This window comes from Lissotriton helveticus, chromosome 5_1 (genome assembly GCF_964261635.1).
Source record: "Lissotriton helveticus chromosome 5_1, aLisHel1.1, whole genome shotgun sequence".
NCBI classification, from domain to species: domain Eukaryota; kingdom Metazoa; phylum Chordata; class Amphibia; order Caudata; family Salamandridae; genus Lissotriton; species Lissotriton helveticus.
In genome coordinates, this window is record NC_136065.1 from 1,097,758,413 (window position 1) to 1,097,830,501 (window position 72,089).

Genomic DNA, 72,089 nt, shown 5'->3' on the forward strand with positions numbered 1-72,089 from the left:
AATAAAAAGGCAGGGTAAATTTGGGGTTGGGAAATGAAATACATGTGAAATTTATATTATAAAAATGTATAACATACAGATTAAAACCATCATCCCATACCAAGTGGAAAGCCTGTGTTAAATCTGAATCTGTGTTTAGTGCAGCAGTGCTACATCCCAGAGGTGTTTTGAGCCATGTAGCTACCAACCAGCGAGAGAGTAGCACGGCTGAGTAAGACGAGTAACCCCTGCAAAAAAACTCATTTGCCAACCACGGGTCTGGAAGCAGAATGACATCAGAATTCCTAACATACTCCTGTTGGTTATCATTCATTAACTTAGTGGCCAGACCGTGAATTTGCCGCTAAGGATTTTCAGTGACCTTTGATTAAAACGGAGTATCCATGTGCCCAGCCGGTCATATAACGTGCCACACCAAGAGAACATTAAAGCTACACATTCAGTGCACTAAACCAATAGGGCATCTGATGTCAAGAGCCAGCCTAATGCTGACAGGAGGGGAGGATGAGAACACCCCATGCACTGCACTTTTTTAACATCTAAAACAATATCACAACAGCAATTTGAATGCAGGGAACATAAAACCACTGCACCATGTACAATCCAAAGCACTAAGCCAATGTAGGGATTATGAGAGAACGTTATAGTGAATCGCAGTCTAGAGTTGATTTACAAAGACCGTCCTTCAAAAACACATTTTTAACACACCACACAAAGCGTAGTGTGAGCAACAATACTTCATCTTCATTTTGGCACAGCAGCCACCACCAAAAAGGAAATATTAAAATTCAGCAGCTAATTACAATTCCACACTCATCCATAATTCTGTGCAATTCAAAACATGTGTGCAGATAGATCTTATCTCTGAATCACTGATGACATAAAACAAGCAGTTTTGCGCATCTGTGTATATATGTACACATGCACACCCACACTGACACACACACATATACTTTGCCACTTAGCACTTTGGGTGTCCAAGGAGTAGGAACGTTTATTAAAATAAAATAGAATAATGAGCAATTTAATGTAAATTTTGCATGTAAAATTCAAATCTTGATCACTCATAATCTCTTTGCAACACCACATACTTACCTTGGCTTAATAGATATTACTGTCTTCATCTTTAGGGCCTTATCAATTCTCTCCTTATGGGCATATAATTCATGTTGGGGCTAAAAACCTTGATTTCAGGTGACTGTAGGAAAGGAAGATTTCTGGGACTATTGGCAAACAGTTTAACCGGAGGCTGCGTACTCCTCCTGAGTGGAACATTCTTATTACCTCATAGCGCTAAACGTGCTGCAGGCGCATTGTAGTTTTCCAGACAGTTTATCCCACAACGCTCAACACAAGAACTTCTATGTCAATGTATACCGTAGTCTACAAGGGACACATAATCAGCACATTTTCTGACTTTCAGCTATTAGGTACTTTGCAGAATTAGTGAAATAGCTGAGAAAGCAGAGAATGTAGCATTTTGCCAGCATGGCCCTCATGGAAATTAGTCTGAATACAATTCTGTCAATGTCGGATAAAAAAGCCTAAGCAGCGTAGTTCATAGTCATAGTCAAAATACTTTATTCGGTTTTACAGATGGAAAACCATCAAAGCAGTATTACAGCAATAAAAGGGAGCAATTACATATACATCAAACATAAACATGTATTATAAACAGTTCATTCAAATTTTAACACAAACATATTACAAACTTTCATCCCTAAAATATGTACAAGTTCTAAAGTAACATTTTATTAATACAGTAACCATAGTGTGGGAATCCATTAATTCGGGAGACTTTTTCTCAATCGCAATGCAGGTTTTAAAAATCAGACCGCAAATAAAATACTTTCTGGACTCAGCATTTGCAAAAAGCAAAGGGCTGGGCGGACCTGGGTAAAGCTCATCTTTCTTAACAATGGTTTTAAAAAGAACCTCCGAGGGGCATCATAATAGTGGCAAAAAAACATAAAGTGCGTCAGATCCTGTGGAGATAAAGAAGCGTAGTTACCAAATGACTTACTTGGCAGCTAAGAAAAAAGGTAGTTATGCCAGTTGCCGAAAGATAGCAGGCAGCCTCAGGATTAACTACTGTAACACGACTATCACAAGAAGGCCCAGTCATCTGCACAGCCCCATTAACATCTCTAAAAGCAAAGTATTTTAGGACCACGGACAAAAGCCCTGAAACCGTGAGCCTCAGGAATGAATGCACTCCGGACAATCATGGCAAAGTCGCAAGTGTGCAAGGCCCAGTAACAAAATACAATGCCATTGCCAATCACACACACATCTCACACAGTGACAATTTTGAGAAAGACGTTCCATCTGCAGCACTCTCTCTTAATTAAAGACTCTCTCATGAAGTTCAGTCAGGCTAGAAAATTGGTCCCCCAGCAGATAACTCATGTAGATATTGATTCCTAAACTGCATCCAGGCACTGCTCCCAAAATTCATATCCAAGATATCATATGTAACAAACAAAAGACATCGCTTAGTACTCCTAATGCAGTATTTGTATTCATCCATCTGAGACAAATCAAGCTTACAGTGGGAATGAGCATCAACCCCTTAGATCAAGACAGAGAACACCCTGAAATAAGCCTGGCTCCATCACGCCCACTTAAAGCCCTGGTTCCTTAAGCACAGTAATATTACAGCCCATGGACACCAGTGGTGGTCAATGGTAGCCATATAGAATGCCGCCTTGTAATCAATAAATATACCAGGACCCAAAGAAAAGCCCTCAAATTAATTTATGCTTATAAAAATCGTGACATTTTCTCATAACTAAGTGAAAACATAACGCCCTAGCACATCTGTTCTCTCAAAGGTTAGTCAAAATGGAAGCGTCTCCACTAAAGACAGAAAAAATAACAAAAAAAATCTCCACTAAAGACACAGAAATAATGACAAAAAAATCCTTAATATGGTAAGTGGCAAAAAACGAACGTGCAGCATTGTTAAAAGACGGGAGTGGGGATGTGGAAGGGGCACGGGAGAAGTGAGCACAAATGTGCCCAGAGCCGTGGACCGATTCAGACTGTAGAAAATCTTGTAAACAGGTCAAACCAATTTCGATGGATGCACATTTCAAACGTATTAAATTTCCCTCCCAACACATAGCCTACCTTTCCCCTCCACAACTTTCCAGAATTGACCCGGGTTGAACATCGGCCTGTATTAGGTTCAGACGACCCTCAGCTGGCCCGTGATTTTCCCTTGGGTGGCCTAATTCTGGCATAAGGTGGTGGTGAATGATATTAGGATTCATAATTACAAATGTCTTACTAACACCTTCACGGAAACCTACTAACACCTACATCAGACAATATGTAGAAAATAGGTGTCACGGTTCGAAACACAGAACATAAGTGACTCGAGGTCCCACCCTAAAAAAGTAATTCCCAAACAAGTTGTGATAACACAGAATTGACAAAAGAATAATTCGGAAAAGTTTCAAAATGTACCACCAGGTAAAAAAACAACAAACTGTGTTGCCCAATACTGCCTTGACCACCGCCCAAACAAATGGAGCAAAACACCATTCAAGACCAATATGCAACGTGTTACTAGAGCATATAGCATCCGAGTCCGAATTTATTATGCTGGTATAATATGCCATCAGAACCAGTACCCAGCCACGTACGCGGAGTGACTCAGCAGACTCAGGTGCTCGCACTACCCTCGAATCAGCACATGGCATTCAAAACAAACCTGCACTAAGGAGATGCAGCAATGAAGGAAAATGTCTCCTTTTTACTGCTGTTGGAGTAGTAAAGTTCAACAGGCCCGAGGCCCCTTGGGGCTCTGTGTACCAGACAGTGCCACTGCACCTGCTGGGCACTGCCTGCAAAATCAAGCAAGCAGCCGGCTCGCAATACTCGGAGGGGGGGGGGGAGGGTTTGGGGGCCGGGGAAGTTTAAAATGAAAATATAAGAAAAGAAAACTTACAGGTCCGCGCTGCCTCTGCTCGACTGCTCCTCCTGGGCTTGGGTCCCGACCCGTGCACGCTCTTCAAAAAACCGGAACAGCCACGACGTCACTGCCAACCCCTCTCTACTGACGCTGCTCCAGCAGCGCCAGTATTGGTTGAGGGCAGAGATATTCCTGCCCATTAGGAGACCGGGGGCTGCGACATGAAGCAATCCTCGGTCTCTTAAGGGGAAGGCTAGTGCGCCTGTTTGGGCTGCAGCCTAGCCAGCCCTGCAGCCTGGCCAGCCCCGCCCCCGCCCACCTCCTTCAGCGTCCCTCCCTCGCTCTACTTCTCCGACGCTAATTCAGGACTCCTCCTGATTGGAATTAGAGTTGGAGAAGTAGAATGAAGAATTTGAATGGCATGCTGTGGCATTAGTGCCGTGGCATTAGTGGGGCAACGCCCCAGCACCTCCAATGGATGCACCGCCACTGCCTAAGGCGCTGGGAACAGGAAGAGGAAGGACTTCCTCTCCTGTCCCCTTTAAAACTCTAGCCCTAACCCCCACCCACTATACTACCTCACACCCTGTCCTCACTATCGCGCGAACACCCCAGGGGAAGACTGGTCTGCCAACCTCACTTCCCCTGGGGGCCACATTGTGCATGCCTCGCAAAACGAGCATATTTGGTCCTCGAAGATGTAGTTTATTTTCAATTACATGACAACAGGTATTCATTCCAGAAATACTGGTTCGAGATTAAAGATCACCTTTCTCTTGTCATGCCATTACCATTGATCATTCCCAAGTAGAGGAATACCACGGAACGCTGCCTGAAGGCAACAAGATTCTGTCCCAGCGCTTTCCCGGTTCTCATGAACACGGGTATTGGGTTTCTAAACTGGGGATTGCACCAGATTCATAGCAGCCGCCCTTAAGACGAGAAAAGGGGAACTGAAAACAACAAACCAATCACTACAGGCCATAAACAAACAAGGAACAGAGGCATTCCGGGATATCCAATCCACCTCCTACGTGACAGAAAGGACTTCATGAGCAAGCATTGAAAATGCAAGAGTTCTTGCAGTAACGCGAGACCTATTGCTTTAGAATCGGAAGTGCAGGCGGGAAGAAGGCACAAGCGGGAGGGGTGGGGTGGGCTTGTGTGGTTTGAGAAGTCTTGGACTGCAGGAAGGGAGGGGGTAATGAAGGGGAAAAAAAATACTGTTAGAGGTAAAGGGGCCTGTAGCCGTGGAAGGATACATTTGATGAATGAGGAGGGACTAACAAGCCTTAAACCAAGCATTTACGACAAAAGCCAATGGGCAGAGAGTGGGCGGAGCTTCCACGAAGCTTCCACTCTACAGTATATACTGCATGCCTCGCAAAGCGATGGCAGCAAATTTGTGCTGCAACGCTAGCTAGACCTAAAAATACAGCAGTTTAACCAGCACTTGCTGATCGCTTTCCATCTGGACTCTGCGCCCTCAGCAAGTGGGAGCCCAGGGCTCTTCTGTTTAGGCAACGTAAAAAAATATTTTCAAAAACAGCAGCACTGAAGCCCTGCTATATTCCCTCCAAGCCATCACCAATACCTTTGACATAGTCTCTACTTCAGTAAATAAACATTGTCCTTCTCTATGGGCAGGGTAATTTAAAATAATACTCAGTTTACCAATGCAACACTGATGATGTACAGTTATATCAAGTGCTCATTATGCCCATTTCTAGGTTTAAACCCTACAGGGTCCATCAGAGCTGCTCATCACACATGGGCCTGAGAAACCTAACAGCTAGGGACTAGAACCATCAGCCTTTTCCTCACCCTCCACCCTAAAAGGAACTCAGGGATGTGGCTTCGGGGCGGGGGGGGAGGGGGTGTTTCATCCCCTAATAAATTTATTTATTGCCAAATAATTGGGTACAGGTGCTTCCAGTCGGGTACAGGGAAGTGTCTGACGGATTTCAACACAATTTTTTACCTACACACAGACAAAAACGCACACACACTTTTCCCTCTCTGTTTTGAAAGTCTGGAACAATGCTGGTTATTTTGCAAAATAATGTGTTTTCTCTCACATAGGACCCCTACCAATCTGCATTTGTCTCCCTTTCCATTGAACCTATAGACCCTCTCAAGCACCCTGCTTTTTGTATAATTTATTTTAACATTATATGCCAGCGACATTGTTGGGAAACCTGAAGCTCACATCCCAGAATCTTACTGACCAAGCTACACCCCTGTCTGAAATGCTTGGCCCTGTCCCCCTAAAAATGAACAGACACAATCCCATATGCATTTTGGCCTTGTTGAACCTCATCAGTGAGGTGTAGCTCGAGTCCTCTGACATAACAAGCTCGAAACTCATGTCTGGGCATATGTATTCCTATTAAGATGACTCACTTAGGAAACACAAAAGTGATGGATGGATGGAAATGCTTCATTCAGTCTGAACCACCAGTAATTACTTAAAGTCACATTACTCATTTCCACACCTAGTGACATATGCCCATTCTATTCCACTTCAATTATAATATGGGCAAAGGTGTAGATAAATTGAAAATACCTAACAAAGATTGTGAATTTCCACTATGTTACAAGATTCCCATTTCTAGTTTTCAAACATCCCTAACCATAAATTCCACAAACATGTATTTTTGGCACCCAGAAAATGCCTCCCACATCTGGGACCACATTTCTAACTTAGGCTATGTCATGTCCGGCATGGTAAGTTGAAGTGGTGCTTGTTTCAAACAGCTTTTACCAATGTAGTATAAAAGCAGGTTTCTGGAGGTGGTAATGTGTGAAAAGAGTGTCTGTATGTATTTACTGGGTGGCATTTTGTTAAGGTGGTGATGGATGCAGGTTTTTTTTGTGCTACTGTGATTCGTGCAGGTTTATTACAATGTGATGTTGTGTTGTACTGTGGTTGTAATGTTGCGTTCTGCTTTGACTCTTTTGTTGTGTTATGCCCTATTATGTTTAAACTGTCCATTATGTTGCTTTGAGTAATTCATTGTGCTATGTTCTTTTGTTTAGTTTAGCTATGTCACCAAACATGCCATATTTCCACACAAAAGAAGCACATGCCATGAAAGTTACTGTGAAAAGGAACCATTTACCACTGCTCCAGCTCTTCAACTATTTTGGACACGAGTCAGCTGAAAAGTGTGGTAGAGGCCACGGTCGAACTGGCCTATAGATCAATCTATCAATCTGGCAGTGCACGAATGGCTAGTCTGACAGGTCAGTGTGTGGGCCTGTTTTGTGGCTGCTTGTGGGCCTGGTTTTTGGTTTGCAGGGCTGGTTTTTACTGTTGAAAGAAAGATTGCCTGCAGCAAGCTCAAATCCATTCAGACTTTCATACTTTGCAAAACACTTTTACGGCATGTGTTTACAAGTTCAAAACTGTCCCAATTTGAAAACATGGGCCACATTTTTTAGCAATACTATTCACTAATGGGGGGGGGGTCACTTTAATTTTGGTGCCTGGGCCCACTTTCTTTTGAATACGACACTGGTAGCAAGCGTGTCTTAAAGTAGCATCTACGTTTTTTGGTAGGCCCATAGGCATCTTTAAATTCTCCTTGTGATTATGGGCCATATGTATCAAGCTAATAAGCATTCGCAAAGGCCGAAATTCTGCGAATGTTGGCCTTTGCGAATGCTAATTAGATAAATGGTATGTATCAAACATGTTTGATGCAAAATAAGGAATTGCAAAATTTGCTATTCCTTATTTTGCGATTGCCAATGTATCAAACAAAAAATATTCAAAAATTGCCATTAAGGATTCGCAAATTACCACCAACTTCTAGTTGGTGGTCAGTTGCGAATTCTTTTCAAAAAGCTTCTTTACAAAAAAACAAAGGTGCCATATGACGCCCATACATGCCCTTAGGGCATGCATGTGCGCCATATGCCCCCAAATGTCTTTATATGGGGTGCAGCAGGGTGTTCTTGAGACACCCCTGCACCCTTGAAAAAATTCCTAATTTGCGATTAGCAAATTGCTAATCGCAAATTGCACTTTCATTCCTATGGGCCTCCTGGCCCATGGAAATGAATGGGTAATTTGCGATCAGCAATTTTCTAATCGCAAATTAGGAATGCTAAGGAATCGCTTTTGAAAAGCGATTTTGTACATACATACCGTTTTGCGAATTCCAAATAGCGATTCCTTAAAATTCGCTATTTGGAATTCGCTAAACGGAAGTATGATACATATGGCCCTAAGTCTCTTCAGTTCTACCAGACCTCCCGGCATATGCTGCACTCTGTACTTCTGCAGCCAGTATTCAACTGGAGTGAATTTAAAACAAAGCCTTAGATGTGGCCTTATTCCTTTTCACTATCTTTCTATATTACACAATCACACTGACATGGCTGCATCCCAGGTCACACTAGTCTGCATGACCCCAGTGTGACCTCTCATCACACAGGCCCATATTGCAGCTATATCGAGATTGGGTGTAGACACCAGAAGGATAATTAAGTGAGACTCATCAGCAAGGAAGGCAAGTGGGCCACACGTGCACTTTAAAAATGAAAAATAAATGTTTAAAAGTCACAGCTTGCCAGCAGTATTTAGGAACTTAAAAAGATAAATGATAACCGTTTAACTAATAGACGTATGCCATTTTGTTAAATTCGACATCATAGTGCCATGATGATACCTTTAGCCAACCAGAATGATTGTACTCTTCTATATCGACCCCTGGAATATTGTGGTACATGAATATCGCGAAAATATTGAAAGCTAATTGCTTAAAGGGAAGTGCAGATTTACTATTGCTAACTCCACATTTACGTACTGTGAAGATATATGTATCCCATAGTAAAACATGTGTGGAGTTAGGTATAAAAAATGTAGAATTAATTTTCTGTCAATACTTGTTTTTTAAATATGTTGTCCTCACGGATATTCTGTGCTCGATTGTGAGAGTGAACACCACCAGAGTGAATAAACCAAATTCTTAATTTTACAACCATTCATGCAATGCTAAAATAATTATAAATAGATCAAAATGTACATTATTTAATTTGAATTTTTGAAGCATTGCACTTCTTTTTTTTTCAATCCAGATAGTAGCCATGGAGCCTGCTTGCCATCTTAAAACCATGGCTCGACAAAAGTTCAGGAAGCCAGGAGAGACATATCGTTTTTTACTCTGGAGACCACGTGAAGCTGTGTTCTCAGAACTAAAAGTCCTTCTTTGAGTTCATGAAGGAATCCTGAAATATTGAGATTGTTTGTCCTTGTCACTGTAAGTTAATTCTTACTCGTTGCTTCAGAAACAATCACATACATCACCTGAATCTTTAAAAGACAACCAATATTTGTATTGGAAAAAGCTGAATGGAAGTATATCTCTCCATCCAATGTGAATTTTCAACTTCAATGCGTCCATCAAAGAGGTATTCCATTAATTATTCGGTCAGCTCTTCTTAAAATAGAATCACATTTCTACCTTACATAATGCTCATTGGAAACCTCCAAAGTTCGTCACGGGTGTGAGTACAATGTTTGGAACCCGCTATCATTAATTTATTATAAGCATTTCAGTTTGCTTCAGTACAGGTTACAATTTTCTGTCCTTTTCTCCATGTACCCCAGCTTCAACTTTGTCCCTGGCTCTTATCCCGATTTTCCAGAAACTTTCATGCCTTTAAATTTATCTCTTAGCCCTTCAATTTCAGGCTTGCCTTGGTTGTTACCCTTCAGGATTTCTGCTGTGCTTGTTCCTGTTATACATACTTTTCAAAACCATTTGGTTTGATCATCTAGTACCAAGATCGCAGACCTGTACATACCTATACCTAAACAGCAAGCAAAATATCTGGATGCCTCCAGTCTGAGGAAAACCATCATAGGGGAGAGGTTCTTTGGGGAGTTGAAAAAGGTCCAAAGAAACAACAAAGGAGAAAAATAAAGATTGATATCTAACGCATTGTATAGACTAGTTCCATAAATTGATACTCCTCAGACATTTGAGTATAACCACTGATCAATTAAATGACGGCACAGATGAAGTATACTACAAAAAACTTAAAAACGTGATCTTTGCTTACCAAATCAAAGTTTTGCATCGTTGTTTCATGTAATCTTTGGTTTAAAACTTGATGAAAAGTCTTGCAATTTAAAAGCAGTCAAATAAGATTAAGAAATTCACACAGTGAAGGAAACAAGTGTGTTAAACAACTAGTCAGTGTATGACGCTTTGAATTATGCAAATAGAGACAGCCAAGTTAAACTCAAAAGTGTTTCAAAAATGGGACCCTGGGGAGGGGATTTCAATTCTGTAGTGTCGGGGATGTGTGACCGTTACCCTTCCCGGGAAAATGCATGGTCTCAATCTTGGCTGGGGGACTTCTTGGACACTTTGGGGCTCACTGATTGTTGGCGCCTGCTTCACCCAGGGCAGCTGCAGTACACTTTCCACTCTGGGGCTCACGGCAGTCTTTCGAGACTAGACTATGTGTTGATGCCCTCCTCACAGGCCTCCTCTATCAGGGAGATAAAACACCTTGCTAGGGGTATATCGGACCACTCCCCATTATGGTTAGTCATACATACGAAGCTAGGAACTGAGGGCCGAGTGGCTCTGATTAACCCCTGGTATCTCCGTGATCCAAAGGTGAGAGCTGAACTGGTTAAAGTGCTTGACCATTACTTTGCTGATAATGTGGGAACCGTCTCCTCCTCTGTTACACTGTGGGAAGCGTGTAAAACTGTGATTCGGGGCCATGCCCTTTCCTTGATTAGCAATGTTAGGAAGGTTCAACAGGAGGGGGTTGTCCGGCTCGAGAACGAAATCACTGTCCTTGAGGGGGAGTTAGAGTCCGGGGTCACCCCGGATAGACTGCACCTACTGAGTCTTAAACAACTTGACTACAGAGCCCTAGTCACGGATGCTGCGAAAGAAATGGGCAGGGAACAGCAGGGGCGTCTGTATGATGTGGGAGACAAGGCTGGGAAGTTGCTTGCTTGGCTGGACAGGAGGGAGCGCGCGAGTCGGGTTGTCCCTGTGGTTGTGAATGTGCAAGGAGTGAGTCTCACTGACCCCGCAGATATTGTGGACTGTTTTGCGGACTATTTCCTGGATGTGTATTCCCCTGTGTCTGATCGACCCGAGCATGACTCCCAGCTACTCCTGCGAGACCTCTCGCTGCCTTGTTTGTCGGACCCTGAGCGGGAGTTCCTCGAGGCGCCGCCCACGGTTGAGGAGGTGGTTACTGCCATCTGCTCGGTACGCTCGGGGAAGGCTTCGGGCCCAAATGGGCTCCCCATTGAGCTCTACAAGCTCCGTCCGGATACGATAGCTCTGTATTTACGGTCGATGTTCCTGGAATCGTTGGAGTCGGGTTCCCTTCCCCCTGACCAAAGATTGGCCACCATAGTTGTGATTCATAAGGAAGGGAAGCCGCGTGACCGTTGCATCTCCTTTAGACCCATATCTCTGATCAATGCCGAACCGAAGATCCTGGCTAAACTGCTGGCTAACCGCTTGGTGACTGTCATAAGTGATCTGGTTCACCCGGATCAATCCGGGTTTATACCACACCGCAACACGGCATTGAACCTCCGGCGCTTGCATGGTGTCCTCGCGAGGGCGGGGACGTTGCACGAACCGGCCATTTTGGCGTCTCTGGACGCCACTATGGCGTTTGACACGCTGGAGTGGCCCTATCTTTGGGCGGTCCTCTCTAAATTTGGCTTCGGCCCGAACTTTATTAATTGGGTGAAATTGCTCTATACCGGTCCCTTAGCACAAGTGGTCGTCAACGGTCGTGTCTCCGCCCCATTTGCCCTTGGCAGAGGGACGCGCCAGGGCTGCCCTTTGTCTCCTCTTTTGTTCGCCCTCGCTTTGGAACCTCTGGCTGCCTGGTTGAGATGGGAGCCATGTTTGAAGGGCATTAGATGGAACTCGGACTTTGAGGACCGGGTGTCCTTATATGCCGACGATATCCTGCTGTATCTCACGTCGCCTCGGAAATCGTTGATCGTTCTTTTCGATGTCCTGACCTCCTTCCGTAAAAACTCCGGTCTCGTCATCAACTGGTCTAAGTCGTGCGTCTATGTTCTTTCGGGCGAGGCTCCTCTCTTGCCCCGCGGCTGCCCTATTTCGGTGGTGCGGGACGGCTTTAAGTATCTGGGGATCTTCATTACATTGGATCCGGTACTTCGGTATGAGCGCAATTTGCTGCCCCCACTCCAGCGCCTTTGCGCTGATGTTGTGGCGTGGGGTAAGCTCCCCCTCTCCCCCCTGGGACGGGCAGCGCTGTTTAAGATGATGTAGTTGCCCCAGTTCCTTTATGCGCTCCAAAATACGCTCGATACGGTGCCTGCTAGCTACTTTCGGGAGGTCGAGAGTCTACAGAGGCGATTAATATGGGGGGGCCGATCCCGTATTGCCCTGGCGAAGATGACGCTGCCGTGGTACGACAGGGGCATCGCGCTTCCCGATATTCGCCGGTACTATTGGGCCTCTCAGCTGGGAGCGATTAACCATGGTACTTATGGTCCTTCGTCGAACCCGACTTTTGAAATGGACAAGTGGCTGTTGCCCGGCGGAGATTATAACAGGGCGCTGTACGCGAGGTCTGTTTGCAAAACCCTCACGGGCCCCACCAAGACAGCCGTGCAGGTGTGGTGTCGTGCGACGGCGGCTTTGGGCTGGACGGATAGGCTGACTGGTGCGACTCCGCTTTACACGTCTGATAGGCTCGGGTCCCTCTGGAAATCGAAGGGCTTTGACAAGTGGGATGTGATTGGTATCAGCAGGGTGAATGATGTGTGGACCAAGGGTAGGGTCAAGACGTTTGAGGAGCTGAAAGCTGACTACGACTTGAATGATAGGGAGTTTTTTCGTTATGCGCAAATTCGGCATGCCATACTATCTGTCTTCGCTTTGGGCACAGATATCCCGGAGGCGTCCCCGCTGGAGGATCGGATTCTGGACGGGCACGTCCCGGACAGTACGGTTTCGCTCATATACAAAAAATTGCTCAACAACAGGATTGGCCTCCTCTGTCGTCTTCGCGAGGCCTGGACCAGTGACGGTCTGGAACTTGATGATGAGGACTGGCAGGCGGCGATCTCTTCCCCGAAGGAGGTGGCGATCCCGGCGCCGCCTTCGGTTTGTGCAGCTTAAAATTCTTCATAGAGTGTATGTGACTGGTCCCCGTCTGGTGTCTATGGGATTCTCTGTGGATGGTCTGTGTCGGCGTGGCTGTGGCCTCGTGGGTACATTCCTCCATATTATTTGGGAATGTCCTGCCGTGGGGCACTACTGGACTCGGGTGCATGAGGTTATGAGTGAGGTCACGGGTGTGCGGTCGATGCCTGAAGCGAGGAGATGCTTGTTGAACGTCTGATAGCCGAATGATTACAGCGGAGCGCAGCTTCGATGGGTGACCCTGGGCAATATGATTGCTAAGAGGGACATTGCCCAATTGTGGGGTGCTCAGAGGCAGCCGAAGGTTCTGCTGTGGAAACAAAACATGGATTGGTGCATGTTTCGAGAGAAGACAGTTTATGTTGCCCGTGGCACTCCCCGTAAATGGGGTACGATTTGGAGTCAGTAGAACGCATACCGTGGTGATATATGTACCCCTCCTCCCACAGACTTTGAAACTGACCTGCCTTCCTCCCAACCTATTGTTTCCTCCACTGCCGATTAGGTGTTCTTGCTTGCTCCTGTACTCCCTCCCCCCTTCTACAATGTATGGCCCTGCCGATTGAACTGCTAATGTACACCCTCCCCCAGCGCCACAGCAACACGTCTGTAATGTATTGCCTTGTGTTTTGTTTTCTTTATTGTTTATGTGTGCTTTGACTTTAATAAAAAAAAAAAATTAAAAATAATAAAAAATAAAAAAATGGGATCCTGCATTTCAGCGAATGGGTCCAAATTTTGACTACAATTTCTAGAGCTAAGCGAATGAAGGAAAAATAATCTCATACAAAAATCACCTAATTCTGAAGTTCATTAATGGCAACCAATATGAATATCAGATTGGAGAATTAACAAAGATCTCCTTCTCCCTAATGTAATCAATGTAGAAAGGTAGAAGAACACAGTCAACTAAAATATGAATTTCAATTGCAATGTCATTATGAGTAGGTTGTATTGCACGCCTTGCTATTTTATGGACATGCCCTTTGATTTTGAGTGTTTGTATACCAGAGCACAAACTGTAGCAGTTTTAAATAAAACGCACCAAAAGGACAAAATTGAATGTAAGCAGTTATTTCAATAGGCCTCACTTTCCTTTTAAAATGAACACGGTTGGTCTGTCATCCCAAGTATGGCATAACATTTATAAAGGAGGAGCGCGTGCTCTGTGCTGAGAAGAAACGTAGTGAGCTGCAGAAGTAAAATGTGATCTTTATGAAGAAGGTAACTTCATTACTAAATAAACCAAAAAATGTGAGTACGAATATTTTGGAGTAAGTCAATACATTGAAAATACTTGAATCTTTTTAGTAGGCGCTCGACCTCGGACCTGGGGATCTGGGTTCGAGTCTCGGTAACGACACCAAACATCCTGTGATTCTGGGCAAATCACTTAATCTCCCCGTGCCTAACAAAAAAGAATTAAAAAATAAATGAATCTGTGTCCTCATATAACGTAACTTGTGCTATATAAAGCGCTCTGATACCCGATTCGGTTCGGGTCAAGATCGCGCTACATAAAACTCAGCAAAAAAAATAATAATTATATCCACAATCAGTGCATGTTTTATCTCATATAAAATGTAAATAATTTGACCAAATGAGACACATAACTAGGAAATATAATTGAGGATTTCATATGCGAAAATTATGGTCATTTGAATGCTTTAACAGCATCAATCTTTTAATACCCATTCCTCAAACCTCACCACCTTTATTGACCTATTGTTCCTATCTGCATAAAGTACCTGCTATGTACATTCACTTATCTATGGAAAGGCTAGAATAGAGGAAAACAAGAATAGCTAATGCACACTTTTTGAGTTCTCTCATTCGCTGAGCCAGTATTAGGACTCCAGTGGGCATTGCAAAAGTATGAAAGATAATGGAAAATAATATTTTATCTTTGGTGGAAGACCAAATAAAAATAGTAATTCATACCCACTAACATCTTGGATATTATAGTATCCTCAAACAGCACTTTCAGAACCTGGGAACTACAATGGAGAATTTATAGTCCCAATCGGCCTGGTTTAAGAAATATTAATTAGAGGAGCTTCAAAATTTCGAACATATATTGACCAGAAGTATGAACATTTCTGTACACAACTAGTTACAACATAGGCCATGCATTCCTACAAATGCAAGTAACACCATCTTGAGCCAAATCCACACTTCATTTTTATTTTAGGTACAAAAAAGTTGAAACAACATGCAGCAGTATGATTTACACAGAAAACAATGTATTTAAGAGGAGCATCTTAAACACAAGACATTGTACATAGAATAATATTGTGTGCAATGTCCCTTTGTAAACAGATTACAGAATACATGTTGTGAAGGGGAGCAGTTATGGAAACATTAAATTTGGACAGTACTAGACAACACAGTTCATTTTTACATCACACATATTTCTACATTTTACATACTTAAAATCATAGGGATTTGGTGATTTTCTTTCCCACAATTTTTGATCAAGAGCAGGAGCAAAGATTGGAACCCAGTTTGCCAAAGCAAGCAATATAATTACTGGACCAAATCCTATCCTTGAGTGTAGCTGAATCATGTTGCAGAGAAAGCAAATTTATGTCTCACCTCAGATGCTGATTCCAGTGGGAAAGCCCTCTGAGTACTCTCCGTAAATAGAGCTCTATTCTTACTAAGGCCATAACATATGCCATTGTGATGAGATAAAAGGTGAGTAGCACTTTTAGGTTCAAATTTGTATTTGATGGAAAATGCTGCATAGTCTCACCAGACAATAAAGGACATGCCATTGGTACAATGACTCACTACAGCCATTGCTCACACCCAACCACCACTGCCTGGTTTTTCAGTAGTCTGCAAAAATGTAGCTCCTTCAAAGAAGCAGCCTCTCAGTGCTCAGTCCAAGCTGAGATAGATGTACTCAGCAATGTAATATAGGTGACTTTATTCTGAGCATCATCAGTGAGCTGGAGGTGAAACGGTTCATATCTCCAGATTGTATGTCTATAGGACTAACACATACTCTTTGCAAAAAGAAAGACATTAAAGACATAATCCTCCACAAAGTTTCCAGAAAGGGTTTCAAGTACTGAAAAGAAAACACTTAGGGGCCGATTAGGATGCCGCCATCCCGTCGTAAGAAGGGACCGTCCGCCACAGGGGCGGAGGTCCCGTGCGGCAAATTAGGATGCACCCGCCACAGTGGCGGGTGCATCCCGCATTTTTAACATTGCGGCGGGCGGTGCTGAAAGCACCGTCCGCCGCAATGCTAGAAATGCATGTTGTGATTTTCAAAGCACAACATGACAGGCACCGCGCGGTGCCTGCCATGTTGTGCTTTGAAATGCAGGGGGGTACCATATGTACCCCCCATGTGCACACCCCACCCCCCCTTCACCCTGGGGGCCCACAACGGGCCCCCAAAGCAAAGACCGTATGACTTCCACGGCGGCATTGCCGCCGTGGAAAGGCATAAGACCGCCGGCATCGTAATATGGTTGGTGGTGTCTCGCAGACACCGCCACCATATGTGGCACTTTTTTCCGCCGGTCGCGGAATTTATGTCAGGATGTCGGACGGATTGCCCCCGCCGGGCCGGCGGTGGCTACCGCCAGCCCGGCAGGGGCAATCCATCCGCCATCCTAATCGGCCCCTTAGTATAGATTGTTCTCCGTTTAGTTGATAAAGCCTATCACACCAATAGATATCAAGAAACAACTGAAGTGTACAAACACTCATGTCTATTTCTAGATCATCTGCAGCATAAGTCCAGGTAGTCTCATTGCTGTGTTGAACCCTCAATCACGATTATGTAAGATCCAAAATGTTGATTAGCACTCAGAAACAACCCGGTAAGACTAATAGGATGCAAAAACAAATTTCAATTACGTATTTTGTGGTACCATTCCATCTGCATTCCAACAAAATGTTCTACTAGATATGTTTAAATTCTAATGTTAGGCAATTCGACCTAAACCATGAAAAACAATCTGTGTTTTTGGGGGGATTTTTGGAAAGGGATCAAAAAAGTGTGTCAAAAAGCTGTTTACTGGAGCTTAGCATATCTTCATTTTATATTGTGCATGTTTTGACATTTCAATGGTCCATCATTTCGTATATATATACAGCTCAAAACTTCGATCCCCGGTGAGAGGAAGGAATAGGCAGCACTCGCAGGGTACTTTTCTCAGTTGTTTATTCATGCATCAAACTCAAACAAACAATGGAAAACAACGCTCCCAGGCAATGTGGAATAAAGTGCAATGTGTGGAATGAGTTCAGGAAGAAAAAATGGATTAAAAAACAGTACATTTTAATTATCTCCATAGATACATTTATAAAAACATTAATCCTTTGATACACATTATAAAATTCCTTAAAAAAGACAGATTTTTAAACGATTTGATATTGATGAAGATGGTTTCTTCGACGTGAGTTTCGGCACTAGCGGTGCCTTCGTAAGGAAATACCACCAAACAATCTAAAATTAATTAAGACAACATTTAGGACTCATTTTACAGTACATTGCTACTTATTTCTAACTGTGATATAGTTGCCCTAGAAGAAAATACAAGAGTGCAAAGATGGCGTACAAGCTATGACAAAGCATTTAAATAGAATCATGTGATCTTATAATGATTATTTAAGCCAAAAATGACAGTCACAGAATCAATTGCCTGCATTTTTGTCAGAGACACAAGTTGGATAATGAACATTCAAATAGAGACACTTGGTTTTATAGAAACTGTTTGGGCATAGATAAATCGTTAGAGAGTCGATTGCTTGGATATTGTCATAATTTACAGGGTAATGGGGGAACCACTTTGGATAGTTAAAAGATTCAACTATTGTACAGAGATGTCTATATATATCTCTCCTTCCACAAAATGATAATTTGTTTAAAAGAATAAGTGCATAAAAGAATAGGAAAATGAGTTAAAGAGATATAGACGAAAATAGACACAGGACAGAAATAAGTGTATGAAAGGGACTTACAGAACAAAATTAAAACGTATGGAAACTCATGGCGAGTTTATGTTAGGGTACCTAAAAGCAGGAATAATTCCGCAAGGATTACGAGTCCGCAATAGTCCCAGATTGTTCGTCCACTATAAAGTGTTTTTAGTGAAATGGAGCATGATTGCAAGTAGATGCTCACGGGACCTAATGATCCTTATAATAGAAACTGCAAAAGAGTTAGCCTTGTCTATAAAAGCAGAAATAGATGAATTAGAAGAAAAAATTAAAAGATCGAATAGCGTAGAAGAAGCCACTAAACAACTAGAAGAAACTAATAAAGAAATAACCTCCTTTGCTGAGTATCTCTCCAAGAGAAAAACAGATAAACTTGCAAAAGACAAAAGATTCTATACTCTTGAAAGAACCTATCCATACTTAGGTGAGAACTTCTATAAATTAGATCATTACCCAAATTAAAATAGCTCCAACAACACAAAATAAACACTTTCTCCAACACATCTGACTTTGATGGAGTAAGTAGTTCATACTTTCATGAACTAGAAGGTCTCTATAATGCACCCAGTGGAAATAGACATAATCGCCAATCTTTTTTAGGGCAACGCGAAACACGCCACGCCCGCCAACAAGTGAGATTTCAAACCCGATCCAGAGGCAATTACCAGAGTCACCAATATCAATCAGATCCCCATCAATATCTAGAAACCAGAAGCAGACAGTACTGGAAACATGGGAAATAATCCCCATTTTCAATTTATCTTCACATAATCTAGATGAAGCCAGTATATCTTTACTATCAAAAGGTCTATCATTTGTCCCACACACAAGCGCCAATAAATTTGAACTTTATTGAAGATATACATACATTTTGTAGAAATATTAGGCTACACAAATTCTTTGAAAATGAGGACAATATAGAAAATTTAAACAGAACTAACAATATTGTATCATTGCCCTCCACCTTCACTCCAAATCTAGAACAAGTAGGACCTGAAGTAGCTATATTTGAAAAAGTAGTCCTAAAACGTTTAGATCAAGCTCTACACTTCATTCCCAAGCCACGCTATAACATCACAAAAGAAGAATTCATTTCTTTAAAAGCACTCACACAAAATCAATCAATAACTATAAAGAATTGCGATAAAGGCGGAGGAATTGGTGTAATAAATTCTGAAGACTATGAATTAAATATGCATAAAATGCTAAATGACCAAACTTTTTATCAAAGAGTACAAATTAACCCTATAGGAAAAACCATACAAACCATTAAGGATTTAACAGAGAGAGCTTTGCAAGCAGGCATTATTACCACCAAAGAGTATGATTATCTTAATAAATCAGATTTAAAAAAAAAAATTGTATATGGAGTGCCCAAAATACATAAAAACGAACATGATCAGCCTTACAGGCTGTTAGACCTGTCTGGCTTTTTGCGTAGTCCCTCCAAATTATTATTTATTTTGTCCCCTTTTTGCCCCTCCTACCCTTAATAATTTTTGTCCACTGACTTTTTCTAGGTGATGGTCAAGGGGATAGGTGTTCTTTTTCCTCTCATAGTCTTTCACCTCAGGCCCAGAGGCCTGATCTGACAGGAAAAGTTGGAACCACAAAATGGTGGCTACCAACTGCCCTAACTGCCAAGCCCAGAACTTGCCCATAGACTAGTATAGGGCGTTCCAGAACCTTCTGGTCCATTCTGGACCACTGAGGGGCAGCCTATATAAGGCGGAATGCTGGACAGCCATTTTGTCTGTCAGTGAGGAGCAGCTAGAGTGAAGGCTGAGGTCTGGTAGGGATAGGATCCTGAAGGGTGGTTTCCTCTACAAGAGTAGCCCTCTGTCAAGGCTTTTCCACCTCCCATTTCCTGTTGTCCTAGCCAAGTTAGTTCATCCTGCTGATCCTGGACAGATAGGTGAAAGGGTTAATTCCAGTAGTCTTGGGAGCTGAGAAGAACCCTGCCCTGGGAGCTGAACTAAGAGTTTCCCTGTGCCCCTAGTCTGTTCAGTACGGAGGGATAGGGGATTAGTGCTGAAGAGAAGCTCTGTGGCTTTATTCTAAAGGAGCCCCCCTTATTACCCCCCCCCTCCACGCTAAAGTGTGGAAAGGAAGTACTTCCACTGAACAATTCCAAGAATTCCTTACCCCTGACTGGCCCTGTGGTGTGTGGCAAGTCTCCTAGCCTGTTAGGTGGGAAGCGAGGGGCTAGGAACTCGTTCTCTTGAGTGAAACAGGAGCGGGACCCCTGGGGCACCGATCGCGCGCTGTGGCAGCGTTTTCCCCGAGGTGAAACAAGATCGTATTTTGACTGACTCTGGAGCGCTAGCGCGCATGCCCCAGAAGTGTGCGCGTCCCAGCCCAGAGTGAGAGAGAGCGTCTGGATCCCTTCGGTGGCTGGTCGCGTGTGAGGAGACACCTCTTCCCTGCTCGAGCGCCTCCTGAGAGAGCTGGCGCGAGCGGGAAGGGATACCAGAGGAGCCGTCGCTCGAGTGGCGGAATCACCGTAATAGCGGCCCGGGTTGCACCTGGGAGGGTCTCCGCTCCTCTGCGAGGGGGCGAGGAGGCCTACTACCGGAGGAGAAGCGTTGGGAGGCACAGTGGGTAAGCGGAAGAACCGCCTGCTGGCCGCCCTCACAAGTAAGCAGTACTGAGTGAGAGGAAGAGGGTGGAGGGCCTGGAAAACGAGTGGCCTAACTTTTACAAACTGACTGATTCAAGAAGCCTGTTTACCTGTGGGGTGCAAGGAATATAAAAGTCTCAATAAACCCCTGGTTCTTAACAGTCAGTGGCAGCTTGCCCCCCTCTGATGGAGTAGAGTTTCTGAGGAGCAAAGTAAAGCACAATGCATAGTTAACTGTCCTATGAAAGTAGAAGGGTTATCTACCAAACATGGTTATGGTGCATGTGTAAATGTAATGAACTATTGAAATTAATTGATAACTTGCGTAGCAGTTTAAAAGTATTATTGCTATTTCTGAGACCAACTGTAGAGTACAGGTCATATTTAAACTAGCCTATAGAAGTGTAAGTGTTACCTGCCAGATAAGGTTATGGAGCGTGACTAAATGTATGGTACTGTAATTGCTGATTGCTAAAAGGTGTTAGTAGTTTAAGAGTATAGTAATTGATTCCAAGACAAACTGAAATGCCTAAGTTGTACATTTTGAAACCAAAGAGCAGAGCTATATTTTTATAAAGCAGTACTTATTTTCCCATACTTTGGTGTAGTGTTATTTTTGTGTGCTATTGCGTGGATTTACTATTGGGTGGTTTGCAACCTTCACACTGTGCCTCTAGAATTGCATGCCTTACCCCTAGGCCAGGCTACCCTAGGTGACCTGGCATCCCAGGTTCTAACATTTGGTGCCTAGCGGTGGGATTCTGAGTTGGTTGCAGCTACTCATTAGTAATTCAACGCAATACACTGACCTACACCAGGAGTTTTCTCCTTGCGGCCCTCCTAATTTGAATTTTGTTTTTTCCAAATTTATTTCTGGTGGTGGGTGGAGGTTAACCTCAGGTCACTTTTTGGTTTTCTCCTGTGTGTTAATTTTATTCCATAGTGAAAGATGGAATTGAATTTTAAAGAGCTAGAATCCAATACTGTGGCCCAACTCAAAGAATGGTGTCAGCAACAAGGGGTATTCTTTAACAAAGGTGCCAAGAAAGGCGAGTTGCTGACAAGCATAAGGGCATGGGTGGAAGCTCATTTAGTGGAAGAACCAGATACCGAAGAGAGTGACGGGGACACTGTCCTTGAGATTGCAATGTTGAACCAAGCTGGAAGGGGGAATCTGCTGACAGGTCCCAGGACACCTTCGAGGGAGGGCAGCAGCGTCTCAGAGAGGGGTTTAACTGATGCCGAGCTAGAAGATAGGAGGGAAGAGAGGAGAATGAAGTTGGAATTAGCTAGGATGGATATGGAAAGGGAGGACAGGAGGTTAGCCCATGAGCGAACCATCAAAGAGATGGACCTACAAGCCTTAATACAAAGGTCTCCCAATCCAGATAATGGTGGCAGCGAAACTAAGGTGAACACCAGGGAACCCACACCCCATTTACCCAAAGATGTCATCGCTAGTTACACCCCAGGCGATGACATTTCCAAATGGCTGGCCGCCTACGAAGTTTCTCTAAGGTCTCACGGGATCTTAGAAACTCACTGGGGAGGTGGGCTGTATAAATACATGCCCCCTGCTGGCAGAGACACCTTGTTGGATCTGGAGCAGGATGAGCAAACCCACTAGCCTACAATGAAGGTGGCACTGGTGAAGAAGTTTGGACTTACCCCTGAAAGGTACAGACAGAAATTCAGGGGAAGTCACAAACTGAGTACCCAGAATTGGGTAGACTTTTTAGACTACGCCAAGAAAGCTTTGGAGGGTTGGGTCAAGGGCAGCGAGGTGAAAGATTATGAGGGGCTGTACAATCTATTTTTGAAAGAACACCTCCTCGAGAAATGTTTTCCCGAGTTGCGCCAACACCTGGTGGACAGCAAGCTGACCAATCCCCGGAAGCTTGCAGAGGAGGCGGACACTTGGGCAAGTACCCGGGTGTCCTCAAAGGGGACTGGAGGGGATTCTCAAAAAGCCGGACAGGGCGCCCCCCAGAAGAAGGAGGGGGGAGATAAAAAGGAGTTCTCCAAAGGTCCCCAAAATAATTTCCAAGGTAAGGGAGCAGGTTTCACCCCTAGGGCAAACCCGCCCAGAAACCCTAATCCTGGCCAAAGCCAGCAGCCAAGGGTTCTCCACTGTTTTGAATGTGGTGGTGTTGGACATTATAAGGGAGATGTCAGATGCCCAAAGAGACCACCCCCTCCCACCGGAGGAAAGTCACCGGGAGTAGCTAGTGTAGCGCTCGGGGAGGAGTTGCCCTTAGATAAGGGGGGTGAGTGGGCGGGTGTCACCTTAGTGTCCCTGGGAGAGCGGGAGATGGTTCCAAAGATCCAGGTGCCCCCAAATACTACAAAGTTTGGGCAATGGGTCACCATCAATGGCCAGAGAGGGGAGGCTCTGAGAGATACAGGAGCCAGTATGACTATGGTGAGAAGTCAACTGGTGTCTCCAGAGCAGGTTGTTCCTAATGTACTCCACCCCGCCGCGATGGCTGACGGCAGAATGGAAATACTACAAGCGAAACCGCTTGTCCTAATGCGCACAGTTGCTTATCCTGCTGGGTTGCTGCTATTTACATAAACTTTCCTATTCAACAGATATTACTTGACAATACATTATTCAATCAACTTTGATCATGTAGAAATAAAACAAAAGTGTTTTCAAAAAGACTTTTCAATTCAGTTCTTTATGCTTTAGGCAATAAGGTTCACATAAAATACACCAATTGTATGCATCATTGGGTTATATTAACATTTTCTCAGTTAACATTTACTATACATGTACATTTCTATGTATTTCTATGTAGTGCCCTATGCATTTCGGGCCCTTGGCCCTTCTTCAGGGGCAGAATCTGAAAAAAACCCAAAAACAATTGCATTGTATTTAATTCTGCTCGATTATTGTGAGGGATAAACAGTCGTGTACATTAATACAACTTAAATCTTGATTGCCATAACATTTACACATGCGCTGTTGTGGGTCCTAGTGTTAGCTTTGATAGGGTGACAGGTCAAAAAAGAAGATGCTGTGAAAGACTCAGGAGAAACCCAAAGAATGTGCCGAAGAGGTGAAAAAGCGAGAGGTGAAAAAACGAGAAAATAAACGACCGAATGTCTCAGTGAGCCTGTACTCTAAACCGCCTCTCAGTGAACAATGGTGCAGCCAATGCTTTTAGGCCCAAAGGTGAAAAGTGAAAAACAATCTAGTGATATCCTGGTCACTGACCTTGTGATCTCAAGTTTTTACATAGGATTGTTACAAGGAACTTTCGTTTGTATACTGCGTAGAAGCTGAAAAAATACAAGCTAAGTGTTACCAAGCCTTGCTTCTAACCTAGTCCACAACGTTTATTGAAAAACGGTACAGACTCCTACCTCGCCGGATTGTTGTGAAGTCGTCGCGTGGTTTTAAGTGGATTAAAACTTCAACCGAGGAAGTTCTGCTGTTGGAGAGACAAAACGAGCGGGGCTATTTAGTACTAGAGAACGGAACCATACTGAAGAGCAAACAAGGCTCTTGCTGTTAATAGAAACACGGAATTACCTCGCACGGGCTCAATGTCCGCTGTGATACATCTCCAGGGAGTACGGCTGGTCTCTATGGTGCGGGATACCGCGCATGCGTGTGGCCGACTTACAAAGAAAAAATGCTAGAAAACGGACTGGCTTAGTAAAAAAGACGTTAAACTGCGGATAGATGGCGGCCATTACTAGAAGGCTACGATGCTGAACGCACGAGTGGAAAAAAACTTAAATAGTGTAAAAGAGAGACAGAGTCAGTGTACGGGTGGAGGGATGTTTAGAAAATATGTGATATGATAATTCCTAGTTCAACAATATTCATAACAAAGAATGATATATTTAGGCATTTATACATGGCATGTCAATGCTGGAGTATAACAGATTCATTACTAAACTAAGTTCTGAACTCTAGGATCACACGCAGACGATGGGGCAAGATCATAAATAACACCCTAAATCTGCTCTATCATTGATCCCTTTGGGATCTTGTGTATCAAGTCTTTTTATCCAAAAAGTTTCGCGTTGGAGTAATTTTTTGGTAGTGTCTTTCCCAGGAGTAGATTTGACTACTTCGAGAACCTGGAACTTGAGCTGTGCTATCGTGTGTCTATTTGTGGTCCAATGCGTTGCCAAACTGCTGTTCGGGTTGTTATTACGAATAGTGCTTTTGTGCTCTGATATTCGTGTCTTGATTTTGCGTTCAGTCTTGCCTACGTACAGTAGGCCACATGGGCATTTTATGGCATAGATGAGATGAGTTGAGTTACAATCTGCATTGTGCTTGGTGTTTGAGTTGTTGTGGAAGACTGCTTCCCTGCACATTAAAAGAACGTACATCCTGTATTAGTGAGTATATCTCGTTGGCTTGCTCGTTTGTAAAAGCCAATGTGCTCGCCCTATTATCTGTGAGCCCTGTGATTGCGTCGAATGACATTTTATCTACGGGTGCTCCTGCCTGGAGGACAACGACTAAATAAATGAAAGAGTTGGCTAGGCACACCGTTTCTATCTATACACAATGGTTATGCAATATTTGTACTATTTAACACATGCGTGCTGCTTAGGTGAGCACAGTGTCCATACTGTGCTTTCAATGAACGGAAATACTACAAGCGAAACCGCTTGTCCTAATGCGCACAGTTGCTTATCCTGCTGGGTTGCTGCTATTTACATAAACTTTCCTATTCAACAGATATTACTTGACAATACATTATTCAATCAACTTTGATCATGTAGAAATAAAACAAAAGTGTTTTCAAAAAGACTTTTCAATTCAGTTCTTTATGCTTTAGGCAATAAGGTTCACATAAAATACACCAATTGTATGCATCATTGGGTTATATTAACATTTTCTCAGTTAACATTTACTATACATGTACATTTCTATGTATTTCTATGTAGTGCCCTATGCATTTCGGGCCCTTGGCCCTTCTTCAGGGGCACGCATGTGTTAAATAGTACAAATATTGCATAACCATTGTGTATAGATAGAAACGGTGTGCCTAGCCAACTCTTTCATTTATTGACGGCAGAATGGGCCACTATCCAGTGGCTGAGGTTCCCTTTGAGTGGGAGGGGGTTGCAGGTTCACTTCGAGTTGCCGTAAGCCCTGCCGTGCCAGTTGATTGTCTGCTGGGAAATGAAATGGAGCACAACACTTGGAGAGAGGTGGAATACCGGACGCACTCTGCGATGCTGGGTACACCTGACTGGGCCTGTGTGAGCACACGGTCTGCGACTACCCGAAGAGGGAGTTCGCCTGGGTTGGAGCCTGGAACAATGGCCCAACCCGCTGCCAAAAAGGGACAGACCCGGAGACAGGAAGAGCCTGCTCCGGCTTCCACACCCCATGTGACGGATCGGCCACCTGCGGTGGTGGACCAGGAGTCTGTGGAGGGGGAAGTAGACTCTCTGGAGGATTTACCCATCCCTGCTGAGTGGCATGTGGAGGGAGGACCTACCAGAGAGGAATTCTGTAAGGGGCAGAGGGAGTGCCCTACCCTTGAGGGACTGAGGCGTCAGGCTGAAGCCCAGGCAGCAGGTGATGCTACGGGACACCACCATATTTACTGGGAGGATGGACTCCTCGGGAAAACAAAGGAGAGAGCAAGGGATTGTGCCCACTCCGAGTGGACAAGAGATACTCCTGTTCCCCTGGACAAGGATATGCAAAACAAAAGAAGGAGTATGCTCCGACGTGTCAGGTGGGGGTCAACCAAAGAAAGGAAGGAATAATCCTTTTTTTTAATAAACCCCTCACTCACCACCTAGTGGTGACATGCTTCATCATCGGGGTCCACCCTGGTGGCCTAGCGTCACCAGGGTGTGCTTCAACACCTGTAATACAGTGGAGCGGGTTTGTGAAGTGTAAGTGCAAAAAAAGGGGTGATGTTAAAAATGTCCTGGTATGTCTTTCAAAAGTGATTTTTATTAAAAAGCAACTGGACAATATTAAAACAAAATGCGAGATACTGGAAGGGGGAAGTTACGACCTACGTATCTCTATATGTGTTGGTGGTGTTTTTAGGTCAACATGTTTCTACCTTATGGGATAGTTCCCGGTATTCTTCAGGACCAAAGGAGATGGACGGTATGAGCCTCCTAAAGGACTCACCCTATCCTAAATCCTTGTGAAACCTATGGCACAAATGTACCTAGGTAAAATGCTCACAACGTTGTGGAGCAAAAATTAGAAAAACAAAAACCTGTGGGGAAAGAGAAATGGATTGGCGTTAGGCGCAAAGCATTATTACTAGCCTGTAACGTCGTGCAGATTCTTAGTGCAGTCATTCTGCATGCCACAGTGGTGATTTGGGACCTCAAGTTATAGATGAGCATTGTGATATATCGTGGGTGACCGCTTATTATTAAGGCCAATAGGGGATATATCAATGTCTGTTAGGTGCGTGCTGAATCACATGCAGATTGTACCGTTTTATCTCTCAGGTTAAGGTAATAAAAGGAAAAAATGAAAACATACTATGCTAACAGCGCGTGGTTATTATGACGCGCAATGTGGTTTCTCACGAGTCAATCACCGGTTGCTGGGGGTGACTCTAAGTGAAATGACAGACAACACTGACAATACACGAATAACACAGAAGGAGACAAAAATACAGGATGGCGGGGGTCAGGCTTACTATTTTCGTTATTGTTTGATGCTTCGTCGGGCAGGGGGTAGGTACATCACGCGGTACAACGTACTCTAAATAAAGAGGTGTTGTGTCCGTGATTAGAATCAAGAAGAATGAAAATATCGTGGTGGGGCGGTACACAATCCGCGCGTGTGAATGTACACGCCGGTGTAATGGATCAATTACTTACAGTTATCTGGCGTGGAACATGGCCCGTTACCTACAGCTACCGTCCGCTGCTCGGCTGCAATTGCCGGGCGGGTTTCCGCGGTAGATAATGGGCGACTGCTTCCGGGTGCGGTCACGTGGGTCCGCGTCACCGGTGGGGCGGGGTTGCAGTATGGCAAGCCGCCGGGGCCCTCGGTTGTCAAGGAGACGCAGTAAGCGTTAGAGATTAGATAGCAGATATCGCTGCCTACATGGGGGGAGCAGCTGGTGCTGGCAAGGAGGGGGTTGACTATCACGTAGAGATAGTATCTCGTACAGATAGTAGATACAGAAGATTAAACAACGGGAGTAAAGAAGGAGGTAAAAAACGGGAAGCAAAAAAAGAGTGAACTCACTCTTAGAGGATGGGTCTTAAATACAGACCGAGGGCTCTATGGTTGGTACCAATGGACATTGTTGTTAGGAATACGCTAAGTCCTGCGTGGGACTATTCGGTGGCAAATGGGAGCTATGTTCATAGGGATATTGGGGAGGGGTTTAACACGGTGCTAGTGGGCATGGTCACCGTGGTGGGCGGCCCAGAATGGTACAGGGGTATCTACAGATTATCGGAACAGGATGCTCATTTCATCACAGAGGTCCACGGAATATTATCGTTTAACCCCTGTTTGTGGGTCGAAAGTCTGTAGATCCAGTGTTGCTCTTTCTCGAAGAGGCGTGATTGCATGTTAGGGCCTGGTTGCAGTTGTTCTATGACTGTCCATTTCATGTCATTGGGGGTGTGATTGGCTGTGAGGAAATGGTCGGTCAGTTTAGTAATGTTTTTCTTGCAGCGTATTGTGCTTCTATGTTCACAAATCCGTTGTTTGACTTTGCGGGTCGTCATTCCAACGTAAGGCTTCCCACAGGTACAGGTGATAAGATACACAACATTACTGCTGTTGCAATTCGTGTGGCTCCTTTGTTCCCAGATCCTGTCCGTTTCGAGGTTTAGCGTTTTGGTGTTTTCCGTAAGGTGGCAGACACTACAGTCGCCACACCGTGTGTGTCCTGTTACAGGTGGTAGCCCCCATAATTGTGTGAGCGTGGGGTTATTGTTGTCGGTGGTCTTTTTTGGTCTGGTATTCACCAGACTGTCCTTCAGGCTTTGCGCCCGTCTGTAAGAGAAAAGTGGCTTATCCCAATTGAGGTTGCCGGAATTGACCATGGACCAGTGTTTGTTTATACTTCGACTGACTTGGTTTGAGATTGCATTGTAAGTGGTCACGCATGTCAATGGAGTAGCTGGTTGATTCCTCACGGTTTCTTCCAGGAGGGTATCCCTCTGTTGGTTCCTCGCTCTCTTTTGACATTTGTTAATAATCTGGGTTGGGTAGCCACGATTTCTCAGCTTGGTTGTTAGTTCTTCTGCCTGGCTCTTGTAGTCGGTCAATTTGCTGCAGTTTCTGCGTAGGCGCAGATATTGGCCGTAGGGTAGATTCTCCCTTAATGGCCGTGGGTGGAAGCTCTCGTACCTTAGCAGGTTGTTTTTTGCTGTTGGTTTGAAGTGGGTCTTTGTTGTGAGCGTATCATTCTCCCTTTGGATTTCTATGTCCAGGAAAACCATTTTCTCTTTATCCATGCTGTGGGTAAAATGTAAATGGGGATCACAGTTGTTAAGCCAAGTAATGAACGCCAGTAGAGACTCTTGTGGGCCTTGCCAAATGGTTAGAACATCATCAATGTATCTCCGCCAAAATTTGATGTTGTCAAAGTAGGGATTATTGGGTGTTAAGATATATTTCTGTTCGAAATCATATACGTAGATCCCCGCTACGCTCGGCGCGAAGACACTGCCCATGGAAGTCCCCCCTGTCTGGAGGTATAGTGTTCCTTCGTGTTCGAAAAAGTTCCGTTTCAGGGCTAGTGTGGCACAGTTGATGATAAATTCTCTGGGTGTGCGGTGGTCCCAAAGGGTTTCTTCCAGTGTTTTTTTCAGTACCTCTATGGTTGCATCCTGGGGAATGTTAGTGTACAGGCTTTCGATGTCAAAGCTTACTAGGATGGTATCTTCCTCCAGTTTGATATTCTTTAGTAATGTTAGTAAGTCCTTGGTGTCCCTTAGGTATGTGGGTGTCTTCTGTACGATGGTCTTGAGAAAGAAGTCACAAAACCTCGAGAGAGGTTCCAACAGTGAACCTATGCCGGAAACGATTGGTCTTCCCGGGGGGGGCATTTTGTTCTTGTGCATTTTGGGGACCACGTAGAAGTAAGGTACTTTGGCTTCTGTCTTGCTGAGGTAGTCAGCCTCCTGTTTGGAGATGTGGCCCGCTGCTTCGGCTGTCTCCACAAGTTCTATTATTTCTGCCCGCAGCTCTTCCGTGGGATCACTTTGGAGTGGTAGATAGTTCTCCTCTACAGTGAACCCAAGGTACCCCTACCTGGCTCATCAAGGGCCTTGGTGGTCCCGCAGCAATACCGAGCCTTTCTGCTGGAAATGGCTCATGCAATACCCTTGGCAGGACACTTAGGCCAGGACAAGACCTTTGCTCGGCTTGTCCTCCACTTTTACTGGCCTCAAATGAAAGTGGCGTCCAACACTTACTGTCGGACGTGTATATCCTGCCAGGCCAGTGGGAAAACAGGGGTGAAGCTGAAGGCTCCCCTGGAACCACTTCCAGTCGTTAGCACCCCCTTTGAAAGGGTGGGCATCGACATTGTAGGGCCTTTAGATCCACCAACAACAGCTGGTCACAGGCCAGAGGTCATCCTGATGTTGGTGACTGATGGTGCCGAGGAAGCAGAAAGCGAGCCTCTCCCGGATCTCTTTTCATCCCAAGAGAAGGATGGGTCGGTGGAGGGAGTGATTCTCTCCCCATCCCTAACTCCTGAGCAACGAGAGGATTGCCGCCAGGTATTGGAGCAGTACTCTTCACTGTTCTCCCTTGTCCCGGGAAGAACCCACCTGTGTACCCATGATGTGGACACAGGAGACAGCCCCCCAGTGAAGTCAAAGACCTACAGGCTGTCAGACAAGGTGAAGGCTAGCATCCATGGCGAGGTTGCCAAGATGCTAGAGCTAGGAGTGAAAGAACCTTCCAACAGCCCTTGGTCCAGTCCGGTGGTGCTAGTGCCAAAGCCGCACCACCAGGCACCACACCCGAACTGAGGTTCTGTGTGGATTACCGAGGACTGAATTCAGTGACAAAGACTGATGCTCATCCGATCCCTAGGGCGGATGAATTAATTGACCGGCTAGGAGCTGCCCAATATCTGAGTACCTTTGACCTCACTTCAGGGTACTGGCAGATCTCCTTGACAGATGGAGCAAGGGAAAGGTCAGCCTTCTCCACGCCTGAGGGACACTTCCAGTTCTGTGTGATGCCCTTTGGGCTCAAGAACGCCCCTGCCACATTTCAGCGGCTGGTGAACCAGGTCCTCTCTGGAATGGAGAGTTTCTCTGCTGCCTACCTGGATTACATTGCTGTCTTCAGTAGCAGTTGGGAGGACCATTTGCAACATTTGCAAGCAGTTCTCCAGGCCCTGAAAAAGGCTGGATTGACAATCAAGGCCAGCAAATGCCAGATTGGGCAGGGGTCGGTTGTGTACCTTGGACACTTGGTGGGTAGGGGGTCAGTGCAGCCCCTGCAGGCAAAGATTGAGGCAATCATGGCCTGGGAACCTCCCAAGACACAGACTGAGGTCCGAGCTTTCCTGGGCCTCACAGGCTACTACCGTCGCTTTGTGAAGGGGTATGGCACTATAGTAGCGCCCCTCACGGAGCTCACCTCCAAGAAACAACCTCGACGGGTAGTTTGGACGAAGGCTTGTCAGCAAGCCTTTGAAAAGCTGAAGCAGGCAATGTGTGTAGCACCGGTCCTGAGGGCCCCAGACTTCTCCAAGGAGTTCATTGTCCAAACAGATGCATCAGAACATGGCATTGGGGCAGTGTTATCGCAACTAAATGAAGAGGGCCTGGATCAGCCTGTAGTCTTCTTATCCAGGAGACTGCTTCCCCGGGAACAGAAGTGGAGTGCAATTGAGAGGGAAGCTTTTGCGGTGGTGTGGGCTCTGAAGAAGCTGCGGCCATACCTCTTTGGCTCGCACTTCCTGGTTCAGACTGACCACCGACCCCTTCGTTGGCTGATGCAAATGAAGGGGGAAAATCCCAAGCTGTTGAGGTGGTCCATCTCCCTACAGGGAATGGACTTCCGGGTGGAACATCGGCCTGGAGTGGACCACGCCAATGCAGACGGTCTCTCCAGGTATTTCCGCCTTAGTGATGAGGACTCCCAAGGGGTTGGGTAGTTCTCCCCACTTTCAGCTGGGGGGGACGCGTGTTAGACCTGTCTGGCTTTTTGCGTAGTCCCTCCAAATTATTATTTATTTTGTCCCCTTTTTGCCCCTCATACCCTTAATAATTTTTGTCCACTGACTTTTTCTAGGTGATGGTCAAGGGGATAGGTGTTCTTTTTCCTCTCATAGTCTTTCACCTCAGGCCCAGAGGCCTGATCTGACAGGAAAAGTTGGAACCACAAAATGGTGGCTACCAACTGCCCTAACTGCCAAGCCCAGAACTTGCCCATAGACTAGTATAGGGCGTTCCAGAACCTTCTGGTCCATTCTGGACCACTGAGTGGCAGCCTATATAAGGCGGAATGCTGGATAGCCATTTTGTCTGTCAGTGAGGAGCAGCTAGAGTGAAGGCTGAGGTCTGGTAGGGATAGGATCCTGAAGGGTGGTTTCCTCTACAAGAGTAGCCCTCTGTCAAGGCTTTTCCACCTCCCATTTCCTGTTGTCCTAGCCAAGTTAGTTCATCCTGCTGATCCTGGACAGATAGGTGAAAGGGTTAATTCAAGTAGTCTTGGGAGCTGAGAAGAACCCTGCCCTGGGAGCTGAACTAAGAGTTTCCCTGTGCCCCTAGTCTGTTCAGTACGGAGGGATAGGGGATTAGTGCTGAAGAGAAGCTCTGTGGCTTTATTCTAAAGGAGCCCCCCTTATTACCCCCCCTTCCTCGCTAAAGTGTGGAAAGGAAGTACTTCCACTGAACAATTCCAAGAATTCCTTACCCCTGACTGGCCCTGTGGTGTGTGGCAAGTCTCCTAGCCTGTTAGGTGGGAAGCGAGGGGCTAGGAACTCGTTCTCTTGAGTGAAACAGGAGCGGGACCCCTGGGGCACCGATCGCGCGCTGTGGCAGCATTTTCCCCGAGGTGAAACAAGATCGTATTTTGACTGACTCTGGAGCGCTAGCGCGCATGCCCCAGTCGATCCCACTTCCTTAGAGCAGGAGGGGCCTAGGACCGAGCAGGCTCGGAAGAAGCAGCGTCTCGCCAGGGGAACCAGCGCGGCGGAGGCGGGACTGGAAGCAAGGCGGTGCAGTGTAAACGCCTCGCGCATGCCCAGAAGTGTGCGCGTCCCAGCCCAGAGTGAGAGAGAGCGTCGGGATCCCTTCGGTGGCTGGTCGCGTGTGAGGAGACACCTCTTCCCTGCTCGAGCGCCTCCTGAGAGAGCTGGCGCGAGCGGGAAGGGAAACCAGAGGAGCCGTCGCTCGAGTGGCGGAATCACCGTAATAGCGGCCCGGGTTGCACCTGGGAGGGTCTCCGCTCCTCTGCGAGGGGGCGAGGAGGCCTACCACCGGAGGAGAAGCGTTGGGAGGCACAGTGGGTAAGCGGAAGAACCGCCTGCTGGCCGCCCTCACAAGTAAGCAGTACTGAGTGAGAGGAAGAGGGTGGAGGGCCTGGAAAACGAGTGGCCTAACTTTTACAAACTGACTGATTCAAGAAGCCTGTTTACCTGTGGGGTGCAAGGAATATAAAAGTCTCAATAAACCCCTGGTTCTTGACAGTCAGTGGCAGCTTGCCCCCCTCTGATGGAGTAGAGTTTCTGAGGAGCAAAGTAAAGCGCAATGCATAGTTAACTGTCCTATGAAAGTAGAAGGGTTATCTACCAAACATGGTTATGGTGCATGTGTAAATGTAATGAACTATTGAAATTAATTGATAACTTGCGTAGCAGTTTAAAAGTATTATTGCTATTTCTGAGACCAACTGTAGAGTACAGGTCATATTTAAACTAGCCTATAGAAGTGTAAGTGTTACCTGCCAGATAAGGTTATGGAGCGTGACTAAATGTATGGTACTGTAATTGCTGATTGCTAAAAGGTGTTAGTAGTTTAAGAGTATAGTAATTGATTCCAAGACAAACTGAAATGCCTAAGTTGTACATTTTGAAACCAAAGAGCAGAGCTATATTTTTATAAAGCAGTACTTATTTTCCCATACTTTGGTGTAGTGTTATTTTTGTGTGCTATTGCGTGGATTTACTATTGGGTGGTTTGCAACCTTCACACTGTGCCTCTAGAATTGCATGCCTTACCCCTAGGCCAGGCTACCCTAGGTGACCTGGCATCCCAGGTTCTAACACAGGCCAATAGTCTCCACAATAGGTAGCCATACAGAATCAGTATCCAAATACATAGACAACATTTTGAGACCCTTTATACCTTTAACAACTTTATACATTAAGGACACTGGAGAAATGATCCTCAAAATTGAAAATCAGCAATTCCACCCATAAAAAGACATTCTAGTCACCCTGGATATAGAACCCTTATACAGCAACATACCGCAAAAAGAGGCACTAGAGGCAGTGGACTGGTTTATAGACACATAACATATTCCTTGTTCCAAATCCTTCATTTTAGAAGGCCTTAACCTGATTCTGGCAGAAAACATATTAGAATTTGGGGATTCTCTATGTCGCCAAACAAAAGGAGTAAGCATGGGGGCCTCTGTAGCGCCTTCAATAGCTAATATCTATATGGCCTACTATGAAACTAAGTTCATTTACAACGAAATTGCCCCGTTCTTCGAGTCTGTTCCCCATTAGTCCCGATATATAGATGACATCTTCTTTATCAGAACCGATGGGGAACAGACTGTACAAGAGTTTTTAACCTGGTTGAATTTGACTGACATCAACCTCAAATTCACTGACCATACTAGCAGAACTCAGGTAGAATTTTTAGACAATCTAATAAAACACAATTTAGGAAGATTAGAAGTGGATTTGTTTGTTAAACCAACTGCCAGAAATACTCTCCTACATTTCCAAAGCAATCACCCCAAGTGCCAAAAAGAAAGTATCCCTTTCTCTCACTTTTTAGGAGTTAGGCGTAACTGCACGAATCTCATGGATTTTGATAAGCAGGCGGTCCATATGAAAGAGAAATTTCTAGCCAGGGCCTACCCTCACCAGCTGGTGAGGGAGTCATATAAGAGAGCCCGCTATTTCGATAGAGACCACCTTATTAACGCCAACAAATCTAAAACGGTGTCCAAATTAGTATGCATCATCAAACATTCCAGTCTCAATTCAAAAGTCAAACAAATCATCAACTCCTATTGGCATCTATTAAACAGGGACAACAGTCACAATAAGATTGTCAAACCTCTCTTTGCACACCGTCGAAACAAAAATATTAAAGATATGGTAGTGCATTCCAGATTTACCAAAAAAACAGCCAGTCGTCCTTTTATCCCAAAATCCATCAATAGCAATGGACCTGTCAGATGCACCGTTAGATGCTCCTCGTGCCATCATACTAAAGGGAGAAAAAATGACTCTAAACAATTTTGAAATTTCAGCCAAGGAACTCTGGAACTGTAACACCGTTAATGTTATCTACCTACTCCTCTGCCCTGCAATCTCGGCTACGTAGGAGAAACCTCCAGAGCTGTAAAAACCAGATTAACAGAGCATAGATCAGCGATAAAAACATTGAAAATGACAGCACCATTAGTTAAACATTTTAATGAATTTCATCACTCACCTCAAGACATAAGATGGCGAATATTGGAAAAAATAAATACCTCAGATGACAGAGGTGGAGATAAAATCCGCAAAAAAAGAGAAGTATTATGGATTTTCTCACTAGATACTCACAAAAAAGGTCTAAAAAATTACCTTCCGTGGGAAAATGCAATCATTTAAGAAACTGTAGATAACTTTTTCCCCCTTTCTTTCTGTATCAGCTCTCCCATACATTGTCTGTCATCATAATTCTGTATGTGTCATCCGTTTTAACACTCAGCTGTCATATTTGCAACACGAGTGTCTTTGTGGTTAGTTAGTATTTTCTAACTCACATCCTCTCACTACCCTTTTTAGTGCTATCACTAAAGTAAACATTACCACACTCACATGTCACACATATCATTTAAAGTTTTTCATTTAGTTAATTGCTACATCTCAAACTTATAATTCATACAATTCCTTATTAGCTCGTCTCCAGCTATTACTGAATTGTTTCATAAAGATTGACAGCAATAATAAGTAGAGCACCAGCTCCCTGGTTGAATATTTCTTTTAAAACGGCAGCAAGTAAAAACAGACTCCGCGTCTTAACTTACGATCAAATATACACCTTTGTCCCTTTAAAATATGCCCACATGACCCCAATACACCAATTAACAGCCTCCTTATAAAATCATGCAGACACACGGGCATTTGTTTTCCTAATACCTGCGTCAAATCTACTCTAAGTCGACGGAAAATAGGAGGATCCCACTGCCCCTCAAGGTAACTCCACGCTAGTTTCTCATCCTTACTCCATTAACTTGAATTGCCATTGCTCAGATAAAACGGACCTCTCATTCCGTGCATTTTCTTTGTTTTATTTTAGATTGCTCGATTATCTCAGGCGACAGCATTCGCTGCCTCGCTTGAGCATCTAATATCCATAGATCCTGACTTTAGGACCTTTTCCTTTACGTGGGTTCCCGTTCGCCGCATCCATTTTTTTAAAGCGGTGCCAAACCAGCTCTACATAGATTGAAAATAAGAGGCTTTTCCTGCCCCATTAGGTAATTTCACGTCAGCATTTTATTCCATTTTCACTCCTTTTGACTGTTATACCGCGGACAATATTTTAACACCCTGCCGTGGCCATTTTTCATTTTAGAGTGCCTTTGGTTTCCCTTAGGTGGTTTCCTGTTCAGTACATTTATCTTTGCGGCTGCCCGAGGCCACCCGGTGGCCATCAGGAGGGCGGGCCCCTTAGTCCCAGAGGGCTTCCCCCGCCCCCTTGCCTGTGGTCCTCCACTCCTCCCCCGGGCAGGGGGAGCCTAGTAGGCTGTGACGCGTGTCCGGGGCGGCAGGCAAGGCGAGGGGGTATATTATCTCCCCCTCGCCATTTTAGTTCCCTCGTTGCCGCTCCGGACGTCGTGCATCGGGACACTCTTTTGGTTAGCGGTGAGTGAGGCTCCTTGGGCCGGTTCCCACCCTCCGCCTACTCCCTCTCCTCGGAGGTTGAGCCGGGCCAGGCGGCCTGCTTAGGTAGCGGGCCGCTGTGGAGGTGGGGGTGCAGAGACAACTTAGTGCCCACGCGGTGGCCGTCATCGGTCGCACCGGCGGGGGACAGGGGCAGGCCTGGGGAATGGGACTGGACTCTACTCTTTGTCCGCGGTACCCGTGCCTGAGCATTCGCCTCGGGCGGTTCTCCCCTCCTGGTGCCTGGGGCTTGCCCCTGGCATCCTACACCCCTCCAACCGACACTTTAATACCACTTCTGGCCTGCCCTTGGCGAGGCTCGGTATGTGTGTCCTGGCTTGCCCTGGCTGGGGCAAGCGGTAGGCCAGCATGCAGGCTAAGAGCAGCAATTAGGCAGGAGAGCTCCCGTCCGTGCTAGCCCATACCCGTGGTGGAGATTCTCCTGGGGAGCTCCATGCGTCGTGGGGACTCAGGGCTCTAGTAGTGATCGTAGGACCCCAGCGCCCCTGCTGCCGGTAGGTGTTTAGGCTCGGCTCTGCCCGGGGCCCGCTCGCCATCTCCCTTGTGTGTAGGGCGCCCGATTCTGTTGCATCTGTAAATGGCCCCCACGCGTGGAGGCCACCCCCCCTCTCATCAGGGAGCGAGTCGGCAAGATGGCGTTTCCCTCAGCCCGCTTTGGGCAGCCGTTGCGCCATGTCCACTTGTCATTGCAACCTTAGCAACACCTTCCAGGTCATTGTTCCCATGCAGGTTGAGGGCGGCGGCAGCTCCGTAGTTGCAGGTCTTCGCCGATGAGGCTGCTGGTATACACCAGTTAACTGCACCACGAATGAAGGGCTGGGTGGTCTAGTTGGCCGGACACTGCTTTCATGTGAGCGTGTTATATATAGAGTCCGCCGTGACGTGATGACCTGTGCTGGAGTGTAACCACCCTCCCAGTCCTGGTTTCCTGAATGCATCCCCAGTAGATCATACATTATGTTCTGTGCAGCTGATTACTCAGATGGCTCAGGCCCAACGGTTAGAATAAAGCTTCAGCGAGGTAGACAGTACGTACCACAAGCTAAGATTATTCTCGGCTCCTGCACGTGCATTCGGTTGAATAGGTGATTGTGTAAACAGTAAATAGACATTTTGAGCCTCAGACGTGTTTAGTTAGAAGCCTGTCAGTTGCCCAGCAGGCCACCAGAACGATTTGCCCAGAGGCTGTTTTGCGATGCCCCGGGGCGTGGGCAGCCTTTTACCTTCTCCCAGCCTAGGTCGGAGATGTTTCGCGGTAATGGGGGCAACTGGGCTAGTGCCCGGTGTTGGCGGGCAAACCGTATCGTTAAGGTGTTGTGGTAACCCTAGTAGCCATTTGCCACACATGGGCCGGCGCACGTGGGCAATGGCGCACGGGGGCTGCGATCTGTCTTCCTTTTCACTCACTTCCGGTTTGGGAGCTAGGCACAGGGTCACCCCTGTAAGGCAGAAAGCGGGTCCGGTAATTTCGTGACCAAAGCCTCAGTTGCAAGTTAGACCGTGAGTATACATTGAACAGATATGTGTGCATGTTTTATGGCATCTCAGTACTACGCCGCCAATGAAACACGTCTTTAAGAAATACTGTTGTTCTCTTTCTCATTTCTCCTTACTAGGCATATTTACCATAGTTCAGTTTTGCGACCTGACACACCTTTGTATACACCTCACAGAACCCATGTTAATTGCATAACGGACGGGAAACTACTGAACATATATTCACAGAACCAGTTAATGTTTGAAAGAGATTCATTCCGCTGTGGATATTTACCCCCCTTGTTTCCTGATTCTGCTAGGGAATAAAGGAGCAGTATTCACTGGCACATTTAACGTCATTGTCTTCTGAGATGAGTTTCAGGAGCTACTCCCGTCTACATCAACATCCGTGAACTGGGTTCGTTACCGGCAACCATGCGCCAAGCCCCCCCCCCCCTGTGTCCAACACGGGACGCTTGGCTTCTGCGCTTATATGGTGGCCCCAGGTGATACACGGTGTGATCTTCGACAAACCCCTGGGCCTAACGCCCCTTCCTCAGAGAGAGAGGCGTAATTTGCGAGAGCTGGCAAGTGGGATTTGTCCTACGAGTGATTTACATGTTACGACAGTATCCCCAGACAGTGAGAACGCGCTCGAGGAGAACAACACGTGCAGCCGTGAGAACGGTGGCAACTAGTGTTTCCACCTCATGAGGATGGCATATAATTCTGTCGCGCAATCCCGGGGGGAGCTTCGGGGCGGTCTTGCCAATTGACCGGCGCATTCGTGCCTGTGCCTCCCCGCCGTCCTCGCGTACACTAGCGGTGCGCGGTGCTCCAGTGTTGCCGCTGGTGTGTGTCGGGGGTGTCATTTCACCAATTCATTTCGGTTAGGCGAACCGAGTCTATTATTTATCATACCCCCTGCTTTCCGTGCAGTCAGCTTTGGTTTCCTACCTGGGACGCGTGTCGCAGGCATTGGCCGCCCTTTGCGCGCTGGAGAGAACCTGAGCGCCACTATATTAGAGATCAGCGCCGGGCCAACGCTGGTGTTTGCTTTCGGCAGAGCGGTCACACTTTTCAGTGGCCACGCTCATTTTTGACCCGGTGCTGAGGGCCCGTCTGGACAGATGCTTCGGGCTGGTGTCCTGTCTACCCCTTCATCACTCCAGATGGGTTTCAGCCAAGCAGGGAACAAGTTAAGTATGAACTTGTCCCTTAATAATGACATCGAAGGAGTTTGCCCTGATTTATTATTGATGCGTCTTCAGATAGCGCAGACTTTACCCGTGGGGTCAGAGCGCTTCGCAATAGGGACAGTAATGATACATGAGGAGAAGATTCAAGTGAGCATGTTACTAAAGCAATCGTTACACTACGTAAGGCAATAGTGACAACTGTGCATGTATCGAGAGCAACCTAAAGTCAAGAGGTAGCAATCGACACGGTGCAGTAGGAAGAAAGTGACGGGTGCAGGTTACGTATGCGTACAAAGTACGAATAGAGGTATAACACTGCAATTCTGGGCAGATACTCCAGCACAAGAACAAACGTCTCGTTCTGAGGCAATGGTGGCACTTGTGCATGTAGCAAGCATATAAGGGCTATAATTCAAGGTGTTGAGGCTTGCGGGACAGGAAAGGCCCGGAAAGTTAATAGATATAAAAGACTGCTAGTTAGTGCCCTGTAGGCTTTTAAGTGCTCGCCCCCCTTTAGGCAGGGCCATACGGCCTCCTCCCCGCGGCAATAGTGGCCCGCTATGCCCTCGAATCTCCCTGCATACCGGAGCGGTAGCTCAAAGGCAAGGGCTTTGGCCTTTGGGGTCTCTGGCCTCTCTGAGGCATAAGTCAAGCACCAGCAGGGGGGGCATCCTTGGGATCCGAGCGTCTGCACGCACGGTTCCCAGGAAGTATCTAACCGGGTGAAGCGTCATTCGATCCGTCCAGGGGGATTACCCCATTAATATGTTTGTGCGCCTCCTGGTGTTGGTTTCTCAATAACAGCCGCCCATTCTTTTTAGATCACAAGGGGATCATGGGTAGTGATACTCCTACTCATGACTTGCCCCATTCTTTTGGGTTGAGTTCGTGCTGGATGACTAGTGGTTTCTTGCCTCTGGGCCGTGTTCACAGGCAGGGAATTTGGCTTAATCACTTCGTTAGTGTTGAGTGCGTGCTGGATAACTAAGGGTGCGGCTGAAATAGCGGTTTCCTGTCTCAGGATCGCATTCACAGGCAGTGATGTGGGTCAAACCAATTAGTTTGTGCTGTTTTTGCGGTGCTTAATTATGGTTTCCTGTCGCAGGATCGCGTCACATGCGTGATTTTGGTCAAATCAATTAGTTTATGCTGAGTTCGCGCTGCTTATTTATGGTTCTTGTCGCAGGATCGCGTCACAGGCAGTGTTTTTGGTCAAATCAGTAGTTTGTGCTGAGTTTGCGCTGCTTTATAAGTGGTTCATGTCGTAGGATCACGTTCACACGCAGTGACTTCGGTCAACCCATCTACCTTGCATGTGCCTTGGTGATAGTGAATTGCTGCCCATAGCGCTCCTTCTCCTGGGCCGAGCTCGCACTTCCGACGCAGGTACTAGAACCAGGTTTCGAGCCTAAGGGTCGCATCCAATTAGGTGATCCTGGACTAAGCGCGTTCACATGCAGGGATTTCGGTCAATTCAGTTAGTTTGTGTTGTGTTGGCGCTGCTTTTATAGTGCACTTTGGCCATATCACTTACATTGCATGTGCCTGCATTGTTAAAGAATTACTGCTCATTTTAGCGCCCCTTACTCCTGGGCCGAGCTCGCGCTTCCGACGGGGTCTAGAACCCTGTTTCGGGCCCGAGGGTATCGCCCAATCAGATGATTATGGACAGAGCGCGTAACGCGCATGTGCCGGAATGTGTAATGTATAAACTGAGCACCGGTCCCTTCGAACAGAGCGCACCGCTGTTTTATTTGGTTCAGCCATATCACAGGGTGTGTATTTCCTTGCCCGGGTATATAGTGGCACGTTACATATTTCAGCGCTCATTCTGGGCCACGCATCCACGTGCTACCGGGCAGGCACTCGTCAAGAGGTTACATACTTATTTCCAATTTCCTGGGTAAAAACCTGTTTTTGGAAACGCCTTCTCGGAGCCAAGTCTGTAGTAGAGCGCTTGTAGATTACGCGTTACATCTAGAGACAAGCACATAGTCTCCACCTTCACTGAGTAGGGGGAGAGCTCAAAAGGTTCAGACACTGGCTGTCCGTGCTCAGTGCCTGCCTCCCATTTAACCGTAGGAATTGGTATTGGCATGGTCATGAATCCATTCACCAAGGGGCTCAAAATACAGGCAAGCTATTGAGCACATACATGTCGAAGGGATGGCGGCTAGGGTATCGTTCACCTACCCAACACATCCTTCACCTGCGAGTCGGATTCTACCCTATTGTTCCATAGGAAAGGGTTATATTTGTTTCTGCTTCACCTACCTCCTCACCCCCCCCTCACCTGTCACAATTCTCAGCCTCTGGCATGCCGTCCTGTGCGGCCCGTTGTTGGTAAGAATTCCCATTCTCGCATGACGCGAGCTCCCGGGGGATGACTGGGTGTCATGTGAGTCAGCTCACAGCTAGTCGAAGGTCACCCTCCTGGGCCTTGTCGGCAGCCAGTGCTCCTTATGCCGTATATAAGTGTAGACTTGACCCGGAGGTGGCCCTTGCCAAGTACCAGAAGTAACTATGCTAGAGGATGTTACTGCATCATATGGCGGACTCGCTAACCACATGACCACTTGGGTAGACTCTTCCAGGGTCAGGGAGAATAGAACCTGTATAATAAAAAGGCCTTCTGCTAATAACGGATAGGGCATTTATTGTATTGGTAAGTGCCCTTAAGGAGGGGAACTGGAAGTTCCGTTGGGAGGCCCGGGATGAGGTAGGTTCCTGGGTAGAGTGGTAAGGGGCGGAGTTAGGAAGTGATATCAGACCACACACACCATAGTGCATTGGTCATTATCTGGCTTAAGCATCCGTATAATGGACGCCGCTGCAAGTCATGATACCACGCTACCCCCTGCCAGTGCAGGACACTGCTAGTATTGATTCTACTGCCTCTCATTTCTGGTGCTTCAGTGGCCACGTAGCCATGTATACCTCACGGGGCGCTGCTCATTCTCAATGGTGGCCATGCTCACACATTACCAGAATGTAGTGCGGTATCAGTCATATGGGGCTATCCCGAGGTAGCGGACTGGACATTTGATACCTGGTCGCTTCAGTTTAGACCAGTGTTAGAGCCTTTGGTGTCAGGGTCCGTTGACCTTGACATTCCCTCTTCCTGTACCATGGAAAAGGGCACACAGTAGCAGTATGCTCCTTTGCTCCGGGCCGGATGTACCAGGGAGCCGCTCAGTGATGGCAGGAGTCGAGCTGATCGCACTGCAGTATTGTGGGGCATCCTCCCTCTGACATGCGCTAAGGGTAGTGATGCATACAAGCGGCTATTACCCCAGGCACATTTCCAGCAGGCGACGCTTTATACCGTAGTGCTGTCTGGGCTTACTCCTGTGGCGCTCTAGGGGGAGGGGCCCGTACTATTTTCCCCGCTTAGTTTTCGGGGGTCCACACTGATCTATCTGGTGACCCAACACCCCCCTTTTTCTCGTCTCACACAGATGGGTTGTGGCTTTGCGCGATGGGCTCCTATCAGGAATTGGACACACGGCTTCACAACCACGATTACGTGTGGTGGGGCTCCCCTGGCTTGTGCCGGAACAGCCTCGTGAATAAACTTGAGTAACCTATAGATTCTCTTGGGAGCCCCTCCCAATGTGAGTAGCTGCCTGATGTTTGATGTCTCCAACTCTGGGGGCACCTTTCAGCAGTCAAAGCAATCCCTTGTGGTGTTGGTTGTATGTCAACCTTATAGCCATGCTAACCTATTGGTAGCATGGACTAAACAACCTCGAGGCCAAACTCACGAGGGCATTGTGATGCCAGTGTTCTGCCTTGCATTCCTGTGTTACCAAATGCAGGGACTCCACACAAGTTTGTATATAAAATATATGTAATTTTCACTAGAATGTTCCCCTGTACTCTTGAGTATGGAAGCACAAGCGTTTACTCAGTAGCACTTTTACTGATTATTCGGGGGACCGGGTTTATAGGGGAATAGGGTGGGAAGTAATTTAATTGTAAATAATTAATGATTATTTTTATGTATAATTATTTTTTTATTTAATTATTATTTGGCAATTAATTATTTTAATTGATAAATTAATTATTTAATTGGTAATTAATGTTAATTTTTATTAAATGTTATGTTTTAGTACTGGAGCGGGTTGTGGGTTTATAGGGGAATAGGGTGGAAAGTAATTTAATTGTAATTAATTAATTTTTTTATGTATAATTTATTTTGTAATTACTTATTAATTGGCAATTAATTATTTTAATTGATACATTAATTATTTAATTGGTAATTAATGTTAATTTAAATTAAATGTTATGTTTTAGTACCGGAGCGTGTTGTGGGTTTATAGGGTTATTGGATGGGAAGTAATTTAATTGTAAATATTTAATTATTTATACATTTTTTGTTATGGATAATTAGTGTATTAATTAATTATTAATTGGCAATTAATTATTTGAATACATCATTAATTTATTTAATTGGCAATTAATATTTGTAATTTGTAATTATTTTTTATTCAGTATAAAAATTAATTAATTGGTAAACATTTTTTTGAATTTTTTTTATTTTGTATATTGTTTCTTTATTGTTGTTTAATTGTGATTTAAATTAAAAAAATATATATTATTTTTATGATGAATAGTTTATTTTTTTATATTTATTATTTGGTGAGTAATATTTAATAATTATTATTTATTGGTGTTTGCTGTTAATTTATTGTCAATTAATTATTCAAATGTTATTGGTTTTATTAATTATTAATAGTTTTTCATTGATGTTGATGTATTAAAAAAATTAATTATACATTATTTCAAATATAAATATTATTTATAAGTATTTTAAAATACAATGCTATGCTATTAAACGCTTTCCCTATTGTTGCACCCTTTGGAGTTGGAATAGTAATTTTCCCCCTACGCTATCCAAAGCTTTCCCTATTGTTGCACCCTCTGGAGTTGGAATAGTTATTTTTCCCCCTACGCTATCCAACACTTTCCCTACTGTTGCACTCTTTGGAGTTGGAATAGTAATTTTACCCCTACGCTATCCAACGTTTTCCCTACTGTTGCACCCTCTGGAGTTGGAATAGTAATTTTTCCACCTACGCTATCCAATGCTTTCCCTACTGTTGCACCCTTTGGAGTTGGAATAGTAATTTTTCCCCCCACGCTATCCAAAGCTTTCCCTACTGTTGCACCCTCTGGAGTTGGAATAGTTATTTTTCCCCCTACGCTATCCAACACTTTCCCTACTGTTGCACTCTTTGGAGTTGGAATAGTAATTTTACCCCTACACTATCCAACGATTTCCCTACTGTTGCACCCTCTGGAGTTGGAATAGTAATTTTTACCCGTATGCTATCCAACGCTTTCCCTACTGTTGTACCCTCTGGAGTTGGAATATTAATTTTTTACCCGTACGCTATCCAACGCTTTCCCTACTGTTGGACTCACTTGAGTGGGAATAGTAATTTTTCCCCCTACGCTATCCAACGTTTTCCTTACTGTTGCACCCTCTGGAGTTGGAATAGTAATTTTTCCACCTACGCTATCCAATGCTTTCCCTACTGTTGCACCCTTTGGAGTTTGAATAGTAAATTTTCCCCCTACGCTATCCAACGCTTTCCTTACTGTTGCACCCTCTGGAGTTGGAATAGTAATTTTTACCCGTACGCTATCCAACGCTTTCCCTACTGTTGCACTCACTGGAGTGGGAATAGTAATTTTTACCCACCCGCTATCCAACGCTTTCCCTACTGTTGCACTCTCTGGAGTGGGAATAGTAATTTTTACCTCTAAGCTATCCAACTCTTTCCCTACTGTTGCACTCTTTGGAGTTGGAATAGTAATTTTACCGCTACGCTATCCAATGATTTCACTACTGTGTCAACCTCTGGAGTTGGAATAGTAATTTTTACCCGTATGCTATCCAATGATTTCCCTACTGTTGCACTCACTAGAGTGGGAATAGTAATTTTTACCCACCCGCTAACCAACGCTTTCCCTACTGTTGCACTCTCTGGTATGGGAATAGTAATTTTTCCCCCTACGCTATCCAACTCTTTCCCTACTGTTGCACCCTTTCGAGTTGGAATAGTTATTTTTACCCTTACGCTATCCAAACTTTTCCCTAATGTTGCACTCATTTGAGTGGGAATAGTAATTTTTCTCCCTACGCTATCCAACGCTTTCCCTACTGTTGCACTCTCTGGAGTGGGAATAGTAATTTTTCCCCCTACGCTATCCAACATTTTCCCTACTGTTGCACCCTCTGGAGTTGGAATAGTAATTTTTCCACCTACGCTATCCAACGCTTTCCCTACTGTTGCACCTTTTGGAGTTGGAATAGTAATTTTTCTTTTTACGCTATCCAACGCTTTTTTTACTGTTGCACCCTCTGGAGTTGGAATAGTAATTTTTACCCATACGCTATCCAACGCTTTCCCTACTGTTGCACTCACTGGAGTGGGAATAGTAATTTTTACCCACCCGCTATCCAACGCTTTCCCTACTGTTGCACTCTCTGGAGAGGGACTTGTAATTTTTCCCCCTACACTATCCAACGCTTTCCCTACTGTTGAATCCTTTGGAGTTGGAATAGTAATTTTTACTCTTACGCTATCCAACGCTTTCCCTAATGTTGCACCCTCTGGGGTTTGAATATTAATTTTTACCCTTACGCTATCCAATATTATTTATATTTATTTATGTATTTAATGTGTTACATAATGTTGTATTTAATTAATTTTTAAAATATTGAAAATATTTTTTATTGTTTTTATTTATTAAATATAATTATTTATTATTTTTTATGTTATTATTTTATGAGTGTTGATGTATTTGTAATTTATAGTATTTGTTAATATTTTTAAATTAATTAAAAAATATATATATTATTATTAATTATGTATATATTATATATTGTATGTTTATTTTTAATTAAATGTTTAATATTAAATATGTATTATTTATTCATTTTAAACATTATAACATATTTTTAAATAAGTTTAAATTATATATAAGTATTATTTACTTAATTTAACTTTTTTTATTTTACAAAAAAAGACGATATTTTTAATTACGATATTTTTAACATCGATATTTTAGTTTCGATATTTTTGTACTTACCATGTTGTAGATAGGGTGTCGATATACTTGCCTTCGATATTCCAGCGTCGATATTTTGTCTGTCGATATTCTGACCCTTGATATTCTGTCATAGATTCGCTTGGCTCATCAGGCGGGCAGGTGGCGAGAATGCAGCCTGCCCTTGGATCGTCCGTAAGATAACCCACAGTGATTACATAACGTTGTATGTAATAAACCTGCAGCAACTTTTTCCCAATCTAACACTGGTGTCTGTGTGTTATTTGCGGGATGTTGGGTATGTTGGGGGCGGGGGGTTCTGTTGACCTGATGGGACTATTGAAAGTGGCGTTAAATCAGCTCGACAAAGATAGAAAATAAGAGGCCTCTCTTGCCTCACAAGGTAATTTCACAATGGCAGAGTATTTCGTCTTCATCCCTTCGACTGTTACACCTTGGACATATTTTAAACACCTCTGCCGTGGGCATTTTTCATTTTAGATTGCCCCCGGTTCCAAGGAAATTAGCACCCACGGATTCAGACGATAGAAACACTTTTCAGTGTTGGTTCCCTTCCCAATTTTAATACTTATAGCAGGTACTGCCTATGCTATTTAATAATAGACTCCACACCTAGCGTATTAGCGTTAACTGTCAATATTGCAGCAAAACCTGCAATATTGAGTTGTCATATTGAATCTATTTAGTTTCCCAAATCAGGACGCACCACTGCAGAAACACACGTTAACCAGTAGTTGTCTCTGCAAATTTAAAGCTAGATTCGAGACCCTTTAGAATCGATTACAGAGATGCACTATTCCATTAACACTGAGGACTAGGAGGCAAGTGTGCCTTTTATGCCTTGAAATATAGAAACTTCATTTTCTATAAATATAACATAACTGTTACGTTTATGCTTATATAATATGCCCATAAACAAGATACAATCACTAATATAATCTAATAATCAATAGCCATAGATAGAGAAACCCATACAGATTAAATTTAGGATTCTCCTGCATTATGTTGTCAATATAGTGCCTCGGCATTAATTACACCCTTTTGTAATCCCATTTTGTTTGCAGAATAGACCTGCCAAGTATAGGTTCGGCAATTTGATGCCAGTTACTTAATATATCCAGTGACATCAAAAGTTTCAAGTAAGCACGTCCACACTCCTTTTCATACACTTATTTCGGTCCCATGCCTATTTAACTCATGTTCCTATTCTTTTATGCACTTATTCTTTTAAACAAATTATCATTATGTGGAAGAAGAGAGATATCTAGACATCTCTGTACAATGGTTGAATCTTTTAACTATCCAAAGTCGTTCCCCCACTACCCTATAAATTATGACAATATCCAAGCAATCGACTCTGTAACGATTTCTCTTTGCCCAACTAGTATCTATAAAACCAAGTGTCTCTATTTGAATGTTCATTATCCAACTTGTGTCTCTGACAAAAATGCAGGCAATTGATTCTGTGACTGTCATTTTGGCTTAAATAATCATTATAAGATCACATGATTCTATTTAAATGCTTTGTCATAGCTTGTACGCCATCTCTGCACTCATGTATTTTCTTCTAGAGCAACTATATCACAGTAGCAATGTACTGTAAAATGAGTCCTAAATGTTTTAATTAATTTTAGATTGTTTGGTGGTATTTCCTGACGAAGCCACCTCCAGTGCCGAAACGCGCGTCGAAGAAACCATCTTCATCAATATCAAATCGTTTAAAAGTGTGTCTTTTTTAAGGGATTTTATAATGTGTATCAAAGGATTAATGTTTTTATAAATGTATCTATGGAGATAATTAAAATTTACTGTTTTTTAATAAATGTTTTCTTCCTGAACTCATTCTACACATTGCACTTTATTCCACATTGCCTGGGAGCGTTGTTTTCCATTGTTTAATTTACCCTGTCCCAGGAAATGAATCAATTCACAGGGGGTCCTTGTTATTTACAATTTTTTTCAAACTCAAACAAACACAGGACGCGTTTCGGCTTTCGCGCCTTCTTCCAACATATGATGGTGGAGTGGCATGTGGCAGGAAGATGAAATTCAAGGAGAAGCCAGGATTTATTTGTTTTGTGGTAGATTTGATGGCCCAAGGGTAAACGTCAAAAAGATAAGCAATGCAGACAGAGAAACTGTCTGCCTGCATCTTGCATGTGTAGAATATTAAAGAGACTGATGGTGGAGGAATGAATATGCCACACTGATTAGCAGTTGTGTTTCATGAACAGGATGACTTGTTGGCTATAGGCCCAGTGAGCGAGTCAGAGAAACTTGAACTATGTCCTCTTGGTGACAGGTAGACAGTGAATGGCTGTCAGTGCTGGGATGAGGTGGCTGCATTGCTAAACTCACTGAGGAGACATCTTACTGTGTTCTGGATTTTATGGCATGCTTGCGTTATAGGAAGTTGAAGACCAAAATCATGCCATTGTTGACAGATAAGGATAAAGCATTACCCACTGCTACTTTGGAATTGTGTTAGAGTTTGGGGATGGAGTAGTGCTGGTCAGGATAGCAGAGGACATTGCCATCCCAAGGGTAGTCTGCTAACCAAAATTAGAACTGTCTGCAGCCCAGCAGACACTGCTATACGTTGATAGGAACCGCTGTTACAGCGGTTCCTTTCAATATACAAAATGTTTGGTGTACATCCACCATCGGTTTTGACAGACTTACACCGAACTTGAACTTTTTGTTTTTTTAAAGCAAACTTTCAAAATGAAATGAAACAAACTGTGACATCCCACCTTGACCTGGCACTGAAGAACCTCACTGCCGATAAGATCGTTATGGTAGCGGGCGATTTGAATTCCTCCTTTGAGCCTATACTTACTTTGGCTGAGGACGTGGGCGCTGAGGAGGACACAGCTTGGAATATTCCTCCGTTAACTATCTCTAAGGGAGTTAGGGGTACTGAGGCAGCACTTCATTGGCTGGGCCTCTGTTTGGAACGGGGCCTTCGGGCTGTTAATGGGCGCACGCGCTCTGATAGATTAGGGACACATACTTTTGACAATGGCTTAAGCTCCAGCCGTATCGACTACATTTTGATCAATATTGAATATTGGTCGATTGTGCGCGATATGGTGGTAGAGCCCCGTCCAGAGAGTGACCACAATCCTCTCTCACTCGAGATTTTGGTCACCGGCCTGGGTGAGCAAGCCTGTGGAACTAATTGCCTGACATCTGACGTGGTCTTGTGTGACAATAGACGACGCGTAAAGTGGACCAGAGTGTTGGATGATCCAGCGCTTATTGCCGAGTTAGAGGAGAAGGTCAGGAGCACGAGGAGTAAGATGCCATCACTATCCTCTTTTGGTGCAGTTGACCCAGCCTTTATCAATCTCCATGAGGAGTGTTTTATGAGTTTAAAAAACCTCCTTACTAAGTCCTCTAAAGCCGCCCCCATTAAGGCGCACAAAAAATGGTATGACAAGAGCTGCAGAGTAGCTCATAGCAGCCTAATAGAGGCTGTCAAGGCTAGGAACACCGCAGATATTAGGGTTGCTAGGCAGCGTTATAAACAAACTCTTTGGGTGGCCAAGAGGGATTGGGATGACTCTTACTGGCTCGCTCTTCTTAGGGCCTGTGAGTCCTCCAATCCAACTGAATTTTGGCTGATTGTGAGGAGGGGAAGGGCTTCAGTCGCCCAAACACCCAATAATCACGTGTCAGCGCAATCTTGGGTTAAATTCTTTGCAGCACAATTTAATGACCCAAATATAGCCCTAGATCACATAATAGCAACCATCCCACAGAGTCCTCTATATTTACCAGGAGATAGACTTATCTTTCTGGAAACCGATGCCTCACAAGCCTTGGAGTCAGTTCAGTCGGGAAAAGCCCCCGGCCTCGATGTCATTCCCGCTGATCTTTTTAAGCTAAATCCTGGTTTATGGGTCCCTTATATCACGCAATTGGCTAATTACATAGCCGCAGGCGCAGCGATCCCAAAATCCTGGAAAGGTGCGGAAATCCTGCCAGTATATAAGAAGGGTGATCGCTCCATCCCAAATAATTATCGGCCAATCAGTCTGATCGATGCACTTCAGAAGATTGTGTCTAGGATGATTTTAGTAAGAATCCAGGAATGGATCGACACCAATAACATACTTTCTCCTATGCAGGCAGGATTCAGGTTTGGCATCAGTACTATTGACCAGGTTCTGCGGTTCTCACTTCTTTTCTGGAAAGTGGTCTTGCTGGGTGGCGGCGTAATTTACGCCGCGTTTGTCGACCTTAAGTCGGCTTTTGACTTAGTTCCAAGGAAGAAGCTATGGGAAGCTCTTAGATCAATGGGTCTTCCCTTAGAGCTTTTGAGTTTCGTTCAGCGCTTACACGAGGATAATTTCGCCCAGGTAAGATGGGGCAGCCAGGGCCAGGTAACAGAGTGTTTCCCTGTACAACGTGGGGTGCGACAAGGTTGTGTCTTGGCACCCACCCTGTTCCTCTTGTTTATTAATCAGGTCATCGATTATTTTAACAATATCCAGTCCGATGCACCAATGTTGGGTGGTCGCAAATATCCTATGCTTATATTTGCTGACGACACCCTCCTTCTTTCTAAAACAAGAGGAGGGCTCCAGGTTGCCCTGAATAGATTTTCGGAGTTTTGTAATGCAAACGACCTACAAATAAATGTTGAAAAGACCAAATTTATGGTCTTTTGTAAGAAAACCCCCCCAACCTGTACGGTGTCTCTAAACGGGGTCCAACTTGAGCAGGTCAAAGTTATGACTTATCTTGGTGTGACTCTTGATCAGCATCTTGATTGGAACTCCCAACTGGAGACATCTAAATTAAAATTTAATAGGCTGGCCGGTTGTTTGGTTCTTGAGCAAAAGAACTCGTTTACAAAACGTATCACCCCCGCCCTTAAGATCTATGAGGCAAAAGTCCTTTCCGCAACCCTATATGGAGCCGAAGTCTGGGGTCATAAAGATCTATCAGGTTTGGCTGTGGCACAAAATAGGTTCCTACGGAACCTGGTTGGTCTTCCACAGTCTGCACCTATAAAACCTTTGCTACTAGACCTAGGTTGTAGACCAATTAATGATCTGGCCCAGTATCGTATAGTGTCACTCTGGCGTCGCCTTTGGTCCACTCCCGAGCTTAGTCTCTTTGCCCGGGAACTGGACGAGGTTAAATCACTATGGGGCGCGCAAAAACTACACTGGTTTAGGGAAGTTAGAATCACCCTACATATGATGGGCCTTCCAGAGCTCTGGTCAAATCCAGGGGGGTCCACATTTCCATCCAAATCTGAGTTTAAAGCGCTTTTTTGGGCATGGAAAAAATCTATTTTGGTATCCCAATCCCTGGACACTAATTTAACAGGAATATTTCTGTCGCACAAGGTCACCCCTGCACTAGAGCAGTATTGGGATTTGATACCCAAGGTGTTAGATCGTAAGCTTTATCATCAGTTTCGTACTGGCACCTTGCCAGTCAACTCCTTTACTGCTAAATGGGATTCGAAGTCAGGAAGCAAATGTCCTTGGTGTTTGGACCAGGAAGAAAGCATTGGTCATCTCTTCTTTGGTTGCCCTGTTTATCGTGATCCTAGGAATAAGTGGCTAAAACCCATCTGTGCATCCCTGAATTGTAGTGGTTCTCGTGATGCACTTAGGAAAATGCAAGTAATAAGATCTGAAATAGTGGTGATTTGTGTTGCAAGATTCCTGGGATGGTCTTGGCTGATTCGAATTAAGAAACTGAACGCACCCTTGCATTGATCGTTCCATTTTGATGTATTTTATGTATACTGTCATGCTTGTGCTTTTTTAGTACAAGGGATTGCTAGTGAATTTTATAGTGTATATGATTGTGTATTGTCTTTTATGAATTTTTATCATTCGAAATAAAGACTAATCGAAATCGAAAACCGAAATCGAGAGATTCTTATTGAAAATCAAAATAAACTAATGTCCGTCACATCCTGAGAGTTTTTACCTGGCAGTGAAGGACAGGAAAAAAATACAGTTACTGTGGCCCCTAAACATGGCAGCAAAGGGTGTTATGTCCTTCATCTGACAGCTCCTACTCCTTCGGGCCATTGGAGGAAGAGTTCCATCGACGGAGCTGTCAGGGGATCCATCAACAGATATCTGGCGTTCCTCCCAATTCTAAATGAGGCAGCTGGACTAATTGTTTGGCGGACTGGGTACCCCGACGCATTTTGGAAGCTTTAGAAGAAACAAAAGCCGAACACATGATTTCCAGGGTGTGCTAGGGAGACATTGGCTCTAGGAGGTGAACATGCACTGTGGAGGGGGAGCACCTCAGGGAGGACACAAAAAAGAGTTCCATTATTCCAAAGCAGTGGTTTAGGATTAGTCTATTGGTCTTGTACCTGATTAGCTTAAGCCAGCTCGGCTACATGCAGATGTGGCTGTCTTAAGTGGTGTGGCTCACTAGTTAGAGGCGGCAGACCCAAGAGCAGAGAACGGGCTGGGACCAGGGTTCGATTCCCGATGTGGCAGGGTCTTGGACCAGGATCAGCGGACTCGATAATTCTCGCCTCGGTGCCTACTCTATCCAGGGACCACACTCGGTAACTCTGGGCATTAAGCTTGCCTCATCTCCACAACGGCCCCTCACAAACGTCAGGGATGCCTGGCTTCATCTTGGAGACTCCCATGTCACATTCACCCCTCGCAATAACGACAGTGGAGTCGGAGATACTGGTAACACGTCTTTCTTTATTCCCTGCCAGCTTCTCACTGACTTACAAACTAAATCCCTTTCCTGTTCCTGTTTCCGTCCCCGCCTTTTCCTGTTTGCCTGCCCTGTCCCAAGGTAGGGGCCAGGCGAGACGACACGACATCTCCCCCTTTTGTACAAAGTCTCATCTTCCTTTATATTTCCTCGACTAGTCGCCGCGGTTTTCTGATCAGGCGCTGTGGGCGTCTCTCTCTCCCTGATGTTTGGACGGGATGGTTACCGGCACTGGTGATCCGCGTGGGACTGTGGCAGTTTCGGTCACTGCTGTCACTTTGGCTTGCCGAGTCACTTGAGCCTTGACTCGAGGACGTTTCGTAGTTGCTGCGTAGATCGCATCTCTTGAAGTGCGATATATTCCTTGTTATCTGCTTGTGGTCAGCCTTTGCCGTGATCATAGTTCCTTTCCTTTTAGTGACTTGTAGGGGAATGTCAAGATATCGACTGTTTGCCTTGGCTCGCCAGTCGCCTCGAACTATCACCCAGTCCCCTTCCTGAATGTCAGCTTCTTTAGCGCGTCTGCGCCGGTCGGCATATGTTTTCATTTTGAGTTTCTTCCCGTGGTCAATCTCGACTAATGAGTTGTGATCAACTGTGATAGTTCGTGGTTGGGGTGTAGTGTTTATCATGGGTAGGCGAGTGCTGGGCGCCCTTCCCAACATCACGGTGGCCGGGCACTGATTTGTAGTGCTGTGCGGCGTGGTCCGGTATGCCCTTAGTACTTCATTCAGTGATTGTTGGATGTCTCTGTGTGTTAGCTCAGCCTGCTGAATTGCTTTTTTAAGTGTCCCCATAAATCGTTCCACCATGCCGTTGGCCTGAGGCCATAGTGGAGTGATTTTCTGATGCTTGAAATTGAGATGGGTCGCAAATTCTGTGAACTCATGGCCGTTGAATGGGGGCCCATTGTCAGATTTCACCCGTAGGGGAATGCCCCATGCCGCGAAGATTTCATCCAGTACTGGGATGACCGTCGTTGCTCTGGTGGATGTTATTAGCTGTGCAAATGGGAATCGGGAGTATTCGTCCATGACGACTATGATGTATTGTCCTGACTGCAGTGGTCCGAAGAAGTCGACTGCAACTTGTTGCCATACCCCTTCTGGTAGCTCCGACATTTGGAGCGGTGCAGGTGGTTCCTCTCGGCTGACCAGCTGACATGTCATGCAGTCTTTCAGGGTTGTTTCTACCATTTGATCTAATGTGGGGAACCAGACGCGTTCTCTCAGGGTTTTCTTTGTTGCGTTTATGCCTCTGTGGCCTTCGTGTGCCAAATTGATGACTCCTTGGCGTAGCTTGTGTGGAATTACGATCCTCCCCCCTCTCAAGAGGAGCCCATTGTCACTGATGGAAAGTTCATCATGTACACGCTGGAAAGGTGTGAGGTCGTGAAGGAGCTGGTCTGAGTCCTGAGGCAAACGTTTCACAGCCCTCCAGGAGTTCGTGAGGACACGGGCCATGACCGCCTGCACAAGCGGGTCACTCGCTGATGCGTCTTGAATTGCTTCCAGGGGGACCGTGGGTGGACATGCTGTGTCAACAACAAAGTGAATGTAGTCATCAGCTGCAGATGGATCAGCTCGAGCACCGACTAGGGGGTGTCGTGACATAAAGTCAGCTGGATTCTCAGCTTTCCCTGGCTTATGGATGATGGTGACAATGTAGTCTTGCAGGCGTAGGCCCCACCGTTCAATGAGTGGCGGCATTTTGGCGTTGGGATTTCCAAAAATTGTGATGAGGGCCTGATGATCTGTGATGATCGTGAAGTGTTTGCCGTAGACAAACAGGTGGAAATGTTCGCACGCCCATACCACGGCTAGGCTTTCTTTTTCTGGTTGGGAGTACGCCTTTTCAGTGTCTGTGAGACTGCGGCTTGCGTACGCGATGATGTGACGCTGGTCAGAGTTCTCACGGTATTGAGCCAAGATGGCTCCCAGACCCACCGGGCTGGCATCAACTGTGATTTCGGTTTTCTTTTTTGTGTCAAAGTAGGCAAGATTTATGGCAGATCCGGCGGCTCGTTTGATCACTGTGAATGCTTGTTTACATGCGTCGGTCCATTCAAAGGGTTGACCCTGGCATGTGAGTTCTCGCAGGGGGTAGCTGATCGTGGCGTAGTCGCGGATGTAACGCGCGCAGTAGCTCGCCATTCTAAGGAAAGAGCGAAGATCACTCACGTCCCGGGGTGTCGGGGTGTCAGCGAGGGCAGCTAGTTTTTCAGGGTCGGGCTTCATCCCCTCTTTGGAAAAGATGTGTCCATAAAACTTCAGGGTGTCCTTGTGAAATTCGCATTTGCTGGCATTGAGAGTCAGGTTTGCAGTCAGCAGAGCGTGGCATACTCTGTCCAGAGTGGTGTCGTGCTCAGTTTGGTCTTTGCCAAAGACTAGCAGGTCATCACTATAATTGAAGGCGTTGGGGATGCCCTGAATGACTCGTCGGATGGCTTCCTGGAAGATCTCAGCGGCCGATGAAATGCCAAAGTTCAACCGTTTGTACCGGAAGAGGCCCTGATGCGTGGTAAACGTCGTGATATATCTCGACTTTTCATGAAGCTCCAGCTGATGGTAACCTTTGTTGAGGTTGAGCTTGGAGAACACGGTGGCGCCATTGAGTTTCGTGATCATATCACTGATGTGGGGTCCTGGGTGGCGCTCCCGCTCAATAGCAGTGTTGGGTGCCCGCATGTCCACACACAGCCTGACCTTGTTGTCCTGGCCCTTCTTGGGGACCACCACGACCGGTGACACCCATGGGGTAGGTCCTGACGTGCGCTCAATAATGTCCGTTTGTAGAAGATCTTGGAGCTCTTCGTCGACGGCTTGTTGTAGGTGGAAAGGCACCTTCCTATGGTGTTGAGCGATAGGTGTCACGCTTTCATCAATGTGCAGCTTCACCTTGAAATGGTTCAGTTTCCCAAGGCCCTTGAAGAGGTTCGGGAATTTCGCCATGATGTCAGGGGCGTCTTCGGTCATGTAGAGGAGTTCTACCAGTTTCAGCCTTTCTGCTGTGGGTAAGCTGAGCAAAGAGTCTGCCACATCTGGTCCTTCTACCACGTGAATGTAGGCTGAGATTTTCCGGTCCTTGAATGTGAGGGTAGTGTGAAAACGGCCTAAGCACGGTAGAGGTTTGCGTGACATCCATGTGAATATGCGAACGGCTGCTGCCTCCAATTTAGGTCGTTGTTTCATGTTGTGATATTCTAGAGCGCAGATGTAATTTAGCGACGCTCCCGAGTCCAGGACAAACTTCGCTGGGTGGTCTCCTATCATGATGTCCAGTTTTGGGTATCGTTTCAGACGGTCCGGGTCCGATACCATGCAGATATATTCATCGCTGACCTGCGATGCGGACGTATGTGACGAGGAGTCGCTGGATGAAGTTCTGCGCGTCCGGTAGGACTCTGTTGTCTGGTGTCTGGATCGGTGAGAGCTTGTGGATCGACCTCGTGATCGGTACGAGTGTGCTGATTGAAGGCTGGAATTTGAGGAGCTGGAAGAACGTCCTTCTCTCCCTTTTATGGCACGCGCGTGATGTCGCGTGTTGTGACCTTTGTTGGACGACCTGTGGACTGCTTGGCCTGACACACTATTTCGAAGTGATTATCTCTCCCACAGCGATGGCATCGCTGACCAATTGCTGGACATTGTCCTGAGTGTGGGTAATCTTGTCCACACCAGTAGCAAATAGGCACTGATTTGGTATGCGTGGTGTGTCGCGAGTTTCGTCTGGAGGATGATCTCCGAGGAGTGTAGGATTGCTTGCTTGACCTGTGGGAATGTGTCGTGGGTCTGGTAGTGTGGAATTTTAGTTCGTGAACTGAACATCATCTGCGCCATCTTGCCCATTCCTCAGACTCACGTATGAACATACACGACAGCCATTTTAGGTACCATGGTCTCCCTGTTCACGATCGATCATCAGCGCACTTCCCTGACCCTGCAAGCATCCCCCATGCACCCTGGCTGCCCCCGCGCTCACATGCACAAGTCATGAACCCTCCTCTTCCGCATGACTCTGTCTCTGGCAATCACACCCCGCGCCTGACCAACACCTCCTTTCCTTCCATGAATACCCCTCTTTTGATAAACCCTTCCTCTATGCTCGATTGTCCACACCGATCCTTTCTTTCATGAATATCTCTCCTTTGATGACCCCTTCCTCTGAGCCCGATTGTCTGCACGGACCGCTGGTCATCCCTTGGCCTGAGGATACAGTTTATTGCCCACTACTGTATGCACTCGCCCCTCTCCAAAGGAGCTACTATTGATCATGACCTCCCCACCCCCTGAGACTCGATCAGGCGCACACATTCGAAAGGAATCGGCGGAACACTCAGCTGCGTGATAGCCCCCTCCTATTGTATGGGGGGTGAGGACCTTTACTGTAGCCACGTGTTGGAATGAGCCGGAACTGGGGGGTACCGGGGATGTCATTTTTCATTACTTCACAATGTCTTTATTGTAATAAAGAGCGGTCACATGTCGTAAACCAGTGTATAAAAGGCCAGGCCTTAGAGAGGCTGCTAGAGAGCACCTCGAGACGATACCTTGTTGTCCGATCTGATGTGTTCTGCTCCGTCGGAATAAAACTTGTTTCCTGCCTTCCTGTCTCCAGCGCCTGCCTCTTTATTTGATAACCTTCGTATGGTATTAGAGGCGTTTAACGCCGGGCAAAATTACTTAAGAAACATTGACTAAATCGCCTGACCATTTTCCTGACTTTCCTCAATTGGCGTCCCAAGTGTGGGGCCCATCAGCGACACGTGGATCCAGTGGGAGAGGTCCCGACGACAGAGTGAACGACTGCAACGATCGGGAGAGCTCCTGTCCGATAGACCCTCGTCTGACAGCCGATCATCCGAACTTCACTGGTTCCAAGCAGACCTCTCCCGAGTGATCTACGGTCCTGACTGGGAACCATCAGGAGTGCCGCGGTAGCAGCAGAGAGTAGAGGACGATCGGGCGCTGGAAGCGGAAGACAAGAAACTGTCCATGCGGTCCGAGTAAGGTCGTGACACACGACGAATTGCGAATTGATTGATTGTTTGATTGATTGAAATACTAGTATTTGCATTGTCGCTCTTTGAGATATTCGCTGCCTGCAAACGGGGAAGAATAGGAATATTCTATCTCCCTTTCCGGATAGTGAAGGGTAGGTAACGCGGACTTTTGTCCCCCATTGTAATCTGCCGTACCTATTTTTCTCCCCACTGATTGATTGTCCGAACATAGATTGTTTGGAGTATAGTTCTTTTGAGGTTCTCTGCTTGCAAATAACGTAGAATAGCCATATTCTGTCTAGTCTTTGCAAACAGTGAGAGCTAGGTAGTGCGGACCTTTGTCCCCCGTTGTAATCTGTCATGCCTGTCTTCTCCCCACTGATTGGTAGTTGGTACAACCCGGACCGCTTATTAGAGATGAACCATCCAGCTCCATTGGAAGGCACCCCTAATAAGGACATGTTCACTAAGCAAGGACTAGTCGCTATAGCTTATAGTAAGTTATGGCATAAATATACAAAAAAGGACCCCGAAAGTCAGTGGCCACTGATAGGTTCCTTTGATGATCATAAAATAAAAGCGCTAGAAGCAGCTGTTAGAATAAATAAGGCAACACCCACCATGCTCGATAGTATCGGCATGTGGCGCAAAGAAGCAGAGCAACGAAGGAAAAGAGAAGAAGCAAGAATAGGGAAAGAGTTACGAAAGGCAGCCCACCTGGCCGCTAAGGAACTAGACGAAGAAATAAGAAGGAGAGAGGAAGTTAGACAAACGCAAGAATCAGGGTCGACAGGCCAATGCCCTGTTAGGACCCCCTCTACGCTCTACCCAGAGATGCCCTCCAAACAACGGGCAAACGACGAGTTACTGCTAGGTCCTCCGATTATCTACATGCCCCCTCCTTATGCCCCCTGCCAGCCTCTAGCACAGCACCTACCAGTTCTGAGTGCGGGCGAGGGTGACCCTAGCGCTAGTGCCCCGGCTCTTACGGCCTTCGCACCAGCCACATTGGTAACAACATCAGATGAACTCGAGACTAGCAAGCAGCTAACGGCCAGACCAAATAGGTTGAGCAAAGACGAGCGGGATGGGATTGACAAGATAGCAAAGACACTGGTAGAACGGAAAGAGAGCGAAGAATATACGATGGATATGCACAATTCACATGCCGGTAGCCACAGACGGCATTTCATTTTACGGTTCAGCTACCACACCCTGAACGCATATGAGGATAGGTATCAAACTAAGGGTCCTGCTAAGCTGACGGCTCTATATAGAAAGATCGATGTTGGAGATGGGACTGAACGCGATGTGACGGACCTCTTCATGCAAACGCTTGAAGTCTTCCGCCACCTCACGGAACAGAAACCAGAGGTTAAGATCACAGTCCCTGAAACGGCTGAGTCCCCATTAGAAGTAGCCAACACTATGATGCCTATCAGAGAAGCCGCCCCCTACTGGGTTCCCCCAAGAGGTCAGGGAACAAACGACGATATCAACCACGCAGATGCAAAAGGAAGGGTTGTTTACAATTGGGTTTACCAACCATGGGATCGACAAGATATTTTAACCTTTAGGCAAACCCTGCCTGATTTAAGGAAGAACCCGACAGCATTTTACACCGAATTAGGCACAGCCTTGGGCTCAACGATAATGACTCTAGCAGACATTGATTTGTTTTTCGGGTTATGTCTGCCGGCTGACGTGTGGAAGCAAATCCGGAAAGCCGAACACACAGATCTGTTCGGACATACCTGGAATCAACTCAGTGAGCTAGATAGACGACGAGAGCCCGGAAGGAAACCGATAAAAGACATACTGGAACTTCCGGACAAAATAGTTCAGAAGCTGAAAACCTTGATCCCAGAGAAAAAGGTAGATTGGTCAATAGTCACGGCTTGCCGTCAGAAACCCCAGGAAGACGTATCAGAATACTTCTCCCGATTTGAAACGGTGTTCTCCGACTACAGTGGCCAAGACATGACCACCGCAACCGGACAACACCTATTTGTGCAAAGCTACGTAAAGGGTCTGTCACGAGAGGTTTCCGAAGAGTTACAAACGAGCGAGAGTAGTTGGGGGGCCTCCAAACCCGCCGCTATCCTCCAAATGGCTCAGTACTACGAACACCAAAAGAATGAGAATGATAGGGCAACCGAGAGAAAGAAGAAAGATTTGAAAGAAAGGGTGATGATAGCCCAGATACAAGGGGTGGCAGTCGGGAAAGAACTACACATTGGGAGCTACCAATCAATCGCCCCTAGAAATCCACCCCCAAAGGACCGCACACCCACTCCCTACTCTGGACGTAGGGATATAGAAGATAATCAGTGTGCATTTTGCAAAGGATTCGGGCATTGGAAGTCTCAATGTCCGGCTCTTCTGGAACTAATTAAAAATAAAGAAACGAGGGACATGACGAATGGCCCCAGGACTAGAGGACAGGGGCGGGGGTACACAAACGACACCAACAGCGACAGACCAGGAAAATTGAACACATTTGACCGTCCCCGACAGAACCAGTACCAACTATCTGACAGTGAGAACACTCCCGATTTCGCATAGGACTGCCAGGGGCAAGGGAGGGATCCAGTCGAGCTCTGTGTTGACCAGCAAGGTCCTTACGTCACCGCTAAGGTCCTGGGTACAAAGTCTCCATTCTTGGTAGACACTGGAGCGACACGTAGTGTATTATCAAAGCGACTGATTCCAAGGGCACCCTTGTCTGGCTCACACATTACATCGATAGGTTTCGATGGAACGCCCTCCACAAATCCCTGTCTGTACCTATCTCCTTTGACCTAGGAAACAACCCCACTGACACAACATTTCTGCTCTCCTCCAACTCCCCTGACACCATTATGGGTATTGATTTACTAAAACATTTCCGAGCTACTATTAGGTGTTCCCCAGATGGAGTCCGAGTCATCCTGTACGACAACCCGAGCATGTCCAGATCCCGCCCCGCACGACATATGTACTCTATAGCTGATGCTGACCTAACCTTGCTCGACACCCTACCCCTGTACCTATGGGCCAGAAACGACTCGGATGTAGGACGAATGATGATCGACCCTGTGCACATAACTGTTCGACCGGATGCAATACTCCCGAAACTCCCACAGTACCGGATATCGCCTGAAGGCGAGAAGGCATTGGTAGCGATTATTCAGTCCCTGGTAGATGCAGGAGTGGTAGAGGAAGTGGTTAGTAATGTCTGCAACAGCCCTATCTTACCCATTGTTAAGAAGCAAGGTGAGGGAGATGAGAAAGCGTACCGCTTCATCATCGACCTGCGAGAAGTCAACAAAGTGGTGGTGTCACAGTACCCCGTAGTCTCAGACATCACCACCATTCTGACCCTCATCCCGTCCACTGCCACCACCTTCACCGTTATTGATCTCAAGAATGCATTTTTCTCTATCCCCATCCATCCAGACAGCCGTTATCTCTTCGGCTTCACCTTAAAAAACCGTTCGTACCGATTTTGTAGAGCTCCCCAGGGCTACACTGAAAGTCCCAGCATTTACAGCCAGGCCCTCAAAAGACAGCTGGACGCCGTCCAGCTACCAGATGGAGTGGTGTTGATCCAATATGTCGATGATATCCTTTTGGCGGCCGACACCACTCCACTTGCAATCACAGCCACTATCCAACTCTTGCACTTTCTTGCGGAGAATGGCCACAAAGTCTCCAAAAAGAAACTGCAGTTCTGCCAGCCTCAAGTGACATACCTAGGCCATCTCCTGTCCAAAGAAGGGAGGAAACTTACGCCCGACCGAATCCAAACCATCCTAGACACCCCCATCCCAAAAACACAGAAGCAAGTCCGTTCATTGGTGGGCCTTACCTCTTTTTGCCGACAATGGTTACCAAATTTCAGTCTCATTATAAAGCCCCTACTTTCCCTGTTGGCCAAAGATGTTCCCTTCCCACTCCCTTGGACCCCCGAATGCGAAGCGTCCTTTAAGGAGTTGCGGGATGCCCTTTGCTCGGCACCCGTCCTAGGGACACCAGATTACTCCAAGCCCTTCTCCCTCTTCACTCACGAAAGGGAGGGATGCGCATTGTCTGTTCTAACTCAGCCCATCGGCTCCAAACAACGCCCTTGTGCCTACTTCTCTGCCACTCTTGACCCAGTCGCCAGAGCTTTACCTGCCTGCCTTCGAGCAGTAGCCGCCGCTGCTGTCTCTATCCGTCAGAGTGAGGGAATTGTACTTTCGAACTCTCTCACGGTGTTAGTACCCCACGCAGTTGACACCCTTTTGAACCAGACCAAGACTCAACACCTGACTAGTGCACGACTGACGGGGTACGAATTGACCCTACTTGCACTCCACATCACTCTGAAGAGATGCACTACTTTGAATCCTGCTACACTGTTGCCCTTGCCTGAAAATGACCCCAATGTGCCCCCTATACACGACTGTGTGACCCTCACGGACGAACAGACCAGGAGTAGAATTGACCTCCGAGACATTGCTTTTACAGACCCTGATGGAGAGCTATGGGTAGACGGCTCTTGTATCAAACTCCCAGACGGCACCACTTCAGCTGCCTATGCGGTGACGACAGCCCGAACAGTAGTTGAAACAGCCCGCATCACGCAACGATCCGCACAGGCGGCAGAGCTAATTGCCCTCACACAAGCATGTATCATAGCAGCAGGAACCACGGCGAACATTTACACGGACAGCCAGTATGCCTTCGGGGTGGTTCATCATTTTGGGCTCTTGTGGAGGGAAAGGGGATTCCTGACGTCCCACGGCACGCCCATCCTTCACGGAGATCTAGTCTCCGCCCTGATTGAAGCAGTTCTCCTCCCCAAACGATTAGCAGTGATCAAATGCCAGGCACACAAGAAGGTGACGGACTTAGTTGGACAGGGAAACGCACCGGCCGTCATCACTGCCCGAACCACAGCTGAGAATAGGACGACGACACGCATATATGTGACCAGGTCACAAGCGGAAAAATGGACTGACGCTAGGGAAACGATTAGGGACATCCAGTCGGCCAGCACACCTCACGAACTGACTGAATGGGCACGGGTGGGTCTGAAGGACGATGAAGGCTGCTGGCGGACAAAAGACACAAACAAATGGTTGCTGCCTGACTCATACTTGATTCCCATACTGACTATGGCACACTCCCCTGCACACATAGGTTCTGCCCCCATGATTGAGCTCATTTCCAAAGTCTGGCACAACAACAAAATCCCCGACTCAGCCAAATGCCCTGTCCAGCAGTGCCTTATCTGCCTACAACACAACCCCGGGAAAGGGACTGTGGTACCCCGGGGAGGGTTTGGGATCCCCGACCACCCCTTTGAGGTCCTCCAGATGGATTACATCCAGCTGGAGAGATGCCAAGGCCTGAAGTACGTATTAGTCATTGTATGCGCCTTCAGCAAATGGGTGGAAGCCTATCCAACCCGTGATAACACTGCCATGACTACTGCCAAAGTACTACTGAAAGAGTTTTTCCCTCGCTACGGCCTTTGTCGAATTTTATGGAGCGACAATGGCCCCCACTTCATTGCTGAAGTTATCCAACTAATCTTGAAGGGGCTGGGGGTAAAGCAAAGGTTTCATGCGGTCTTCCACCCCCAATCCGCTGGCCTAGTTCAGCGACACAATGCTACCCTGAAACTGAAACTGTCAAAAATAGTGGCCACCACAGGACTTAAGTGGCCAGATGCCCTCCCACTGGCATTGCTATCGATGCGCTCCACTCCCACTAAGCACCACTTGACCCCCTACGAGGTTGTGTTTGGGCGACCAATGAACCTCTGGACTGCCCCCAAACCAACATCCATTCACGACGTTCCCGACGTCCTGCTGTCAGATTATTTATACAAGTTAACTAAAACGTTGTCTGTCATTCATCAACAGGTGCAGCAGGCCATCCCCGATGCTTCCAGGGGTCCCGGTCACGATATCCAACCGGGAGATTATGTTTTAGTCCGGAATTTTCAACGGGCAAAGAGTCTGGAACCCCGGTGGACGGGCCCCTGGCAAGTACTGATCACCACTCGGACGGCTCTTCGAGTAGAGGGGAAAAGGCACTGGCTGCACGACCACCACTGCAAGAAGGTCTCCTCAACCCTGGCCACGACAGAAAACGTCGACACCCAAGAAGAGCTCCTGAACAAAGACCGGCCATCACTGAACTGCTATCCTGATACCGAGGCACTTGAACTTGCAAAATTCCCTGATCCCACTGTGCCATCCCGGGAAGGGTATTTCCTGCGTCGAAAGGAGGGAGCTTCGGCTAAGTAGACCACGGACTAAGTTCAAATCTCAGAACGGTGGCCTAAAACAACCAAGGGTTACCCGGAGAGAAGCTAAACAAAGTCTGTGGTTCTGCCCACTACCGAGCACCTTGAAGATGATGGAAGCGCCAGATAAGAAGATGATGGACGCAACCGGAAATACCCACTACAGGAACCCAAAGGCTGACAATTTGCACAAATCAAAGACAATCGCCTTCTTCATTTTCTTCCTCCTTTGCCTCCTCCTCATGACTTCCTTCTGGATCTTGGAGGACAGCACACCCGCTCATCAGATATTGCTGACCACTGCACAGCCAACCACCATGAAAGAGCATCACCTGATCTCCCTTTCGCCTCAGCTCCGAGAAAGGCGTAAGGAGTTCTGGAACAATTCCTTCGTGCAACTATTGCACCAGCACAACCTTGCTGCAAATGCCACGAACTGCTGGGTCTGCGGGTTGCTCCCCCATGCCACTGGACACTCCATCCCCTTCATCCCTTCTCCTTTCTCAGTTCACGGCTCCTGCCTCGCCTGGTTGATCCTCTTGCAGGAAAGACACAAGGACAACGCCGCTTCTGGTCAAACAGTGTCACACTTCTACTATGGGTTCTGGCTGAACAAAACAGGAAGGACGTCTGCCCCCTTTTGTCCTGTGACCTCAGGTTCCTCCTTCCATATGAACATCCCTGCCAAAGAACGAGTTGAAATGCAAGTGCTCCACAATCCAGCTAGACCCACCTTCTCCTACCTGCGGAAGCGAACGGCTGCCACTCTGACTGTGGCCCTGTCTGTCATCAATGTCACAGGTCTCGTGTGCCTCGAAGGCCAGGGAACACAGCTGGTGGGTCACAGTTCCTGCCACATCACCAGAACATTGGTCTCAGTTGACCCCCCCTCCTTTGTTGCTTCTCCGAATATGTACTTTGTTTGTGGCATCAAAGCTTACACTTGGCTCCCGAAAGGTTGGAGGGGTACGTGCTACATCGCCTTCATTCTTCCCCCCACGTATGTGGCCCCAGCCTACCATCACCGGCAAAGGCGCGCCGGAGACATTGGACAAGCCGACTCCACCGGAGCACAGTTCCTGGATGCGGTGAATGGACTTGTTCCTCTGTGGGGCCCAATGGCAAATAGCCGCGCTATCCGACACCTGGCTCAGGCAGTAGAAACAACCATTAACATCACGGCTGGCATCCTCGCTAACAACACGGCTGAGCTTCAGGCAGTCCGCTTGGTGGCTCTTCAAAACCGCCTTGTTCTAGATGTGGTTCTGGCCGACCGTGGAGGAGCATGCCGCATCATCGGCTCCAGCTGTTGCACCTACGTGCCAGATAACTCGCCTTCAGTCTACAAAGCAATCGAACACCTCCACAGACTATCCTCAGAGGTTCACCAGGAGCAAGAAGGATGGTCGCTTGGAAGCTGGTTTTGGGACACTTTGAAGGACTGGGGATGGAGGTTGTTTACATTTATACTGATACCAGTCGTGGTACTGTGTGGGTGTTGCTTAGGTATTCAATGTTTGCCACCTTTGTGTTCACTCATTTCTAACTGTATGTGCCCTAAGACTTTGGACTTTAGAACTGAGCACATGAGTCCCCTCTATGAGATAGAAATACGTGGTCTTATGGGGATAGATCCGAATTGACAAGCTGGCGAGACATGTTAAAAGGGAGGACTGTGGAATTTTAGTTCGTGAACTGAACATCATCTGCGCCATCTTGCCCATTCCTCAGACTCACGTATGAACATACACGACAGCCATTTTAGGTACCATGGTCTCCCTGTTCACGATCGATCATCAGCGCACTTCCCTGACCCTGCAAGCATCCCCCATGCACCCTGGCTGCCCCCGCGCTCACATGCACAAGTCATGAACCCTCCTCTCCCGCATGACTCTGTCTCTGTGAATCACACCCCGCGCCTGACCAACACCTCCTTTCCTTCCATGAATACCCCTCTTTTGATAAACCCTTCCTCTATGCTCGATTGTCCACACCGATCCTTTCTTTCATGAATATCTCTCCTTTGATGACCCCTTCCTCTGAGCCCGATTGTCTGCACGGACCGCTGGTCATCCCTTGGCCTGAGGATACAGTTTATTGCCCACTACTGTATGCACTCGCCCCTCTCCAAAGGAGCTACTATTGATCATGACCTCCCCACCCCCTGAGACTCGATCAGGCGCACACATTCCAAAGGAATCGGCGGAACACTCAGCTGCGTGATAGCCCCCTCCTATTGTATGGGGGGTGAGGACCTCTACTGTAGCCACGTGTTGGAATGAGCCGGAACTGGGGGGTACCGGGGATGTCATTTTTCATTACTTCACAATGTCTTTATTGTAATAAAGAGCGGTCACATGTCGTAAACCAGTGTATAAAAGGCCAGGCCTTAGAGAGGCTGCTAGAGAGCACCTCGAGACGATACCTTGTTGTCCGATCTGATGTGTTCTGCTCCGTCGGAATAAAACTTGTTTCCTGTCTTCCTGTCTCCAGCGCCTGCCTCTTTATTTGATAACCTTCGTATGGTATTAGAGGCGTTTAACGCCAGGCAAAATTACTTAAGAAACATTGACTAAATCGCCTGACCATTTTCCTGACTTTCCTCAGTAGTTCTGTGCGTCTGGACCCGGAGAGCGTGATCTTTCCGGTCCGGTTTGTGAGTTTCCATCCGTTTGGCATGGTTTTCTGCCTGGTCATTGATTCTTGTTAGTTCTTCAATCTGTTCTAAGGTGTATTGTTTCTTTAGAAGTCTCCGGCGGAGAGATTCAGATTGGCATCCATCAATAATGCGGAGTCGCAAGGCGTCCTCCGTTTTGAAATTGTCAAAGTCACAATATCGTGCCATCCGTTTGATGCGCATGATGAAATCGCTCATGCATTCTTCTTTTTCTTGAGTGGCTAAACTGAACGTGTATCGCTCGTAATCTACGTTGCGCTTGTGAAGGAATCGTCCGTCGAGGGCACCTTTTATCTCCTCATACGTGGCAGTTGTTGCGTTTGGCAATTCTTTGATAATTTGCGCTATGTCTTGGCCTATTAAGTTTCTTAAGGCTACTAGCTTTTGTTTAGGGTCTTGTACCAAAGACCCAATCATGTAATCCTCAAAGTCTTCACTCCAGCTCTTCCATGCCGGCCCCATGCTGTTGCCTGGTGTCAACACTAGCGGCTGCGGTTGTCGCATGAAGGGGGCTCCCATGGGTGCGTGAGGCATCATGGCTGCGTTGGCTTGTGGGGCTGGACCTGCTGTGGCGTTCCCTCCAGACGTACTATCGGGTCCAGTATTGGACATTTTGGAGATTGTTCCCGCCCTTTCGTAGTTATTGGCTGTGTCTCAAGTAAATGGGGTTTTCCGTTGGGTTTGTCAGGGTTCATGAATCTGTGAAGCGCTTATTGGTGCAGGGTATCTAGTTGCATCTGAATGAGAGCCTTCCCGCTCTTTCCATAATGTTTTATGTCTTTCAGTAGATGGCGCCTGACCTCAATATGGCCGCCGTTGCTGGATCGTGGGTTGCTCAATGGCTGGCGCCTGACCTTAAGATGGCTGCCGTATGGGACGCTGTGTCTCTTTGAGTTTTGCTGTTTACTGCCCACATGCACGCTCACACTCTCGATGGCGCGTCGATGGCGCTGCACTCACGCCCTCTTGCTTCTTTTATTTTGCTGACACTCGACTCACCCCTGCCTCTCGCTGAGTTCCACACGTCTTTGCGGGCGGATGGGACGCTCGCGTCCTCGAGAGCGCAGCTCTGGGTCCAAGAGGTTCCGTGTGTCCGTCTGCGTGGCAAGATGAGATCTCCTTCTCCGCGCCACTGTTTCTGGGTGTGCGCGATGTCCCCTGGTGGGCTGACACTGTTCTGGGCAGTTTCGGCGTCGGTTCTTGATTTCGCGGGTTTTTTCCGTTTCCGCTTTGCCGGTGTGTTCGACTGCAGACTCGCCTGTCGGGCCACTCGAGGATGGCTGGGTTGTGACTTTACTTGTGGGGTTTGTACTATCCCACCTTCGTCGCCATTGTCACATTCACCCCTCGCAATAACGACAGTGGAGTCGGAGATACTGGTAACACGTCTTTCTTTATTCCCTGCCAGCTTCTCACTGACTTACAAACTAAATCCCTTTCCTGTTCCTGTTTCCGTCCCCGCCTTTTCCTGTTTGCCTGCCCTGTCCCAAGGTGGGGGCCAGGCGAGACGACACGACATCCCAGGAGGAACTATCTCACAGGGAAAGCCAGGACGGGTTCCCCAGCGGTCCATAGCGCTACGAGGCCTGCGGTGCGGGTAGCAGTGCGCTTTACAAGACACACTTTCATTTCATTTAATCCCTTGTCAATGACCTGTTAAGAAATGTACCTTGCCAGGCAAAGGAAGAAAAATCTCCTGTCCTCTCTTTGCCCTATTCAGAGGACAAGGGTGGCTCCTCCCCTAGCAGTGCTGGAAACAGAAACATAAAATGGTAATAACCTCAGTTATTACCATTTTATGTTTGGTTGCGGGCGGGCCGGCTGCTCTGAGAGCAGGACATGGGAGGATTGGTGAGTGGTGTGCCTGCCCACTCCCGAGTTTGCAAAGACTGTTTGGTCGTCCTCCTGGGGGCACCCAAACCAGTCATGCACACCCTGCCTTTCTCCATGCCTGCATGGAGAAAATGGCCTCTCCAAAAATCCTTGGCTGGGCGGCGGCCCGACCAATCACAACGCTGCTTGCGGCATTGTGATTGGTTTAGGGGAGGGGAAGCCTGGCTGCCTGCTTCTGTTTCCTGTTCCTGCAGGAGCAGAGAAGACGCGGGATCAGGCCGGCGGAAAGGTATGTTTAATTATTTTATTAATAAATTACCACCCTGCACAAATACCTCTCCGTGCGTACCCCTGCCCTCCCCCACCCACGAACCATGCAGGCTGCGACTGTCAGAGGATCTTGTATTCATGAGCCAATAAATGCATTTCAGGTTGGGTGGTGCGTTCTGCTACATTCTATGTGATTTCATGTATTTTTCTGTTCGTAATTCAATGATACCGCATTCATATGGTCCCTGGTATGTGTACGACGTGGGACCATATAGGCATTCACTCACACTACAGTCATATCTCCAATGGAAACAATATGTCTTTGGAAAAAACTGTTACATGTATTTACATGAAAAGTCATGAGTGTCCACCTTTAACATGCTCTGCAGGGCATGTAATTTAATCAATCCTGTGCCTCTGGGAACGGGCTCACATTTAAGTAAGGAAAGTAACTGAGATATTTTGCAACAAAAGGCAATAGCCAGCAAGTGTGTGAGGAGAAACATGCTCCATCACAGTATAGACTGAAAAGGTCCTGTCACGAGATGGCAACAATTAACATGGCGGCGATGATGTATGGGCTTTCTCCTGAGCCGAGTGTGATTATAGTTTTGAAGTGATGCAGATATTTAAAGCTCCATACAGCAAAGACCTGGTAAACGGCTCCAATTTGTGACCCTCCCTGAACAACTCTGAAATGTAAATGTTTTTACAGAATGCTGTTTTCCATATATATTACCACGTGCATGCCCCTTGTTGTATAATTTAAACATCAAACACATCCTATCTTGAGAGAAGTGTCAATAGCTTTGTTTCAGGTACATGCTCTAGCAGGCGGTCACGCTTCCGGCAACTTGCAGAAAATGATAAGAAGCCCGAGCCTTTTGAGAAATTAAAAAGAAACTCATTTTACGAATGACAGTCAGTTTCTCTAAGGCTTTTCCTGGTCTTTTCTTCTTTTTCGTAAGAGCTACCGGGGCCTTAGGCTCCTGAAAATACAATTGTGGAAATTAGAAGGGAGTTTTTAATTTCGACTGCTAGAGTTTAAAGAAGAACGGGTGCGGCAATTGAGGCACAGAGTCTCAAAAACCCCGAGCAACACGTGGAGGCGCCGTGCACTGTGTGCTGTCCGATGCAAGTTCTTGTTGAAATTATAGCCGCCCAGTTAGAAATGCTTTTAGCTGATTGAGCTGCTGGCGCATGGGGTTTGGACATGCTTGGAACATGTACAGGGATAGATCCAGCTGAGTCATTTTTAATTTTGGAACTGGCTCCTTAATTGTCTCATGGTTTCAATTGCTATTTGTTAGATAACCAAAAGTGTCCTTGTTTTTTAACATTAGACAGGCTGTGCCAAAAGCACATACGATGTAGCAGGCTCCCGTAGAGAGTAACGGGCCACTTGGTCAGAATGGGACAAAAAATAGGCCCGGCCACCAAAATAATAGTAGCTCACATTAGTGAGGCATAGAGTTTAAACAATCAATAGGCCTTGGCAATGCGAGAGCTATTGGCTTTGTCAATGTCTTTTAGCCATGATATGTAGCAACCTGTCTGCTGTTCAACATGCCTGAAAACAGTGCTATGACACTGCTTCCAATTCCTTACGATTATCCTATGGCTCCCTCTAAACGAATGCTGTCCTTTCTCGATGACTTCTTAGTTTGTAACTCATTACAAGAAGTTTGTCTGCATGTTATAAACAAGCATTTTCAGTGCAATGGGTCTCGCTAGGATAAACGTCCGGCTATTGGTAGGGGTCCATGTTTGATGGTCTCAGATTTCATGGGAGTGGTAAAGGGAAGACCCACGTAATTTCATTAACCAGGGTTCAGGGTGGATCGCTGGGGGGACAGGGGGCTATAGGGGAACCCCTCTCTCTTAACCAAAAACCTGGTAGCATCACCAGTAAAGGGTCTTTATATTGTCCTTGTGAGAAGTTGGCCTGATATATGATGCTCACTAGTTCTAGTGATCACCTTGTATCAGTCCAAACAACCCTTATGGTGATTGGTTGTAAGTCAACCTTATAGACCAGCTATCCTAATGGTAGCATGGACAAAGCAGTCTTAGGCTAAACTCTTTTGGCATGTGAAGCCAGCTGTTTTACCACAATATAACCCCTTGAATACCAGATGAAAGGACACCACACAGGTTGTTATGAAAATAAACAGTATATTTATTAATAACTACACCTCTGAACTCTTTATGAGGTCAGAGGGCTAAGCACATGACAATCTCTTACGAAAAATACGACAAGTTGCACAAAATTACAATGGTGCCCTAGGGGCACGACAAACCATATACTAAGTAAGTGGAATGTGAAAGTCGATAAACGGAATGGAGCTGTCCAGAGGCTGTAGGATCGATGGGACCACGCTACACTAACTTCAGGTAAGTAATAGGAGGCCCACGGAACGCGTGTGCAGAGTGTGAACTTACACGCGAGATGCGTAACAACGTCTATGGACAGTACAGTTCAAGTAAAAAGGTAAGTACGGAGAATCCTGACTAGTTAGGACAACAACGACTGTGGAATTGGACACTAGGACAGTTAGACTACCCTTGAGCACCGAAATGCTCTCGTTACCTCACCCACGGGCTGCGGGTGCATAGGTGCCAAAGTGTGTCGGGTTCTCGCGTTGAAGTCAATGGAGCCTGAAAGAAAAGATGCTGCAGGCGACCAGGAGGAAGATGTCCGGTGCGATCCAAGGGTGGATTGGTGAAGAAGAGGACCTGAAAGCAGAGGGGACAGTGTTCAAAGTCACTAGCCAGTGACCG